The sequence below is a fragment of the Fringilla coelebs genome, assembly GCF_963513975.1.
Source record: "Fringilla coelebs genome assembly, chromosome: 1".
Taxonomy (NCBI): Eukaryota; Metazoa; Chordata; class Aves; order Passeriformes; family Fringillidae; genus Fringilla; species Fringilla coelebs.
This window is the reverse complement of record NC_140028.1, coordinates 41677391-41749479: the sequence shown is the minus strand read 5'-3', so window position 1 is coordinate 41749479 and position 72089 is coordinate 41677391.

Sequence of the window (72089 nt, the reverse complement as noted above, 5' to 3'; positions counted from 1 at the left end):
TATCACAAGATATACTAAATATAATAATTGAAGCCCTTCAAAGCACCATACATTTAAGTTGTTCTTTCTCCTCAGACAAATCTCTTTTGAGAGAAAAGATGTTGAACTTAAGAGAAAATTCAAAAATTCACTCAATAAAATAACTATTTAAAATTAATAACAGCTCTACACTTGTAAGATGGTCCTATGCCAAAAGTTAAGAGCTCTAAACCAAACAAAAAGCTACTAAAACTGGATAAAGATATATGTGATTGCATGATCAGATGGTGAAAAGGATTGCTGGTCCATTTATGTCAGTAAAGAGCCACAACCTGTCTAACAAGAGGCAGCTCATTCATCTGGGTGGGTGGAGCTCCAGTGCCCAATCATATAGAAGGAAAATACATTAAGAGAAGTCAGAGTTCCCCATGTCTGGGTAAGAAGGAACCCTAATGGCTTTTGAAGACAAATACTATTTTCTGCACAGCTGGGGACTCTGCTCAGATACCACACTGCCAATACTGTAGAGGTAGGTTAGCACTTCTGACAGGGCTCTGGTGGAAGTTCTAATTTGACAGAGCACTGGCTCAGAGACACAAATGTTTTTTCCTAAATAGGAGCCTGAAATGAGAATTTCCACTCTTTTTCACAGATTAGCAAAAATATATTGTTGAAAGAACCCCTGTTAGTGAAGACTGCTCATAGCTCTAAGGCTCATAGAAAATTCTTATAATGATTTTCCTTTGGTGTATTACTGTATGACAATATACTGGAACAGGATAAATACTGACAAGTGAGTCCACCCAGCACTAATACCCATTTACTGTGCTACATGGTATACAGGATTATCTCGCAGACTTTAGTGTTCTCAACAGCAAAATCAAGCTGTTTTATGTTTCAACACCTTCCACCACAGCATCACTTAGGATTAGAAGTGTTCTAGATTTCATATTCTAAGTAGGGTAACAAATCTAACTTTGTATTTGTCTTTTCACTGCTTAAATGAGAACAGACTTATTGAATGTTGTTTTGGTTTGTTCAAAATGTGTTTCTGCACCATTGAAATCATTCAGATATTCAACTGTTACAACACTGCCTGCCAGTTGCACACTGAATTTGCAGAAAGCTGAAAAAGTGTGAGTACACTAAGGAACAAGAAATAAAAATCATAGTCATTCAGTACACTGCTTGGGCTTGGAGAAGATTTTCTGTTATGCTTCCAAGTGTTATATTTTATTTATAATGAATTTGCATTTTTTCTGTTACTGAATACTGAATGTAGAAATTACTTCTTTATGTGCCAATCTCTTATTTTTACTGACCACAAAGTAACATGGTTCATATATCTGACAAGTAAAGTAAAGGAGTGATATGTTTCTTTCCTCCCTTTCAGCAAAGAAATGTTTCAAAATATATTAACATTGAGATTAATATTTAATGCTTACTTCTGCTTACTTCTTAAATGATATTTATTGCAATAGGGGTGTTCTATAATTCAGCTATATTACTTAAGGCTGTTTAGGTTAGATCTTTACATACACAGTATTTCAAAAGGCACATTCTGAAACTTCATTTCAAATATGATTTTTTTTTTTGTTCTAAGTTTCTTGAAGCATTTCTTGTTTTCTCACATTTCTATCTCCACTTTTTGTCACTGCAAATATTGGCATGTAATTTAACTTGCCCTAAAGTGTTTTCTTATTGAAATTTTGCTGAAAAGTTATAGAGAGGAAAGGATTCCATTAGCTCTATTCCATTCAGCTTCATTCATTGGGGTTTGTATCTCTGATTTGGATCACAACTCAAGCTGGTTTTCTCCCAACATGTTTTATGCTTCTTCTGTTGATAATCATTAAATGGCTGTACTCTATGTTTCCATGCATGGCTCTGCATGTCTAACAGAGCATCTCTGTATGTATGTTTACACTGGTAAGTGTTTACACAGGTACACAAAACTGCACACAGTGAGTAACTACTGTATAACTATATCAATCCTCAGAGCAATGAAACACTTTCCTCATTTTTATGGTGAAATAATTTCTTTTTCTTCATGTGGTATTCATCTGATTACCCTCTCCTGGTGCACTGTTTTCTAATCTTCAACCTACGCTCTCGTTCAAAAGCTGTAAATTGTGTGTCACTTGTCTCAGTGTTTTGTTCTTTTAATAATCTTATTTTATACAATTAACTCCAAACTTGCAATTTCAAAATCTCTGTGATAATGTACATCTGAGAGGAGTCTGTTGTAGAACAATGATATTAGAAGAAAAAGAAGACAGAAAATAAGAGTGGAAAAGAAAAAAAAATCTCTTTTAATACCTTCAGTAAAATTAAGTTAATCTTCCGTGATTTGTTCCAGTCTCTGGAAAAATCTCGCTTAATTGCACATCAGCGTGTTTTCAGTGATGATGCACTATTTAACATTCTCTTTTATTCAATAAAAATTTGAATTTTCTTTTAAATTTTAAAGCAAACAGCAAAAAGAAAAAATGCAAATTCATTTGGATTTTACCTCAAATAATTTTATCATTCCTAAAGACAAAATTGGTATATTTGAAGTTGACTCAGTTTCTGAGCTTCAAGTATGTTAAGAACATGAACTGCAGCATTTCATGTAGTTCTTCAACAGAATTTTACCAGGAAAAGAAGTTCCACACTCATAGTGGCATAAGGGAGGTGCCTCCCATGGTCTTTGTTTTATTAAAAAATGAAAGTAACTCCAGAATTTCCCGAAAATGAAAGCACACACTGTCCCCAGCTCGTGAGGTTCTTGAGAAAACTTTTAAATTTAAGCATGCAGTTCGATAATAAAACTACTTGTGCTAGGCACATGTGGATTTGGGCCAAATGCTGCCACCTTTTCCTCAGAAACTTTCTATGCTAAATGTTTCCCCTCTGCTTCCCCATTTAAACTCAATAATGTCTGGAGAACTTCAGAATCAAAAATTGAGAGATTTCCTCAGACAGATCTCCATTCAAGCCAGTTTGAATACAGAAACCTGTTTCTAAAGATATCTCAATTTGCACCCAAGCTTGACTGCTTTCCTCTTTGTGCACCCTCCCAGAAGCAATACTGAACAGGAAATATTTTCTCCATTATAACTGAGCAAAGATTAAACTCTACTTTTCATGAAATTACTGAGTACCTGCCTTTTCTGCTAAACGGCAAGAGGTAATGGATTTAAGGGTGACTAATTGATTGATAGAGGAGGAGATATTTTCCCTGTTACCTGCTGAGAGGACTGGCCTTTTTGGCTGCTGGGAGGATGTCTCAGCAGAGCCTTCTGCAATCTTCTTTCATGTCATGGACTGTAGCTCTTCAGGGTTATTTACGGGAGTCAGGGCAAGATGGATATAAAACAGATATCAGAATGTGAATTGTGGGAAACATCTATACAGAAAAAAATGAGGAAGAGAAGAAGCACTGTTTTGTTAAAAAAAAAGGCAATTTTGGTATTTTTGCTGTATGGGACCTTAACTAAGAGACTGAGGTTCTGTGTAGGTATGTTGATATCAAAGCACAGAACAAAACCCAGCCTTTGATTAGGAGGTGGAGATACATATTCATATACATTCAGCCATAGCTACTCTGAAAATACATTCTACAAGCCTGTGTGTCTCTTCTGCAATAACTGTCCTTTAGTAACCTAATTGAAATAATGAGCAATAATAACGGGCAGATTTCTCAAGTCTTGACTCCATTGCTCTGCTATCTTTTATCCAGTCACAAAACCACTATTGTATTTCATAGAACCATAGAATGGTTTGGATTGGAAGGGACTTTGAAGATCATGTACTTGGGCAGGGACACCTTCCACTGGACCAAGTTTCTCAAGGCCCCATCAAAACTGGCCTTGAACTCTTCCAGGGATGAGGCATCCATTACTCTGGGCAACTTGTTCCAGAGTTTCACCAACCTCACAGTTAAGAATTTCTTTTTAATGTCAACCTAAACCTATTCTCTTTCAGTCTAAGTTATTCTTCTTCCAGAGGATGATGGTTAATCCTATAGGTGAAATGCAAGACCGTGGTGTCAGAAATGTAAAAGCAAAAGTTTTTACATTAATAATGCTGTTAGAGTCTACTTCATCTCATTAAACCTATTATTTCCAATTTATTTATTGATAGAACATGATGTTACAATATCCATAACATTCGAGAAAAAAAGAGGTTTTGAAAATAGGATAATTTCTTTTGTGCTAGAGAATAATTATAGCAGACTAGGAAATTTGGACAAAACAAGAAGAGATCAACTGAGTATGATCTAAAGAACTCTGAAACTAAACAAACTAAACAAACACCTCATAAATTTAAATATCGTATTGCATGAATAATAAATATAAATTGTATGAACAAAGGTAGACAATTCCTACTACTGAATCCTTCTCTGTTTACAAAGAACTAAAAAATACACAAATGTGTCAGTCTGAGGAAGGAAGAGCTCCCCAGATTATTACCAAGGGAATTATTCATTATTCATTGAAATTCTGTTAATTCCAGTAAGCTATTTTATCACTACAATGTGCTGTTGGAAGAGGCTAGGCACACATTTATAAATTTTATCATTACTAATTCACATAATAGCACATATTCCTTTTCAAATTTCTCTTTCAAACAGAGCCAGTAGTGCTGGCTATAAGATGTTCCTTAAAAAGCTGAAGTGTTACTTTGTGTCTATCTGTCCATCCTGGAATCATGTGGCACTTTTAAAATACAGACAACAGCCACCACATAGTGGCTTCCAATTTATTTTGACCAACTGATGATCTTTCATATCAAAGTAGGAGTGTTTTTCAAAAACTGACAGATTAGATCTGGTATTGCCACTGACTGTTGCAAAAATGAGAAGGGGAAAATTGTAGCTGAGAGAAGATATTGTCCTTAATCATTCAAAGATAATGGGAAAATTATTATTATTATGATGATATCAGGGAATGTACCCTAAGGGAATGAATAATTTACAAACACTTTCTAAATTATGCTCTTCATGTCCAAAGTAAAGTTGACAGTTATTATACATTGCTTGTACACCTGTCTTCCTTCTTCTTTTGGCATATCCCTTCCTCCAAGAAAATATTAGAAATATTTCTCACAACAACAGTAAGACTTTAAAGCCACTGAACACTGTAGAAACATATTCCATTTGGATATCCATTGGGAAAAAAAAAAAACATTGAAAATTTTGAGGAAAGACCTGGCTTTCAATTTAGGAATGCATGTTGTCAACAAAGGAATTTACTGTTCAATTCTGTTCACCTATCTAATTCCCAAGCATTGCTTTATCAGCTCCATAAAAGCCATTTCCTAATGTGTGGTTTAAGTACCAAGGAGAATACATTAAGCTCTTTATGGTGTTTGGAGAGTGTTCATGGCACAATGCATGCAGACTATAGCACTAGCCTATTCTCTGCCAAATGCTTATCTACTGCAAGTTAAAAGAAAGAAGATTAAAATATTCACCCACTTTAAAATTGTGAAGTTCATTTCCAGGCATAAAAAAAATAGATACTTCATTAGAAAAATTATTTCATATTTCCCTCACAGGTAATTTCACTATATGCATTCAACGTGAGTTTCAGCTGCAACAAAAACAAAAAATTCTGTGTGAAAACCTATTCTGTGCAAACTCCATTTGATTCATAACTGAAAAGATTTGTAACTGCTCTGGTCCTAATTGCTAATGCAATAAATAGATCATGGAATCTAAAAAATAAAATCTTAAAGACCATTTAGTTCCAAGCCCCCTGCTATGGACAGGGACACCTTCCACTAGACCAGGTTACTTGGAGACTCATCCAGCCTGGTCTTGAACACTTCCAGGGATGTGGAATGCACACAGTAAAGAATTTCTTTCTAAAATCTAATCTAAACCTACCCTCCTTCAGATTAAAGCCATTCACCCTTGTCCTTTTACTATATGCCCTTGTCAAAAGTCCCTGTCCAGCTTTCTTTTCAGCCTCCTTTAGGTTTGGGAAGGCTTCTCTAAGGTGTTCCTGCTCCAGGCTGAACAACTTCAGTTGTCTCAGCCTGTCTTCATAAAGTGGTCCTCCAGGTCCGCATCAGTTTAGTGCCTCTTTATGGATTCATTGCAACAGGACCACAACTTTCATGCGTAGGGGACCCCAGAGCTAGACAGAGCACTCCAGGTGAGGTCCTGCTAGGGCAGAGTAGAGGGGAGAATCACCTCCCTCCGCCTGCTGGTCACACTTTTTGTCACACAGCCAGCTGTGGTTGTGGCTTTCTGGGCATCAGGCATACATTGCCGAGACATACTGAGCTTTTCCTCTATAAACACAAGGTTTTCTCCATGGGGCTACTCTCAACCCATATTCCTGGCATCTTGTATTTTTGCTTGGGATTGTCCTGATGTATTTTCTTCATAGACAACCAGAGAATTTCAAACTTGCATAATTCATTCTGTTATGTGCTGTTGACCTGTGCATGCACTGTATTGCCTTCTCAGGAGAGGTTTCAGTTTACTCACCTCAGTAACCTGCACCCAGAAATGTCTGTGAATAAAATAATTGGAACAAAGATCAAAGGCCTTAAACCCATTTACCTTATTAATTCAATCTCACAGACTCCCTTTCACACATAGGCCTGAAGAGCTTACCACATTTTTCACGGACTTCCCACAATTTCTGATTCTGGTGTTCTTTTTATTAAGGCTAAGGTTTGTTTAGCCATCTCTGTTTTAATATCACAAAAAATATGACACCCAAATTATTATGGGTCTTGTCTGAATTTGGAAATGCAACTTTTTTCATATCACTGACTGACCCAAACAAATAAGCAAAATTAAGCTTGCATGTGTGTGAGCAAGTTCAGAAAGAAGTGAAAACATGATAGGGATAGCCACAGGAAAAAAGTATAGTAATAATCACATCTTCTTCTAAAATGTTCTGAACCAAACACTTTCTAAAGGACCATCTGTGCTCCATTGTCATAAAAAATAATTAAAACACAGGGAAGGTATTTAAAAAGATTAAAACTGGAATCTCTGGCGAATTGCAAAGCACAAACTGTTATTGTCTACAGACAGAGCTGTAAAAATGCAAAATCCCCATCAATGAGCCAAGGAGGAAGGCTTTCAAACGAAGTTGTCCTTTTATGTCTAATTAAACACATACTATGTATTATTGCACAATTTCAGGTAAGTACTCTCATTGCTAGTTTTTGCAAAAGATAAATTGTGCAGTAAAACATAAGCGCTAGACCATAAGTGAATTTTTTCTTAAGTTCAGCAGACTAGGTATTGTGTCCTATAAAATTTTATTTCATTAAGTTTATAGGAAAAATTTTATCCTTATTGTACATAAAACTGACCATTACAAAGTAAGGAAAAGAATGTTTTCAACACACACTTTATAAAGATCTTTTCCAAAAATGTAATTCTCTAAAATGTAATTACTTAGACTGATCTTTTACTTGGAGGTAGCAGCAGCAGCAAATAAAAATGTGCAATTTAAAAAAAAATTTGCAAGAATCAGATACATTTTTAAAATTATATATAAAATTATTTTTTACCATGTACTCTGTTAGAATTTAGACTACTCTAAGAGTATTCATAGTCTCTTCTAGAAAAAAATCATGCAATTATAAATTATAATTTTTACAAAAAATATGGATCCAGTTGAAAAGTCTGGTTTCAGGAAAAAGACAAACCTACTCCTTCAAAGCTGTTCATGAGCTTCACTTCAGGAGTAAACTGAAAATTCTTGAACAGCATTCAGCAAATATTTTTTCCCTCTGATACATTTTATGTTGATTTTTTTACCTGAAATAAAAAATTGACACTGGGCAAAAGAAAATTGCATCTAAATTGCACAAGTTTCATGGGAAAATTAGATATTAAATTGAGAAAATTAAGCTAAAAATGGAAAAAATTCAAAACAGCATTCATCCATTTAAGTTTTTCTTATATGAGATAAAAACTCTTTGGAATTTCAAAGGAATTTCATGTAATTCTATTACATTAGAGATGATGCTGAGATTTTAGAAGCAGAAACCTTTCCTGACAAGTTTTTTCTGCTTTGTTGAGTGCTGACAAACCTTGCCTTGACAAATAACTGAAACATTTTATGCAACATATAGCTGAGAGATTTTCTATATTTCAAGAAAATAATAGTATTGCCTTTAACTGAAAACAAAAAATGCCTCGTGACCAAAGTTAAGCAAGCACAAGAAACAAAATCTACTGAATAAAGCAAAGTAAAGAAACAAAACTGAAACAAATCCAACCAGCAAAGCTGAAACAGGTTTACGGCCCAGTTAGCTTTTTAGCAGAAATCAAGCTGTAGTATTAATTTTCCTCCTTGCACCTCACTTGACATTGCAAGGAAAAACACAGGGCCTAAGGAAAGTTACCACGTGTAATTTTCAAAGCAGATGTTTCGCAAATGAACCTTCCTTCCCCCCATGCCCTGCCTCAATAGTCCTTAGGTATTTTCTATGTTTTTTCTTCAGTATTTAAATAAATTCTAATTACCTTTTTTTTTTGCATCCTCCTTTTTCACAAACTCTTCTGTCGAATTAAAGCTTTCAAATTCTCACCCCTTTGTAACACTTACATGATCATAGAATTGTTGCAATATAATCTGAATTACTGGCAAAAAATAATCAAAAATATTCTAGTATTCCTGACATGCCATAGTGCATACATAAATTTCCTAAAACATAAACTTACTCCATTTACATAAAGAGACTTTTATTTTGTTTCTGTTGGTCAGGTGTCTTATGTTAAGGAAAAATTTATCAGAAAAATCTTGTCTACTTGAAGCTCCAAATTATTTTTCCAGTACTTTCTTCAGTGCCTCCTCAGGAAATTTCTAAGGCACTGGGCAGAAGGGAAGAACGTGAGATAAATATGGAATTAGGAAGTAAGTCAAAGAGAGCAGGAACATTGTCTTTTAGTTAAGAGTCTTTGGCAGTTCAGAGTTTTAAGGCTCCTATTGTTGAATATATTCCTTAAAAATTTAGATAAACTAAGGAGAAGATGGAGGAACAGTAATAAAAGTAAATGCTTACTATGAACTGGAAAAAAGAAATTATGAGATTGACTGACTTGGTAGATTAAAATGTACATAAGTAAAGCTGCTCCTATGGGGAAAACTAGTTCTAACTTCAGATATTAAATAATGCACTCTGAGATAACCTTTATTATTTAGAAATGAATTCATAAAAACCTTGATGAATAAAGATGATCAGATCTGAAACAAATCCAAAATTAGTCCTTTAATTTTGCAGACATAGGGGTTTTTTAATTATCTGAGTGATATGAATTGCATTTAAATTCTTCCTACTTGACTTTTTCCTGGCTTTTAAAACTGGTCTAGGAAACTGTGTTTTCCAAAACTACTTCACACTAAAAACAGCCAAAGGATTTATCAGAAAAAGATGATTAGGCTTTAAGTTTCTGTGGGCCACCACTGTAGAACTGTCAGCTGACACTGATGCTACAGAATACTTGGATGTATACTTGAATTCTAGATTCTGCAAAGAATTGTAGCTTCTAGAAAGCTATGCATACAAGTAAAAGATAATTTGTCTGAACACGGAATGCCTGAATTGGAAATGCATCTACAGCCCAACAGAAGATTAAATGTGAGCACAGCATGTTAAGGATGAAGCTGTTATTTCTTGTCACATGTTGGGAATGCTTTGGAATTCGTCAAAACAAGTCTCTGAGTTTGCTTTCTCTTGTTTGCCTTTAGCCTTTTCTGTTTCTTGATTTTACACGTTTCTGTACGGCTTCCAGAACTGATCTTTCCACAGCACGAAACAGTTTGAAGGCATTTTGAAAGGTGGGAACACAGGCACCCCTTCACACAGCTGGTGTCAGGTGTACTTTACTCTATGCCTTGCAATTTACTTCTGACCATCATTTAGTGAGGAAGAAGTCAATAGAGACCACATAAATTAGAGACCTGGCATGATAGAAGCAATGCTTTGCAAATGTGAAACACAGATTGCCTTTTTGCTGCAACATGTCCTATGAAAGCTGTTAACCCTAGTTAACCCTGCTACTGCCTCTGATGATAAGGACTGTGAATGCCAAATTAAAGTCACAGTCAATAACATGTCTGAAAAGAAATATCTCAGGTTACCTGTCCAAAAAAGAAGATGGTAATTAGAGACCAAGATACGGTTCTCATTTCAGGTCAGCTCAGAGAACAGTGGCATTAGTGCTTTCTTTAATTCGTTGGAAAGACACAGCATCACAGATTTTCATCTTGCCTTACACTTGACTTTCACTGAAAAAGAAAGTGTGCTTGAACAACAGTCATTCTACATCCTGCTTCACTGATAGCAGCTGTTTTGCATAACATACCCATTTCAGCCTTTCATTCCCTTGCTCTTGGGAATCAGTGCATTAATCCGAACTTGCTTTACTTCAGCATGAGCAGGAACCACAGCTGTTTTAATTCAAGAAGACCACTGAGTTTATGGTCTTTAAACAACTGAGGTGGGTTAATGCCATTTCTGGATAAGGCCAAGAATAATCACTTTTAATACATATTTATACTTCCAATAGCAAAACAACTTGACTTCTGTAGGGGAATACTCGATTAAATCAACATTCATATAAGTTACATATTAGATATGAAAGATAGTTTAAAAGATAGGCTCCATTTAAACAATTTTCCCCAGATAGAATGGCACCTATGAACCAGCTCAAAACTTGCTATTAGGACTGACTTGCTACCTCCAGAATATAGTTCAATGACCTAAGTGACATGACTGATGAGTTTAAGATGGCAGCAGCTGATCAGAATGACAAGCAGGAGACCAGTGTTAGTATTCACAAGCTGTTGAAGTTCAAAGAGATTTGGAAATAATGATAGCGTTTCTTGTCACAAAAAGATCTTGTAAAATCAGCAGTGTTCATAAAACTTGGAGATAATAATAGATATAAAATGAATATAAACATGACATTCAGCCTTTGTGCATGACGCTCGCTAAAAAAAGGATATGTAACTATTTAGACCTTTCTTCATTTAATATTTGCTTACAGTATAACAGCATTTATCAGCGAATCTTCAGCCAGTTTTGCAAGAACATCTTACAAAGCATATTATTTTTTTAACAATTTGCTTCACTACTGCAAAATTAATAGGTAAATGTATCACTTTATCCATAGACCTGCGTTACTTTATCCATAGACACCTTCTATTACAAAAATTGATACTATGTGACATGACAAGGAATTCTCTCTCTCTCTCTGGATGGCATGGTCCCTAAAATCAGGTGACATCATCTTTAAAAAATTGCTGTTAGGTGTGCTAAGATACTCCTTCCACTGGAATTAAACTGATAGGTATGGGAGTTTTATGAGACACCTGAAGAGTGAGAGGAACTGCATCTTTTAAGATTTTTGCTAGAATTTGAAGGAATCAACAATGGGAAAAGTGGCAAATACATTTCCAAAATTACATTAAGATTCAGTGCTTTAAGTCAAGAGTTATAAGTAGAAACATCCAGGCAATGACAGCACAGAAAACTGCTCATTTAACAGACTTGAAATTTGTACTGTGACATTCAGAGTCATAGACGTCACGTGGCAGAGGACTGCCAGTACCTGCATTCTGAATTTTAACTAATTTCCTGAAAATAGATTTAGCTTAATTTTCTAATTGCTTGCTCATTCTGTTTGCTGACACGAGTACAGCGTATTTGGAACTGATTTTTTCCATTTTCATCAGATTAGAACAAATTAAATAAGGAGAGAGATAATTTGAAAACTTTGGCTTGGTTTGCAGGTTAAGACTTCTATCATTAAAAGGACTACTCTGTATGCTATTAAGGGGAAGAGCTGTAATTGTACTGAATAATTTAAAGTTAGCTATTTCCATCTCCTGACAGGAGATCTCATTAAAATATTTGCAATAATAAACGACAATTTTTTTCAATTTGAGCCTCTTTGTGAGCATAAACTTGGCAGTTCACATACATATTACATAATTTGCTTCCATTATATAAAGTACATTGTGTGCTCTTAGTTCCTAGTGAGAATCCTCTTCTAAAAATCAAGCCACTGAACAGATCTGCCAGTATTCCTTGGGAAGTTTTAGCCATCTAATGCAATTAAATGAATATGGCAGATTTTGATCCTGAGATGGAGTTCACTCTTTTCTCTATTACTGCACTGACATCTCCAAAATTATCATGAGGGAAATAAAATCAAAACATAAATTTCAACATTCTTGTGTGATGTCGATGACTTAATGGTTTTGGATCAAAAGACAGCACAGTCACCATTGATCAAAAGTATTCAATCCATGCACAGGTTTTGTTTTCCTAATAAAATTAAATTCATCCTAGCACATCTTCAAATAATTCTATGTTGCTGATTACTACCCACTAATAAGGGCTGGAAAGATATGTGAACCTTAAAACCAATAACAATTTGTGTGTTGGGACCTGGTTTTGTTTTTCATAGTGACACTTTTTTCATAGAAAGAGCTTATAAATTAAATTAGTCATGTGTGCCACCTTCATTATATTTAGTTAAGTATTAGGAGAAAAAAAAAGTAAACTTTTCTGAAAAAATTCTAGTGAAGAAAATTTTTCTCTATGAGGTCAATAAATAATTGACCTCTCCAGAAGGAATTAATGTAAAAATAGTTTTCCAAGGCAAAGGTAAATTTCTATCTAGACTGGAAATCAATGTGTCCCTGTAGTAGGAGCAAATATGTGAATAAAAGTAGTTTGTCTTGAAGAGAAAATTATTTTAATATAAATTTCAAGGAGGAAGAAATAACTTTAAGCTTTAGTCTTGTCCAATGAACCTTTCTGGATTTGAAGTTATTTTGTGCATTCCTGGCTGGCATTTTTTTTTTTTTAATTGAAATAAAATACAGGTTCTGCTTTACAAGTTCTGTGATGTGAACCAAGGCAAAGTAGTAAGATCCAGCTGGGAGATTAGCTTCAAATATGCTGATCCAGACTAAAATGCTGAAAAGAATGTAGCTCTGAAGTATATATCTCTTGTATAGTGCTACATCACCCTACCTATGCTTTCTCAGGCAGGGACTAGACTAGAGGATTGTATGCTGCAGTGAAAGGCAAAGAGGAGAAAGTAATCAATTAATGTTTCTCTGCTCTTCAGAATTAACCTGTATCAATGAAATACATCAGAAGATTGCTAGGTAGAGTGGGCTATAATATCATGCCCAAACATAATTTTTAAAGAACAGCGGTGAAATTCCAGTAAGTGTGTAAAACATGATGTATGGATGTATGTGAGAGTTCACCTGCTGCAAATGTAAAACTTAATAAAGACAGACTTCATGTTCTGTCACTTGTCATATACATAATAAGAGGTTCCACATTAAGGTTCACATGCCTCATGTTATTCCTCACTATTATAGATACTGACATCCTATTCTAAAGTACTGGCTTAAGGATTCTTAGGAAGACAGTCTAATCAGATGCCTCCATAAATTCAAATTTTGATAGACTTTGGATTTTCAATTACTTGGAAAAGTAATTTTTGTTCCTTTGGATTATTGAAGTAGTATAGAACTTTAAAGCAGATTTCCTTTATGTTAATATGCTTATTTCTATTACCCTGTTAAAGATTTTTCTAGAGAGTGTCTTTTCATGATGGAGAGCAGAGGTATGACAGGTAAATTTAGAAACTAAGTACACTTAATGGCAAGAAGCTTTATTAAAAAATTGTACTCAATTATATTCATCTGTGTTTCTTCATCATGGTTCTGCATAAAACAATTTAAATCAGCAGTCATCCTGCATCTGGTTAGAAAAATTATTACCTCCACAGCATTCTACAAATGAAAGAGGACTTGGTACAAGGAGAGCTGAGGGCTACAGAATGTACGATTGACATGCTAAATGATGTGCCAAGCTGATTAGATAAATCCTTCTTCAAATAGAACCAGTTATAAAAAAAAAAATGACAGATGTATATTTTCTGCTGGGATTTATACAACCATCTGGCCTTGCAATTTCCAGATGGAAGTTTCACATTAAGTTCTCAAACCGAGATTCTAAGGTATTTGAAAGATCTGTGTCTTCCTTTATTCAAGTATCTGTGGGATAGATGAAGTGCTCTCAGCACTTATGCTTGTAGCTGACTAAGGAAAATAGAATTTTTACATAGTATGAAATCTATTACTTTGCCAAATATTCCCTTAATAAATTCATTCTATTAAAAGCTGCTGCATGATTAATGAAAATAGTATCTTCAAAGACATTTGCAGAAAGTCAGAATTTCACAGCTCATAGCAAACTTTAATGAGACAATTAAGCCATTAAAGTACTTTCATTCTTGCATTTGAGTTTGTTTGCTATATTTAACTTTATGCCATAAGGAAGCCTTTCAAACTTGTCTTTTAGTGTTTCAGAACAATTTTCTAGAAACTAATATTGTAAACAGGACATGAACAAATATACCAGGACTAAGGACATTTAGGATTTAAATTAGGACAACAGAAGTGCAAATGGAGATAGATAACACCAAGCTAAACGAGCGAAATCTTATGCAGATGTATCATAAAAAATAGGTTAAACATTCTGGAAAGCATATGTGGTCAAAACTAAAATAGTACACTGTGGATAAATAATTCCTATTGACAAGTGTAAGTAGTGGGTGGCGTCATGGACACGTCTGAGAAATCACAGAACTCAGGAACCTAACAACCTGTCTGAGATTACTGCCCCCTCAGCCTGGCCTCAGCTGCTGGTTGACTGTCTGCTGAAACCAGGGACTCCCTGGTAAAGCAAAGGGAGCACCACAGAAATATGGAAATGCTTGACAGCATCCCTCAGCTCTTCTGGCTGCAGAAGAGGGTTGCAGGGGGTGAGGACTGTCTCAGTTCTTAGCCCAGGGTTCATTTCTCTAACTCCATCACATCTACAGGAGTTGTAGAGTTTCCTTCAGATGCCATAGTTTGAAGAAAACCATGTGCTTCACCACAAAACATTCTCTTACTTCTTTGAGCTACGAAAGTTAAATACTTGATACTTTCTACTGACTTTTGGCTCCTACTTGAGCTGTAGAACTGTTTTCCTTCTCCCTATCTCTCCTACAGGACATCACTTGGGCCATAGCTCCTTGTGACCATTGCAATCTGTGCACAGTATTTATTATGCCAATCAGTTGGCTTACAGAGTAGCTTCATATTCAGAATAATGAGTTATAACTCAAACCCAATTTGATTAATTTTACATAGGAAAAAACACAAATGAGAGTTATCCCAAAATAAACTGATAAATACATGTATGCATACATCTATAAACACAGACTAGATAACGCCACAGCATTAAAACCTTGAGAATCCAATCTAGGTCACAGTTTCAAAGCATGGGGCACAGAGATGAGTTAAAACTCATCTGTAGTTCTGCATATATAATACTCCCTCTAACCTGCCAGCAGAGAACAAATTGCTGATTCAGTGTTATACACAATATAAGCATGACATCTGCAAACAATAATTATTAAATCAGGTAAGTGATAAATAACCATCTCCATCTAGCTATTGCTTGAAGAAATTCAACTAGGTGCCTGGTTTGAAGTGCTAAAAGGAAATAAACACCGAAAGTTCAAATCAGGATATTTACTTTAGTGGAGAAACTTTAGACACTTTCTCACTTGGCAAAAATACATTATTTTTTTTATCTACAGCCTTTCTGGGTTTTACAATATTGTTGAAAGTAACCTAAGTGCTCAAAACAAGCCTTTTTAATAGGGTACATGACCAAAAAACCGAAAAATTTTGAAATCAAAGTACTTATTCAAAATTTAGTTCATCCACTTTTGGCTACATATCCTGTCACAATGTCTAATATTAGTATGGGATGTGTCAAATAACAATTCTTGCCTTTGAAAAAATTCTTACTTTGGAGTTGGTGCTTCTTCCATTCCAGAATATTGCATATCTTTGCAGCTGCTTTGCCAGATTTTTAGATCCATCTTTGGAAGACTGGTGCAGATTACATATTCCTGAGGACAGTTTGCTTTTTAAGACTTGGACTTACTTACGGGATGTTGTCACTATTTTTTCACAGGACAGTAAATCAAAGACAGTAAATTCTGAGGTCATGAATAGTCCACCATTCACATAAAACAATAAGGTCAGCACATGGTATGTAAATAATTTTTTTAAAAGAAATTCATTATAGGTGCTGTCGTAGTATTAAGCATCACATTGCATGCTAATAATGAGGCAAATGTAAAAACAGACAGAGAATGCAAATATGAGAAAAGCTATTATTTGTTTACATGTTATTTTTCCCCCCCTTACTTGCTGAATTTAATTCTCAGATTTTATTACCTTAGACATTTACCTTGGATATGATTTTTCCTTACCATATATTGAAACACATTTTCAAAGTCCAGTTATCACATCTTAATAATAATTAAATTTTTTTATTACTTTCCTAGTTTTAATTTTTAGTAACTAAAATTGTTAACATGCAAAAATCTAGAATGAAACCACCCATTATCATAACCTACATTACAGTGCTCCATACATTCTGTATAAGCATTTTGCTTTATATTTTCCAGAACTAAGACTTCACTAGAGAACAAAAAATACCAAAATATTTAAAAATATTCAGAATATTCAAAAATATCTCAGAATATTCTAAATATTCTTTTTAGAGCAGTGTGGTAGCAGCACACAACTTCTTGACCTTTTAGATTCAAAAAAAATATCATGATAGTGATGGTAAATTCTAAATAAAAATAGTTTTCAACTGTTTTCAAAATAGTAAGACAAAATAAATTAAAAAAAAAAATAAGTAACAAGGCAGGAAACCTGATATGCCATCTCTCTCCTGCCTCAGGATACACTAAATTCTCCTTAATTTCAGATAAAAATAATAATTTCTTGTAATATTTTCCTTTCTCCTTTACGTCACATTTTATGGCATAGTAAGAAGGCATAGGAAGGTGAAAGGACACTAATCATTTAAACTGAAGTTTGCTGCTGAATCTTAGTATCATTTGCATAGGGTATTATTTTCACACCCTGTTTATTCCTGTTTCAGATTTTTTCAAGACGGATTCTGACTAGATCAGCAGGAAAATGTCCAGTCCTTGGTCCATAAAATGAAACCTTAAAATAATCATTTATATTCAGCTCTATTACTCCCTCTCTGGAGCCAGAACACTTGTCCTCATCTCTAAGATTGCTCACAGTCCAACTTAATCAGCAGTTCAGACACCCTTTACGCAGTCACAGTCACTCTGCCAGGATACTTGAAAAGAAAGAGCTTGGTATTTTCTCATGAGCATTTAAGGCATGCAACTTTCACCTTGAAGGATTTCTGGGTTTGAGGAAGCATAACCAGAAACTTGACATCAAGCAGCAGAACAGAAGCATACAGAGGATGTGCTTCTGGGGGGCACTGCTGATATGAGGGGACAAATGTTTTAATGAAAGAAAATTAGAAAACTCTAAATATTTCCTAATGTATATAGTGTGCACTGACTAGAGGATTCTGAAAAACTTTCCAATGCAGAGAAACAGTCACAGAAATTCAAATATGATTCAAGACCTGGAGATTAAAGACTACTAAACTGCTTAATTTACTGATTTGTGGCAAGAAGCCATTTAAGCAATCAGTGTAAAGCTCCTAAATGAATTCCCTTTGAAGTCATGCAATGAAAAAGATTGATAAATGCCATCAGTTAAACTCAGATTTTAGTCTTGTGTTAAGACTGTCTTTCAGTGCTGCACTGTCCTGTCCTACTCTCCCTTTATGCTTTGGTAAGTGCATCAGTAAACCATAAGCCCAAACAAATTTTTATTCCACATTTAGCCTAATCTGGCCACGCAGACAGTAATGATTGAATATAAGGAGTATTATGGATGTTTTAATTGTTTAAAATTGCAATTTTCCCCAATTTATATCTCAGTCTAGTTGAGAAATTCCTTAACCACAGTCATAATGGAATCATAAATGTTATTAGAATTATAAAGTATAATTACAATAAAATTAGTGTTCCTTAGACAAAACTACAGTATTATGAAGTTAATTACTGGCCTGCATCCTTGAAATGTTATAATTTAATTACAAAAGAGACATTTAGACTAGCCCCACTCTTGTGTCAGCAGTTAAGGCTTCCACCATAACCATAAGTACAAGCCAAAAAGTGATGCTAAGGATTTGTTACATAAACAAAAATGCACATAAAGGATGTTAGAAACTCAGAACATGACATGACATATGACATGAACATGACATGACTTCTTGAAATGAAAAAATCATGACATGACTTTTTCTTGAAATGAAAACCTTTTAATGGGTAAAATTTAATGGATATTAATGCTTGGTAAATGTAAAACTACAAACCTGGTTCATGCACAAATATATTTCTTATGTTTTCAGAATTCTTTCTGATATTCCCATATTAGTATTAGAAATGAATGTCCTCGCTAGGCAGTTCTGCACAGGAAGTATAGGAGATCTACATTGGAAAAATATTAGGGATAAAATAGATATATTTTATATCCAAAATGAGCCTATTCTAGGCAAGTAGGCTACTCTTTAAACAGCTAATATAATAATATGGTTAATATGGTTAATATATGCTTTAAAAGAACATAGTGAGGAAAATTTTTATTTTACAACATTAACAATATTTCTTCCCCAAGAGTAATCAGCTATCACCAAACACAAGCAGTATTTCCTGTTGAAAAAAAAAAAAAAAAGAAAAAGAAAAAAAAAGGGAGGGGGGGTGGGGGAAGAACCAACCCAACCTGTAATTTCCAAACAAAATTTTTCATATACTCCTTAAAAGCATCTAAATTGATATTGCTTTTGCCTGCTATTAGTATCTGTGCCCTTAAAATTCCCTGAACTGGAAAACCATATTATTAAGAAACACTTTTTTAACAAATGAAAGGTACAATTAGATAAGCTTACATTCAGCAACTATGACTCACTTCATGCAACCTTTTAATAGCATTTCAGCTTGGCCCTGCTGTCCTAAAAATGCTGCTTTGTATGCCTCCTTAAGTCCTCCAGCTCAATAAAAAGCTCTCAAAACTTCAGTTTTATGGTCATTATGAAACCAGTCCTTCACAGGCATTGTAACTGTCTGAGCATGAAACAGTCTGTGCTAAAGCCACAGTTTTGTTGAGAACATAATACTTTTATGACCAATGTAATTTGATGCTTCAGGGTCTTCCATGGCCACAAAAAGAAACATTAGAAAGCCTGGCTCCTGAATTGAAGGAAGTAGAAAGACTGGAAAAACTTGGGATATCACACTTCAAAGTTAAATGCTTTCGCTTATAAATGATTATACATCAAATAAACTAGCCATGCATTTTAATGACATAACCTTTTGCAAGATTAAGATCTATTCAATTAGAAAAAAAGTTACATGAGCTAAAGAACATAAGAAGCAATAGTGAAATGGAGGTCAGGCCTTAAAAGTCTTTAATACACAGGTAACCTTCATTTCATCTACTTGTTTTATTGGTTTTTCAAAAACTTGAGGAATTTACAAGTGGCTTTTCTTTTTTCCCTGTCAACACATTTTTATTGTAAAGACAGATGGAAAGATTTTTTTTTAAAATTTATACCACATCCGAAATATCACAGGTAAGAACTGCTAAGCACTGATGCAGTTTTGCGTGTGGGAGAGCTGTGTTACAGTCTCTCAGGCTGATCTGGTGACTGTGGTGTCAAGGTAGTGATTAGGCTTTCAGCTGAGATGGAAGCATTTTCGTCTTTTTTAGTGGAGTTGTTTACCTTCTAAAACCCATTTCAGTTTCAGGTCTTCCAGGGTATCTAGAGGATGGATGATAGGTTTGCTTGATTGTTTTGACAAGATCAGTAAGTTCATTTGGCTTGTGCACTTAGAAAAGTGTCAGTTTTCCCACAAATATTACTGGCAGTCTCTGCAGCACTCACAAAGCTGAATGAGCAGCTTAACAGACTGAGCTATCTCACATGAAAGTTCATGGAAAGGCTGAAGGTAACTTTACTTCTCTTGACTTTAATTAAGTTGTAGTAAATTTGCTAATCCATAGTAACATTTTTTTTTTCTACAAATATCCCATCGAAGTGCTTCTCACAAGTGTATTCCCAGCAACACAAATGTAACCCTAGGAACAACTTACACAACACCTTTAATAATTATTTCAGAACCACTTGGAACTTACATTCTCCTTCTCCATGACAAGTCTTCTGAACTAAAGAACCAATCTCCATTTTTGTAGCAAGCTGGATTTAAATTTAATTTTATTACTATTTTTTTGTTTGCTACAACAAGATATTTTCAGGTACTTTATTCAGGGACAGAGGTCTTCAATGTTTAGTACAGTAAATCTCAACTATAAATTTGTATTGCATTTCAGCAACCATCTTTATTATACAGTCAAAACATTCTATTTCACTCCTAAAAATACACATGTAACAGTTAATATTAAAACACGTTAAGAGGTAATGGCAAAAGAAACTGGATAGTAAAGAGGCAATTCAAGAACCAAATCCATGACCAATACTTAAAATGATGCATATTTATGTGCATCTGGTTAAAAGGTATTCTATTTCCCCTTAAATAAATTAAAACTTTTCCTTTTATTTTATTGATATATTGTAAGGGTAAAGATAGTTATGCATGTATTTTGAATGACACAAAACAAAAGACAACAGCAAATTAAAGAGGAAGCCTAAAAGGTTACAGAAAGGAATACAGAAATAAGAAAAAAATATGTAAACAGAACACTTACAGAAAATAAGAAATAAAATGTGTAAATGTCAAATGGAGAGAAGAATAGAATAGGTTTAGAAACTTTAGGAATGATGGAGAAGAAAGGATTTACCAAGAATTAAGTAAATATTTTTGTTTCACTTTCTTGGCCAAAAAAATCCTAAGAAAATTAATTGAAAGAAGGAAGAATTTTGTGTGACTCATATCTCAGAGGAACTTTTCACTGCTCTAATTTTTTTTAAATTGAATTTCATTTAACCAGTGGAGGTTGGGGTTGATCAGCACTTGACCAAAGCTAAAAGCAACTGTTGAAAACATATTCCCATCATTTAATTAGGGATTGTAAACAATGATTTTAATGCCACACTCAACAAAGCCTTTGAGTAGCCAGTGACTGAATTAGATAAATTGCATCCCAGCACAAGCTTTCTTATGTTCCTTATTGACAGTGACTCCAATCCCAGGTGGAGATAATTTTTAGGAGAAAAATTTCAAGGATTTCCCTTACTATGTATTTCTGGTTTTGAAACCACAGCCTATGGAGAATGGCCAGTCTCCACTGCTCTTTCCTTTGTTCATTCTGCTGTACAAAGCAAGTTAATGTAACAACATTTTCATGCTCCCTGAAAAATTACCAAGCATAACCATGGGACACCAAGGGGGAAAACTTCCTTTGTTAAAGGTTTTTGGAGGTTTACTTGGAAACCCACCCCTAATTTCTGTCAATTCTGTGTGTAACCAATAGACTGGCAGCCCACAGAAGTAATTTTGAGGTCTTAGTCAAATATTCCACAATGCAGCATCAGTGGCATTTGTTCAACTCCTCTGCAGTGTAAATGCATTGAAAGAGAATCTTGAGTAATTCCTTATCTTAATTAATGACTGGACAAAGCCATTGACTAATGACTAGAAAAAGCCATAAGCTTTTTCTTATCTTAAAAGCCTTACTGCTGATCCAGAAATGGCCAAAATGTTATGGAGAAATTATTGGTAATCTACCCACAAGGAAAAAAGTCCACACAGTTATCACTGTTATGGCAGTATCTGTCTTGCCTGGAAATACCCAGAATTCTCTAATAGATCATATTATTTCAACTCACAAACAAATTATTCTGTACCCTTTGATTCTTCTAAAATAAATTGAAGAATAATACTGGAACAAATCCCATTAAAATATGGGGGATTTTTAAGGAGTGCATTTTGAATTTAATTTTGACAAAGCTTAACCTGCAGCTTTTAAACTTGGGAGGCAAATGTTCTCTGAAGTCCAACTGAAGGACCATAAAGTCAAAATTAATAACGCAGATTAAGACCTTTCTGTAACAGCAAATCTTCAGTAATTCCTATTGTAATTTTTTACAGAAATACTGGAAACAACTCTTTTCACACTTATCCTTCAAAAAAAAATTGAGAAATATGGGTGCTTATCCTTCATAGTAAAAAGTACAAACTAAAATAGCCACAACTCAAATAATATTTTAAGCAAGGTCCAAGGATGAGGAAATACAGAAATAGAGAAACATATAAGCATTAATATTTAGAGAGAGATAAATTTATTAAAAAAATTTAATTAACAATTTACTGCATTACTAAAATCATGATAGTAACATCAGAAGAAATGATTTTTTGATTCAGTGTCAGCTTCCACCTATATTCTGTCACTAGCTTTTTTCCCCAATTTTAGTACTCACAAAAATGTTTTTATTTTTTATTCTGAAGCAGTTGCTATTTTCAGCATTGCTGCTAGCACAACACTGCATGCTTTAGGGGAAGGTTTAACATACTGTAAAGACTTGAAAGATGAGCTTAACCTGTCCCTTCTCATCCACCACCTGACTTCACAGACTGCCCGTGGGGTGGGAGAAGGGCAGTGTGCAGGGATGTGCAGATCTGTACCCAGCAGAGCTGGAGCATCTGGAGGAGTGGTTTAACCCCAGCCAGCAGGAAAGCTCACTCCTCACTGGCAGCATCAGGGAGAGAGTAGGAAGGGTGAAAGGCAGAGAACTGTGGGTTGAGATAAAGACAGTCTAATATGGAAAGAAAGAGCCATGAAAACAAGCAAAGCAAAACAAGGAATTAATTCACTCTTTCCCATGGACAGGCAGGTGTTCAGCCGTCTCTAGAAGAGCAGGGTCCCATAATAAATAATGGTTACTTAGGAAGACAAATGCCATCATTTCAAATGCCCCCCCCATCCTCCTGCTTCCCACTTTGCATACACAGCATGATCCCACATGGTCTGGAATGTCCCTTTGGTCAGTTTGGGTCACTTGCCCTGGCTGTGTCTTCTCCCAGTCTCGCAGGCACCCCCTACTCCCTTGTCCACATGGCAGTACTCTGTGTTACCATGTTCAGCAATAACAAAACCATAACTTTTGCAGTCAAGAAAGCTGAGAAGCAGTCAAAGAAACATTAAGCTACCTCAGATCCTGCTTGCAGATTTAAACTTTCAAAAAGCTCAAAAAGTCAGACACCAAGCTCAGCCACTAAGATTGTGAGGCAGGGTACCCTAGCTGGAGCTACCTCGAGTAAACTAAAAATTTTAAATTAAAATGCAAGCATAATTTTAGATCCTAAAATTAAAAATCTTTCTGCAACCTATGCAAAACAATTTTTAAAATTTTTAAATTATTCACAGATGATTTAATTAGATGGAGTAGAATTAATGCAAGAAAACAATAATGCTTATAAATGCATTTCATTGATTAGCATGATAGCTATTTTCGTCCCTTTTACCGCCAGAAATCAGTTCACAAAATGTCACATATCAGTCTTTTTCAGAAACCATCGCCATATCTCTTCACATCTTGTTTTTCTGACAAACCTGGTTTCTTTTGCCAAAGAGTCAGAAATAGTATTAGATGCATTTGCTTCCTTGAGTTTATGGTTGGGTGAAGACAACCATTTGATAAAAAAACAAGCTAATTTTTTGGTGCCTCCAACCCAACATGAAGCAACAGTACAGAACCTCTTTAGCCAGTAGATTCACTTATCATGAGACCACAATAAGGAAGGAGTAACATGGGAAATTAATAAGTACTAAAATTGTGTCTTCTGGTTTTTTATTAGTATCAGATACTGAAATCACAGAAAACAAAACAAACAAATATAGCCACACAAAAAATCACTTCCCTTAAAAATTAAAAAAAATCTCCAAGCAACAGTAAAAAACCCCCATACCCACCACGCACACACACAAAAACCCAAACCCACCCTCTGAATGGCTGCAGCTAAGCAATGACTGCCAAGAGAAAAATAGTATTTCAGCAAACCTATTAAAGTATCATTCTTCAAGTTCTAGAAAGATACAGGAAGTAGCTAGAAAAAACCTGCAATTTCTCTGAGCAAAGATAAAACAAATTCTTAGTGTGGAAGCAAATTTCTTCTTAAGGAGTTAATTGCATGTCAAACCCACTGGATAACATAAAGAATGGATGAATCAAAATAGTTATAACCTGTTTCTCTGTCTTGTGCTACTGCAAAAAAAAAAAAAAATCACAGTTTGAACAACTTCTTCCTTTAAAAAGTTTCTTTTTTTTGTTTTGCGAAAAATTACACTTCTGCATTCTTAAAGAGCAGCATGTCTGAGAAAAATAAGGAAACATCAAAATCTTCTATTGATAGATGATGAACACCTGGTATAAAAGTCCCAGAAGAATTCTCATGGGGATGGTAAAGAATTTTTATAGCCCTATCTCAGTAATTCAGATTAGGTTATTGGTGATAGGCTGTTGTCAGCATGCTTCATTATTTTATTTTATTGCTGTTTATTTATTTTCCTGAAACAAATTCCCCATCTTTCTGGAGGACTTGTATCTTGTTTTGTACATAACACTAAAATCTCAGTGCAATGTAATAAACAGCAATTTTGATATCAGCTAAGGGAATCAACTCAAGGTGTCAGCACAAAAACAAAACAAAACAAAACAAAAAAACCAAAAAACCACAAGTCCCACAAAAATTCCAGAAAATATTGTTTTATTTATTTTTGAGGCTTTGTGGCTTTTTTTGGAGAAAGAAATGGGTTTGTTATGGAGTAGACATAATTGATAAGGCTTTGAACACAGCAGGTTTCTGCTTTGCTGAGACTGAGGAAACTGCATGCAAGAGACAGAGAAAATTATTTCTGGACATAAGACACCTGGAATAACAGAAATTAAGGCATTCTTAGATACTTCTATAATCATTAGGAGAAACTCAACACCCTAAGAGATAAAACAAATCGTAAATATGTGAAATCTGTCAAAACACATGTTCACTCTCTCTGTTACTTTTAGCTCCCTCTTAATTTCAGAAGAGTATAACTGTGCAGTACTGTGTATAAATTAAATGTGATAAAAACCTTTGCTTATTTTTTTAGGAGGATTTTTTGAGGATATACTGACTCTATCAAGTTCATTTACCAGCATTATGAAAATTGCAGGTATAAAGCATTATGGAAAATTAAACAAAAAAGATCTAAAAAATCTGAGTGGTCATCTGATATCACCATCTCTCTGACATCCAAGAAGATATACAAGAGTCTCTGGCTGAGCCAAACCAAAGATCCATCACACTGTGTGCTGTGTTTCAAATGATGGGTAGCAGACCTTGCCTGGAAAAAAAGGAACTGTAAAGTTACTACCCCAGATTACAAGCTCCTATAATTTGCAGCTCAGTGACTTCCTGACACAGAGATTTGTATTCCATAGCCTGATTTGATTTCTCTACCATGAACAGATCCAGCTACTCTGTGATGCCTGGAAAAATATTGAGCTCCCATTCATCCTGTTGCAAGAAGTCCTACGGCATAATTATAGGCTAACCTATATAGCTATTACTTGCACAGGAGCCTTTCTAGATTCAGTTATCTTTCAGAAAGCACATGACTTAATAACTTTGTCACCTTACCCTTCACCTCCTTACAGATCATTTACATATATGTTAAAAAGCAGAAGGGTCAGGCAATGTGCTAGTGACTTTTTCCCCCTAAGAATTATGAAAAAATATTTCTATTCTCTGCTTTCCTTTCTTCTTTTTTTTGTTTTTTTGGGGTGTTTTTGGTTTGGTTTTTTTTTTTTGAGTTTTTTTTTTGGTTGGTCTTTGGTTTTGTTTTGGTTTTTTTTTCTGTTTGTGTGAAATTGTTCCTTTTTACCTGCTGGTTTCCCTGAGACACTTTGAAAAGAAAACCTTCTTTAATGTATTTTGGAAATCCAAGCAGCCTAGACTGAATTATACATATATCTTACAAACTATGAAATACTTTCTTCACACACATCTGTATACCATGGAGACTCATTATTAAACCACAAGGAATGTAGCTCTGAGGATATCCAAGAGCAGGTCCTATGAAATAAAAGCACAATACAGTGCAAGGCAAAACCATGAGAAGCATATGACAATTTCCCCTTGATTCTTTTAGTCATTAACTTATTTTTTAAGAAGCAGCTTGCAGGACTGAATCAATAAAGAGATCAGCACACATGATGGGATTACTAAAACACATCCAGAAAAGTATCCAGCACAATTCTGTCCCTTACATCCTACTGCAAAATTGTCTCATGTTTGGAACCTTATCATAGCAGTGATCTTTGAATGAAACAAAGACTAATCATCTGTTTTCTAATATATAAATTATGAAGACACAATTAAGGATAATCTTTGCCTGAATCTGTCTTCTAAAATACAAAACTTTCACTTGAGAAGAGAAAGGTACCGTTTATACACTTCTACACACACACATATATATGCAGTATGCTAAGACCTGCTTATTGACTCAGAAAAGAACTGTTGTACCTGTAGTACAAATAACAGCAATATCACCTTTTACTCTACAGTGATTAATGCCACTGTTATTTTTTTATTGTGTAATATGCATTTGTTTGTATTGTACCTGCTTCTTTTATCCCTGTGAGCTTTAAGAAGGGAACGACATCAGTTTGCTTATTAATCCATGTTGAGTATAAAACACATTTCCAGCTTGCCTTTAATGTTAAATTTTGGTCTTCAGAGAAGATTTTCCAGGTTTCCCCTGAAAATTGCAGTTCCAAATTATCTTAAAAAAATATGTATTCTGATCTTTAGATTTTTCAACAGAATCATGCCTATTTTCAACTATGTTAGAAACATGTCACAACTTGATTTTATGCCTGTAGGAGTTCTATTAGAGGACTGTGTTAGCAATTTGACATTTACGTTAAAAGTTGTTTACTTGCAAAGCAGTACATGTCTGTCTATCTGGTGTAATAATATAAGGATCTGAAGACAGATGCAAACTCATTTTATGTGACTTTAGCCATCAAAATTACTGCCCCCCAAAAACAAAAATAGCTATTTTAATACAGTTTAACAGAGATTTAGTTTTCTGACAACAAACAACTCATTTTGTAGCAGCTGACTCTGATGATTCCATTTTCAATTCTTCTGTTTCTTTTCTATATTCCATATTGACACCAGAATTATAATCAGTAAAGGCTAATGAATGAAGTAAAGGCTAATGAAGATTCAGATTGAAGTATTGATCTTCATAAGCAAGCAAATCCTAAGGAATCCTAATTCTGTTTAATATTAAGTCTTGGAAAACTCAAGTGTTTGTGGAAGATTATTCAAGCTAAGAGACAATGTCAAAGGCTATATCTGTATCTTCTTTTGAAGGCATTGTGATTTCATTATTGATGTTACTGAGTTTAAAAGTTTGCTCTTAAATGTACACAGACCCTATTCACATGACTTTTTCAGAGACTATTATTTTTCATTAATTAAGTCATACTTTCCCTAGTACTTAATAATATATATTAAGGAGAGGAGCACATAAGATGTAGGTTTGCAGCATGCTAGACACACACTCATATCTTCCAATTTGTGGTAGTAGGGTTGCCCTCAGGATATATATAAGGGAACTTCCTGATTTTCAGAACTGCAATAACAGTCCATAAATAAAACTAAAAACAAAACCAAAAAAATAAAGCCTATTTAACCAAAATCTTTCTATTCTTTAATAAAAGATATTTCATAATACAATTAGTAAAATTCATATTAAGCCCGTCCAAATCCTATGCTGAACAAAACATCATTTGCAAGGGTTTGTCAGATTTCAAGGGAAGCGTTGAAAGGGAAAGGCTGGGCTGACTTTTTCAACAGACAAAGACATGCAGTGCGTGTATCAATCATCCCAATTATCACTGATGTTAATTCCTGTACCCCAATGCTTTATTCAGATTTACAGAAAAGAAAAAGAAAACACTTTTTTTAATGTGAATGTCATCTCTTAGGGCTTTCAGGCACCCTTGTGTAAATACCAATTATCTTATAATGAGCCAAATAGAATAGCCTATGCAACTCATGAGCTAATGCAAACTTCAATGTTTTTTTCAAAAGCTATACCAGAAAAATTTACAACAGCAGAGTGAGACTTTTTGGAGACACCAAATGACCAAGACAAGTTTAAATAAGTTAGAGGAAAATGAGAAAAGTAACACATTTCATGAGAGTGTCTTTCCAATCAAATCACCATAATTGTATCTATAAGATGTATTATTACCTGAGTCCAGTCTCCTCAAAATCACAAAGTCCATGGTAAATCTGTCTCAGACTCTTAAGGCTGACAAAACAAAAATTAAACTCTGATAAAATAGCATGATGTAAAACACACAAGTCAGAGAATCTCTCCAACTATTGAAAGGGAGAAAACTTTGGACTATCCCCTATGAATTTGATTTGTATGTTCTTACTGCATTTGTTATATGTATCAAGATGGATGGTTGATTGCTTCATCATCCTGAAGCATTTTTATCTTAGTTTTTGAGTCAAATTTGTGCTTTAGACATATAACCTCTAACTTCTTGATGTTCTACTGTTATAAACCTGATCATTTTCTTTCTCCCCAAATGACCATGGTTTAAATTCTTCATATCCCTTGATATTTATTCTAGATCAGAAGTTTGCAAGTGTGTCACTTATTATCTCAGCAGATCTGAGGATAAAATATCTAGTGGTCCATTAAATTAATTAAAAACTTTATACCACTAATAAAATTTATCCCACTTGATTTAAATATGAAAATTACCATAGTTCCAAATAATTAAGCCATAAATTCATCTAAATATATCTCCCACAAGCAGTACTATTGTAAAAGATTCATCAGAGGTGGAAATCTTCTCTATGAATTTTGGTGTATCAGTAGGATTTTTTCCATTGCTATTTGTAAAAATGATTATGTACTATCATGGTAAACATGGCTTTATGGAAATATGGCAAGAGAAAATGTGAGAAATATGTATGTGTTGATATATCTCAGATATCTCTGACACTTTCACAAGTTTAAAAGTGTAACTTATACCTAAGGTCAGGACAAGTTTACCCACCAGTAAAAGACATGAAAACCCAAAATGCTGTTACAATAAATACTACAAATGAAGAATTTAAAGCCAAATCAGCCTGCAGCCTTTTTGGCCTAGACTTGGGGTTTGGAATGGACTACATGACCTCTGGATGTTCCTTCTAGTCTAAAGTATAGTGGGTTTCTACACAGAAATAATGATTTTCCAAGACATTTATATTAGATGGCCTACCCATACTTATCAGGCTGAAGCAGTCAACAGAGTCAATGGTCGACCTGCCCTCAATGCTTGAATGTCAAACTCCCTCCTTACACTTAAATATGTTGTTCTTAGCCAAATGCTACACACTGTGTGCATGGGACACAGGAGAAACATCAGTAAGCAAGAGACAACAAGATTTAAATCTCTGCTATAGATGGAAACAGATTTTAGAAAAGAATACAGTTTTTTAGAAGTCACAGACTATATATTTATGTCTGCCAGATGTTTTGGGGTACCTTCCTGATGTTTGTTCTAGGCAGTGTATCTCTCTCCTCTCCTCTCCCTTGCAATGGAATTCTCTACAATATAAAATGCCGCTAAAGGTTACTAAAAAAATTACAATAACATAAAATAATAGTATCTAAAATAGAAGAATGCTTGTAAAATCCTAAAAGATACAGTCATCTGTTAGTTTGGGGTTGCACATTCAGCTGTGAGATTACTCTCACCTTCACCTTCCTCAAGAGTCTGAGAGGGGAACTCATACTTCTCCAGATTCTGCTGGCCCCCTGAGCAATGTGTAAGGTTTCAGTAGGCAGCACCACACATCATGTGGAAATCAGGTTTGTACAGAATTCTAAAGGACTGAGGAAAAAAACCCATGGTAAACTATATTCGTAGATCATTCTGTATTTAATGGTTTGGAAGGCTATCTAAAAAAGGTCTCATTCTCAAAAATGTTTATTTAATACATGGCAAATTATGGCTTTCCCACTTCCACAACATTTTATTTTGAGAAATAAAAGGTCAGTTTAGCATTATTACGGAAAAACAGCGCAGACTTTATGTATTTTTTTGATTACTCTCAATAATGTCAGGTTCAAAATAGGTTGCATTCATAATTAGCTTTTACTGACTAAAAGGATCCAGTTCCAGAAAGAAGAAACTGAAAGGCTATTCAATCTGATGAATTGCTAAATTGGCCTTCCATCCCTGGAAAAAGTAAACCAGCTTATTTTTATAGACCATACCATTTAGGAAATGATGGGGTTTTAAGCAGGGTGTGCGCTGTGTGCACTGCATGCTTCAATATTTGTGATACAGCAAGCTGCCATTTGAGAATGCTTATGGGTTTTATTGCTGCATGACATCTTGGAGAGATCACCACCTATGGTGAACAGTGAAAGAGACTAGATGTAGAATAACATAATAAAAATATTTGCTTTTACTTAGGGTATTCCATCCACTTAGCATCTCACCAAAAAAAAAAAAAAAGAAGGAATCCTTACTGATAAGGAGAAAGAAAGTGTGCAAGACATGGACCATTTGCAAAGTCAGTGATGTAGGGTATGCGTAAAGAGTTTACATTTTCTGATCCCAGGGGGCATCTTATTAAACTGTTCTTCAATCATCCTGAAAACATTGTGGCAAATCTAATTATTAATGGAAGCAATTAGAATCTGCATTATAAAAGTGTAACCTGATCTTAGTACAAATCTTTTTTCAGCTCTTTTTTCAGAATTGCATGGAGATTTCAAGTAGCCTTACCTGCCAGAACAGAAGAAAGTTTGCTCAATTTTAAATATAAATATATATATATATATATAGATATATAATAATTTTTATATTAGTTCCACTACACGGACTTGGAAAGGGACACGATGCAAAAACTAATGTTCAGCATATTAAGTTGCTTATTACTTGCATATTCTATTGGAAAGCAATGCTCCACCCCAGGATTTATTTTCTTGTTTAAACAAAAATCATGATAATTTTCTTCTTTAAATGCATGTGTGTAACATTTCTTTTCTGTAAAAGAAGAAATTGACCCTTCCCTTCCTGAGTGCTTTGTGATACAGCACAGGAGACAGCCTGAATGGATAAGTCAAGGCTTTCTACCAAGTAACTGAATCAAAGAATTCCAGGCACTGCAATGCTTAGGCAAAAACTGTGTAACTATTACTGAATACAGCATGTCTTTATGTCTTTATGAAGATAAAATGTGAAATAAAACATACACAATTTAAGTGTTTCAACTACATTAATCATATGCAGCAATGCATTAAGATAATCAGTAATGTATTATTTATATGTATATATATAATACTTTGTTTTATTTTCCTTGCACAAATTTTATGCATGGAACATGACCTTATGTAAATTTGATTTAATCCTTTTTTTTTTTTTGTAAAGGCATTCCCAAACTGGCCCTTGGGCTGCACTATAAAATGTAAAAAAAAAACCTTAATGGAATTAAAGTTAAAACATTGTCTGGTTTTAGTTCCTCTGCTTTGCTTTCAAGGGAATTTCATATCACAATTTTATGGCAGCTATAATTAAAAAGTGTATATACATATATGAACACTTGAGTATTAAGCATATTAAAGTCACTAAAACCAAAAAAAGCTTTTTAGGGCAGTGTTAAGGCCTCTTGAAAAGGAAAAAGATGAGCAGAATGATCATTTGTTTCTGCTTTACTTAGATAAGAGAACCCTGACTCCTTGTCAGGATGTAGGAACCACTTATTTATATCAGCCATGAACACAAAAGTGTTTCTTCTCCTACATTAAAAAAAAAAAAAAAAACAACGTATTTCCTATATAACTATATTAACTTGTCCAAAAATCAGCCAAAGAAACATTCAGAAGCCAAGACTTTGATGCATGATGGCAGGGGAAGAAATATAGCTGACCAAAAGTGTTGAAGCCAGTCCTCCTCCAATGTAATAAAGACTCTCAGCTCATCCTAAATCTAATGGCTAATCCTGCTTGTCTAAAACGAAATTCACAGAAAATAAATGGGGAAGTAAAAGCATAAAGGCAATATGGCTGGCTGCAGCTGGGCGTAACATTTTGCAGATTGGAAGCTTTGAAAAATGTTTTCCCTTTTGTAGTAGACCAAATTTGCCATGTCATAAAAAAGCTCATTCTGCATGAAGAAGCTTTTTAAAGAGTCCAAGATTAACATGCAGATTAAAGAAAGAATAAATATCATGGTGGAAAACAGCAAATAAGAAGACCACAGCTCTCCCATACTGCATGCTTTGTCCTTGTAGCTACAAGCTTCATTCCCCCCAGCAAACAATGAATTATAAATTACCTCACTGAATGGAACATTCACCCTCATCTATATGCTAATATTAAGAAGTAAATATGCACAGAAATAAGTGCACGTTTACAACCATAATAATGAATTAAAAGCAAAAGCTACTTCTCCAAGTCTTAATGGTGTTGAACAAAACGACCTACCGTGATTTATAGGGCTGAAAAATTAAAGTCTCCTCTATAATTCTCAGAAGATAGGCAGAATGACTGAAACAGAATCTGTGCTGTTAATCTTCCCTGTCATACAAATAATGTATGTCATAACATCTACATTAAATTTACTACTGGTTTAGGTTTTTTTTTTCCTTTTTGTCTCATGCACTTGGTGCTTATTTAAGGCTATATATTCATTTCAAAACACTGCAACATTTTGTCTAAGTATGCATAAAACTGAGTATTCCTTTAATCTCATAGCTTTTAAAAAGTTCGTATTAGCAAAATTACTTTCAGAAAATATGGGAACTTATTGAATCCACCATGTGTAAATAAACATTTTTCAAAGGCATTTCTTCTAAGTTTTTTCAGAAAATCATTTTTCTGCAAATAAACAGTGCATCCAACACCTATCATCTTCCAGTGAAGACACTTGTTGGTGTCTTCAATGTATCTTGAAAGATTCATTCTAACAATTCAAAGTTATGCTTACTGACTGCACAGACAGGTAATAAGCATGTGTCAGTACCTGTCTGCTAAATATGGCTTCACAAATAAAGCAATAAAACACTTTACTGAATATGATGCTGGAATATTTTAATGTGATTTTTTTTTTTTTAACTACTTAGGGTTTCTATCAGTTTTCCCTTAGAATGATCTTCGATGCTAGGGGTAATAGCTGTTCCTAACATGCAGATTTTCATGCCTTGACAACAGTGAAATATTTCAAAATGTTGAGTCCTTTTAACCTGAATTTCTGGGTATTTGATTTCAGGAACAGTAGAAAAATCTTATGGTTTTTTATACCTGTAGTTTCAATGTATAATTTTTTTCATATTTGTTTTTTTCTCAGCCAATGTGCAATGGACACCATTTAGTAATCACATTTAATGCCACATAAATCACATTTAATGCCTTAGGAATCTGTAGCAAGACCTTTACAAAGCTAATGGCTACAAGACTGAATTTATATACTTTATAGGAGGTCTTACATGTCTGTGAACAAAAACAGTACAGAAAGATTCAGATAACTAATTGGAGAACAATAACTATTTATAATTCTTCCCCACAAAAGCTGTCCTATAAAATGAACCACTGTTAATTATGGTATCACAAACAAAAGACCATAATCTTGTGCAGGAGCAGTTCTTTAACAGCAACATACCAAGTGTAATGAGACTCTTCTCTAAGGTCCTAAGTAGCAATCCTGTCACTGAATATTATGGCAGTACATCATCTAGAAAATTAATTTGAAATACATAAAACATGTATAAAAACCTAGTATTGTATATTGAAAGGAAAAAGCAAGGACAAAAATCTGTCTCTTGTTACTAGCCAGTTAGTATTCCCAGGAAACCATGTGTTAACTAGGAAAATACTGGGAAATTGAAATGACCTTTAAATTAGAGAGAGTTTGGCATTTATATCCTGGTAATAACTTGCCTTTTTCATACCTTCTTCTGTTTAAAATCCCACAAGTACATCTATCAGTCTGACAAGATTTATAGCATCACTTGAAAAAAAAAGCATTTTTACTGGTAATTCTTGTTAAGAATTACCATAACTTTTATATTCATCACATAAATAAAGATTTATAGTCTGATTAAAATCAGGCACAGCAATATCCTCCTTGCCATTCTTTGTAAAGATGCATAATGGGAATAAATTCTGATTTACAATATTAATTATTATATGTCATAAAAAACAGTGTCTGTCTCACACACTGATGGACTCTTCAATAAGAAATCTTCCTTTTATTTATCACTTCTCAGCCTACAGTGGAGATTTTTTAGGCTTTTGCTTCAGTTACAGGAGCAAAATAGAGCAGTATCATAGACACAGAGACGAAGAATCTGCTAAAATAACAAAAAACCACCCAAACCGCAATATTATAAAGGATGCAATCTGCTTTAGAAGGAAATAAAAGCTGTTTCTTTCACACCAGTTGGTTGAGTAATGATACAGCTCAAAAAGATTAAAAACCACGATACTTAACAAGTAACAAAGAAACCATAAAGTAAGTTGAAAGACAAGCAGATGGAGACTTCTGTCATATTGTTTTAAAACTGGGAAACCATGCTGTAGATTCTAATGATGCCAGAGCTATGTAAACTATAATTACCTTTAATCCAGGCAAAGGACCTAAAAATTTGGGAACAGCTTAATAGGTGGAAATACTAAATTAAACAATCTGGGATAAATTTTCATTTCAAAAACAACAATTTAAAATAACATAATATTGAATGAGGGTCAGAGATGGTCAGATCTAAGTTAGTCTTTACAGAAGAGGCATCTGTAATAGTTGGTTTCTCAAGAAATCCTCTGTTGGCAACATCTGTTAAAGAGTCCAAGCAATGAAATGGAAAAATATCGGACTAGGGAACATTCAAACAAACTAAATACACACAAGTCTATGGGAAGTATCCCTATGTGCTTATGTCTCTGCAGGTCCATACAACTATCTTTGAAAGCCCATAATGCTCAGAAGAGTTTCCTGAGGACTGGAAAAAGCCAATGTCCTACCTCTCTTCAAGAAGGGCAAGACAGAGGATCCAAGGATCTACAGGCTGATCAGCCTCACATTTACCTTCCAGGAGGTGATGATGCAAATAATCCTGGAAACTGTTCCTATGCATATCAACTAGAAGTTGATTTGGTGTATTCAACACAGATCATAGAATTATTTCTCCTGACAAACCTGACAGCTTTCAACAAAAAACATTAGTTGTTTGGTGGATGAGGGAAGAGAAGTTTATTTTGTGCATCTTGATTTTAGCAAGGCTTTCAATGCTTTCACAACCTCTTCATTGAAACACTGATGGATGTGTAGACCAGATGAGTGGTCAGTTATGTGGGCTTAATACTACCTGAACTTCTGGGCTCAAAGGATTATGGTCAAAATCATGAAGTCAAGCTGGAGGTCAGACACTGGTTTGGCATCCTAGGAATGAATACTTGATTCAATACAATTTAACCTATTTATGACCTGGATGATAGGATAGAGTGCACCCTCACAAAGTTTGAAGATGATACAAAACTGTGAGGAGTGGTCAGTAGACCAGAGGGCCATCCCACCATCCAGAGGGACTTTAGATGGCTGGAGAAATGAGCCTTTTAAAGAACGAAAATTATGAAGTCCAGCAAAGGCCAGTATAGAGTCCTGCACCTAGGGAGGAATAACCCCATAGACCAGTCCAGGCTGGGGGCCAAATGCCTGGAAAGCAACTTTATAGAAAGACTCTAGGGGTCTTTGTGGACACCAAGTTGAACATGAGTAGAGTGACTTCAAAGTAAATAAGAGTAATGGAATTCAGTGCTGCAACAAGAAGATTGTTGCCAGACAGTCAGAGGAAATAATCCTTCCCCTCCCCTTGGCACTAAGCCCACATCTGAAGTATTCTTTTTAGTTCTGGGCTCTTCACTACAAGAAAGACACAGATGTACTGAACTAAATCCAGTAAATGGACACAGAGATGATTAAGGAACTGGAGCACCTATCATGTGAGGAGTGGCTGTGAGAGCTGGGAGAAGAGAAAATTCAGGGAGATTTACCAATGTGTACAAACACTAATGGGAAATGGGCCAGAGAAGATAGAGCCATGTGTTCTGTACCCAGCCTGGTCTGTAGGCTTCTGTTATGGGTTGGCCTTGGCTGGAAGCCAGGTGACCACCAAACCACTCTACCACTCCCCTTCCCAGCAGGCCAGGGGAGGGAAAACAAGTGGGGAAAATAGGGGGAGAGAAAACAACTTGTAGGTTGAGATAAGGCAGTTTACTAATGCAAAAGCAAAATTTGGTGCATTCACAGGCAAAGAGGAAAAAAAAGTTTATTCTCTACTTCCCACCAGCAAGTGATGTTCTGGCACTTCCCAGGAAGCAGAGCTTCAGCACACAGAGAAGTTGCTCTGGAGGGCAAACACTGTAAAGAAAAAATGCTCCTCATTCTTCCTTCCTCCATTAACTTTTGTATGTGAGCTGATGTCATCTGGTATGGAATATCTGTTTGGTTAATGTGGGCCAGCTGGCCTAGCTGTGTCCCCTGCCAGCACCTTGCTGACTCCCAGCTCCTTGACGGGGGGAAATTTCAAGAGATGGTGCTGATCCATCTCAATCAGCCCCCATACACCTTCCCTTATCTGTCAATGTCAGAGAGAAGACTCAGGACTGGACAGATGTTTGGGCTAACTGACTGCAGGTAAACCAATATTCTTTTAGTGACATCAAGGAAGGACCAACTTATTTTCCTGTTTTGCTTAATGTGTATAATGTTCATTTGATGGTAAAGACAGGGGTGGCGAACTCTGTTCTAACAGTGAGAGGATAAATAAGAGCTCCAGCTTCACAATATGTACATGTTGTTCTCGATTTCTGGATTAGTCATGTATTCTCCTCCTCCAAAATGTCAAAGATACTGCACCAGAATGTTGTCCTGCCAGTATCAACTGCAGGGATAATTGGAGAACATGAGAATTCCTTAACAAAAAAATTGTTGTGTATCTGTATGATACCATGCACACACAACTGTGACTGAAAATCCATATGTCAAACATGCAACTGTGACTCGTTTCTGTCATCACCCCTTGTACTATTTTGTGCTCATTACTCTTGGTTTGGGATTATAAACAAGAGGAAGATTTGTTTACTTGTTAAGAACTTTGTTTGTTTAGCTCAGGGCAAAATAGCTTTGTATCTTTGTTGACTAAGTGTGACAGCTACTGAAAAAAAAAGCTTTTAGGCACTCCTACTAAGCAACATAATCTGGGAAGCTAAATTAAAATTTACTTACAGTACAATAGGGTTTAAATGGGTTTTTAACAATTCTCTTTGTACTTGCTTTGCCACTTTGAAGAAGAGTGATAGGGAATATCTACCGTTAAAGAATAGTTTTTGTTTGGTTGTGTTGGTTTTTTTCCCAGAAATTACATCTGTGCTAGACTATGTGGTCTAACTGTGATACAGCAGTGTAAATTGTCTGAGTAAGCTCCATGAGGGGCTGAAAATGCAAGGATCCTTTGTTTTTCTTTTTCAGTGGATACATATTCAGAAAAAAATAAAAATTTCCTAACTGCGCTTCAAAAATGTGTTTGTGAAGTTACAGCAATACCGGTGGAACAAGAACACTACTAAAATGTCACATTTGGAAGTATACTTTGTAAGAATTTTAACCCAAGAGTAAGTAGAAGACTTACCCTGCACATTTGGCTTTACAGACATATTAACCTTTTGCTTGAATTTAAAAGATGAATATTCATTCATAACAAGCCTTTTTCATTAGTTAATTTAAATAATTTTGTTTATAATATCCATATATTTCAAAAGACATTTTTAAATATGACATGTCAGCTGATCAAACAGCTTTGCCTTTTTTGGCTAAATTAGTAGTAAATATTCTTGAGAAGAAAACTGGATGTGCAACATGAAGGGAGAACATAGTCTCTTTATTCTCTTTTTCAGGGCAAGTAGTTTGGTCCTTTCTAAAGAGACTGAAAAGTTTATGCTGCTTTTATAATGCAGCTTATATTGAGTTTCAAGAGCAAGATGACAGTGGTCTGTATGTGTTCTTTAAACTCTTCCTTTTAGTTTTTGTATTTTGGCCTCTGATGACAGCTGTACATTCACACATGCTTATGCTCAAGGACACCACTTTTCTTTAGCAGAGCTCTACAATATTTTCATATATTGATGATTATTAGTGAAAGAAGTATTTGGTGTATCAAAGTTAATGCTCTAATTAATGTTTTAATCCTGAGTTAGAGTTTTTCTTAATCTCTCAATTGTTCTTCTTTTGAAAATATTTTTATGCCAGATTTTAAAACATGCAACTAACAAACAAATGATTTTCACTAAAGAATATGGAACCTTTATGCAAACTTTCAAATTTTCCATAGTTTCTACCGGATATTGATAAATTCAATATGAAGTAATCTTCATGATTATTTGGTTTCCTGATTTAGAGATAGTTTGGTTTAGTGCGTGCAGCTTAGAAATATGGGGTTTTCTTTGGCAAACTTTTTTAATCCCTACTTCTTCTTCAATGTTGTCTGAAGACCTGTTAAAAATATCCCTATGACACCAGAACACCAGGACATTTCAAAGAGATGGACAGCTTTCCCTTAAGTCTGCGTCCCAGTTTGATGACAATTTACATTATTTTCAAAATAAGTTGAAGAAAATATTTTTTTCAACAGCATTACTTATTCCTAGGTGTTTTCATGCCTAATTACCTTTAGAATTACACAGAATTCACAGAATGACTAAGTTGGAAGAGACCTTCAAGATTATTGAGTCCAGCCCAGCCTTAACACCTCAACTAAACCGTGGCACTGAGTGCCACATCCAGTCTTTTTTTAAACACATCCAGGGATGGTGACTCCCCCACCTCCTTGGGCAGACAATTCCAGTACTTTATCACTCTTTCCATAAAAAGAGTGGAAAAATTTTTTCCTAATATCCAAGCTATATTTGCCTTGGCACAGCTTAAGACTGTGTCTTCTCATTCTGTCAGTTGCTGCTTGGAAAAAGAGAATTAATTAAATCAGAAAAAAAAAAATAGGCTTCAATTTTCCTTCTCAAACATATGGACATGTGAAATCAAGTGGCCAGCAAGTTACTGAAGACAGATTCCTTTTCAAAAAGGAACAACATTCATAGGAAGAACTTGCTTCTCCTTTATTTGATCTGTATACAAGTGTATGCATCTTGGACAAAGAATTTCCTTCTACTGAGCACGTGGAATAAACATTCTCTGGGGTTACATATACATCTTGCAGTTATGAGGTAATAAAAAGTTCTCTCGAGAAGAGGGAAAAGGTGAGAATAGAGGAGCTATTAAAACATAGCTCAGAAAAGGTATGTTAGTGGGGTTTTGTTATCATGACCTTAAAACATAACCAGAGTAGATTAAGGAATAAATGAGGTGATGAACTCTTAGATCTGATCCTAAAACTGACTCATTATGGAGTCAAATTCTAAGAAAGGGGTAATTTGAATTATGTGTCTTAATGACATTTTAATTGGGTTAATAATAAACCTTCAATTAAACTGTCAAGATATTAATTAGGCTAGCAAAACATTATTGATTTTGCATATAAGATGTCTCACTTGTCCAGATAAACCATACAGATTGCAGTGTAAAAACTGTCGAATATGCTCAAAATAACCTGTAACTTGGAAGCATGAAAATGGTAAAAAACATGTTTTTACCTTCTACTTTTCTGTATTATTCAGTGTTCAAGTCTAAAAGATAAATTTCCTATTTTCATGAGTTCCTGCTTACATATTTTTTAACATACACGAGTGCATCAGTGAGCACTGATGTGCACAGACACTCTGAAGAGCAAGGAAAGCTGTTCAAGAAGTTACACTACTGTGAATTCACATTTGCTGTCTGCTACTGATTGCATTTAATGTTCATTTTTCATTGTTATAGTAAAGCATGTGTGGTATCTATAGCTTTTAAAGATAAGATTTTGGATATCAAAATGGAAAAAGAAAGTAAGTCAACCTTTTGACCCATAAAGCATCTCTGTTAAATTGTTTTTATCACTACAAGTTCTTCATGCCAAAGTATGGACTTTTTTCCTCCAAAGTCATGTTTCCAACAGTTCCATTTAAAAGTATCTTATAGTCTATAATTGGGTTTAGTAACCATGTTGATGGCATTTGGAATAACATTAAGTAAAAATTCCAGTTCCATAGGAATGGAAATTATTTTAAACCTTCCCCTCTAGTATATAATTTTCAATAACATGATTTGCTGTTAAATTCAGTCATCATCATCTATGTAATTTTTAGCTACCTAATAATGTTAATTATGGATTAAGATTATTTCCTACCTTTGAGATGGTGAAAAAAACATCAATTAGTTCAAAACAAATTTCACTATATTCTAGTGAAATTCATTATATTCAGGTGGTTGTCCATGGACTAGAAAGACCGAAAATGGCTCAGAGCCAGAGTGATGCTGTACTGTATTTTTAATTATTGAATGTCTAGTTTATTTTTAAAAAGCTTTTTTAAGATGGAGATTGTCATATTTCTGTTTTTCTTGATCTGTGACAGTTTAAAATGCCAGAAAAATTGCTGTCCCTATTTTAGGTCATGTTTCAACTAAAATGAAAGTGGAAATAGAAAGAGTTGCTTGAGGAAGAAGCTTTCAAGAAGAACTTTTATTTAACATTTTTATGTCCTAATAAGCTATCATAGGAGTAAGAACCTTAAAAATTTGTTGATAAAAATGTAGTCTTGTCACCTTAATCTGTAAAAAAATTCACAAAAATAGGCTAACAATTAATTAAATATCTCTAGTAATCATCTCTCACCTTAAGATAAAATAACTTGAATGAAATTGAATTTATGATTTAAAGTTTTAGAAACCTTCAGTTTTTTTCAATTAAAATTTAGAAGGTTTGCATAATTCCAGTACATTTAATAAGTTTCAAAATAAATTGCTTTTTTCTCTACTTTTTGCTATGGACAATAAACAGTAAGATATTTTAAACACTTATTAAAATGGCAACAATCACACTTTTCAGACAGACTCCCAAGACCATAACATCAGCAAGTGTTTTTGCAGACTCTTTGTTTGGAAGGGGCATGCTTAATCTGAATCCAGGAAGTCTGGATAATTTGGAAATTACAGGATAAAATTCTGTTCATTCTGCACAAGACAATATCCTTGATGAGTCACCTCAAGGACCAAAGCAGGCTGATCAGATCCTGCCTCAATGTAACCTCATGTGATTATGATAATAATTCAATGCTGTTGTGTTGTGGCCAAGACAAGAGCTGGTGCCAGGCCTTGGGAAGGAAAAACTCTGTAATAAGTAGTAGTGAAAAAATTATTCAAAGTGAAACAACTTCCTAATCTCATGCAGCTGGTATCTGACATTTTCTGAATATTGACTTTTATTTTCCTTTTTTTTCTCTCTACCTCATAAAAATGCAACAAGGCATGCTGTTAACTACAGCTACATATCTTCTAGTTGGCTTAGAGAATGAAAAAAGTCACTATTTTTGGATGAAAAATGCCATGGAAACATACACTGAGTTATACTGATGTTGGATTGCAAACATTATGTATTTAGTTTTCATATATTTAAAAGAATGTATTCCCTTCACCCACACTAAATCAAATAATTTGTTAATATCTTTGGGTATTTTCACATTTTTTAATTGGAAATTACTAAACAGGCAAGTGCTTATTTCATATTCATGTTCATGCTTTTGTGCAGCTCAGTTGCTGCATAGTTATGCTCCGCATAAATTCTACTTTCCACAAGAATGACTTTTGAGTTGCTACCATAGTGAAGTAGAAACTAAGGGTAGGACAAAATTAAGATACCTAGCAGCTATGGAGCACTCAGGCTCTTTTACTGTCAAAGACAAAAGCCACTTCTTAAGTACATAGACATCAGAGAGAAAATTAAATCATTACTCATGTAATCTAGCCTTTTGCCCATATATATCTCTCACTCATCTGTATCCATATATCTGTGTAGGTGAAGTTAAAACACAGAATCATGTTTGAGTCATCGCTTTAATATTCTGTTATTGAAAAACACAGTTTAGCATGCATCTTCCTCCCATTCTGTTATTAGCACAATTTTTATAGCACAATCCCCACTAACCAGCTCCTGAAAGCTTTAAGAAAAAACCCCAAAGAACAAATAAAAGTACTTTTAGAATCATAAACCTCACAATCCGAACAGATCTAAAAGCATTCATGCAGTTATTTCACTCTACATGCAAGTGGAGGCATAATCATCCTCGCAGGAACTAGGACTTACTAAATGTGCAATGTTAACACAAATATATTAGGATTAATTTCAAGTAACAAGCAGCTAGAATATCTCTATATATACTCCATGACATAGGTAACTGAAAAGCACTAAGAACTACTACCTAACACAGGGAACGAAATTGAGCTACTTCAAGAAAGCCAGTGGAAGCTACTAAAATTGAAAGAGCACCCACTGAAAAAGAAAGAATCATAATCCAAAAAAAAAATTTCAAAAATCCTTCCTCTTAGAGATTGGTAATATATAATATTTGTTTTTTTAAATGCTTACCTGTAAAGTTTGGGTAATCAGGTAAACCAAAATGGGGCTCCAAAACAATGAAGTTATATTCAGAATTCTGATATATTTTTTTTTTTCAATCAGAAATCAAAAGGTATGTGCGGTGGGCTTACTAGAAGGATTTAACTGTGGTGAGTTTTTAATGAGGCAATAGTTCTGCACTAAAATTTGAGTCACCCCAGTTTGCAGCAGTCTAGGTAAGCCTCTTCCTGATTTATTTTTTTCTTAGGATGGCCAATCATATTAAGGCATAGTCACGAAACATCTACACACATAAAATAGTAAAGTCTGCAATTAATATTAAAAACTGGCACATTTGATTTATTTATCAGCCATTGCTGAATTCCCTCCAGAACAGCTGGTTGACTGCACACATGTACAAATGTGTGTTTACTGTACAGGCACTCTAATCCTTAGACTTGACCTTTATCACGGATTGAGCTCATAGAACATTCCTTACAAAAGTCTTGTTTGAAACATAAAAAAAAAGTATTCTTGGACCAAGCATAAAAAAAGTATTCTTTAAAAAAAACAGCTTTGATGGCAAGCCTCCTGTAAGTTCTACTACATTTGAGCCACGTGTGTTAGTCCCAGAGTACAAACATTAAATAGGGATATTCACAGAAACACATGGATTGTCTTGGGATATTTAGAAAATATTCTAGTTTCAACACCCCAGCTTATGGGAAGAGACATCTTCCATTGATGTCTACGCTTGGCCTTTTTGGGCAAAGAAAAGCTGTTTTTACTGCTGTGTCTTCCTCAGGGGTCTGTGCAGACAACAGAACAAAGGAATAATTTCACTTTGTGCTTTATGTGTCCTCCAGGTAAGATGAAGAATATATTATTCCAGGCCAATGGAAGAAATTAGCTGAAATAGTAGCTGTAACTGTGCTGCCCATTTTAGCAAGTTAAATTGAGGTCAGCTGTTCAGTACTCTAGAGCAGAAAGAGATGCAAGGAAACCATATTTTCTCTCCACCGCTGCAGAGCTGCTAGATACAGCCCATGTCCTTCAGTTTGGAAGCATGAAGAGTTCTTTACATTGCATGCCTGTGTAACTCACTCTGCAAGTTACATTTATAGATCTTCCTGTATGATGGGATAATTCTTACTTAATGCATCCTTGAGATTCCAAATTGAAAAGATATTAAGGAAAACATCCAATCTCATTGAAGTAGTGTATAAATGCTGAATATGCCTAAAGTTCAGATGAATGGCAGTTCTTGGCAGAGACCACTTCTCCCTACAGAACAGTCACTTAGGCAGAGGCTTAACCAAACCTATTGTAGCTGATTTATTTTCATGAGAGCTACCATTTAGCTTTAAAAAGCGCTTTTTTTTTTTAATGCAAGTCTTCCCCTCATATGAAACTTTCTTACAAATGTCATGTAAGAAAAAAGACTGTCCTAAAAATTATGTTTATTTATGTCTTATTTCACTGCAATAAGGCTGATCTTGAGTTTGAAAACTTAATTCTTCAGGTCTATCAACATCAAAAACCACTTGATTGAACAGATGTGAACATTACAGGCTTGGGTTTTTTTTGTGATGTTCTTCAAAGCCTGATATGATGCCTTCTGGAAAAAAATCTAAAAGCATCTCAAAGAAATGTGTCAAGATAATAAGGTCAATCTGATTTCTATCACTCTCATATGTTTGGAGTTGCAAATAGATAATTTTAGAAATTCACAGGTTTTAATACAGCTATTCTGAGAATTTTGAAGTGTTATCACCACTCAAGCAGACATAAAATAAGGCAATGTGGGTAAAGATGCATGAAAATTTCACTTCTGCATCACAAGTTTCCTTGGATCTGTTGCACCATGATAACTGTCCATTTGATTGCTCTCAGATTATGTTGAAGTAGTTTGACATGCAAAAGTAAAGGATTATGGTTCGTTGCAGAACTTTGCTTTTTTACTTATCACATATTATCTAATGAATATTATCTTGCTATGATGTTATAGTTTATGACTAAATTATGATAAATAAATAAATTTTCCATTTGACCCCTGACTTTTCTTCAGTTGAGAAATGTTTATGTAGCAGAACAGCATTGTCCTGGCAGTTCCTCAATCCCAATGGTACCTAGTTTATTAAGCAATTGTCTTTAAGGGATATTATCATGTATAAATAGCTTTTCTAAGTTCTTCAGTGAATCTATTCCCGCTGGGATATTGGAAGAATAGCACTTCCTTCTCCTATAGTGACTCAGTTTGGAGTTTTGTAACACTAAAGTGAAATGAAGGCATGAGGAAATATATAATTGCAGAAATTTAGGGTTGTCATTCTTTGAATAATTTAGGTTTCCATTGGAGTTAAAATGTTTCTTCAAAACCTAATCTCATCACAATTTCATGGTTTCCAACAGTGTTAACAAGAATTACATGCACATGTCAACTGGACAGCAGAACCCAATGGAGACATTAGCAATTTCAAGTTGAATCAATCCTTATTGTCTCTTTTGTCAGGACAGCAGCACCACCCATCCAGCATTCTTTGATATACCATGTGATGCTCTGTTTTCTGCAGTGTTAAACTCTGAATCTTGCACTTTGTAAGGGTCTAGCCGAGGATGGAGGCATTTACTTTAATTGCAGTAAGCTCTAAGAGTTTTAAAATGTAATACAACTAAGTTTATAAAGTAGATAAATATTCTAATTTTACTCACTTGCAGATTTCTTAAAATGGTATGGATTTTTATACATTTGATCAGCTTTCCTTAATTTTTCCAAAAGTAATAGTAACATTTGGATGCTTTATTGCATTGGTACAATCTTTCTTTTTATGAAGATATCTTGATAATAATCAGCTCAATACTATGTCTTTAGAAATAAATGCTCAAATGATGGCTAACTTTTGGAACTGCCTGGGCAGGATTTACCACAGGGCTTAAGGAACATTAGTTTTGGTAATTAAGAAGGCAAAGGAACTACGAAAAATTTGAGCTATGAATTATTTCCAGGTGTGAAGAAAGGAAAAGAAACAACCTGAAAATGACTTCTTGATTTTCATAAATACTATACCATCAATAGAAAAACATTTCTATGAGATAAAGGGTACCATTATTTTTTCCTATGAAAAAATATTGACACAGGTAAACAATGTCATAAGTGAAAAGCAAAGATAAAAGATTACGTTTACACTCTTTAAACAGAGAACTTTAAAATAATACAAAGTGAAACATGACATTTAGATCTTACATCTGCAAGAACTAATCCTACTCTTCATTGGATTCTGCACCTGGGATGGAGTGATTCCAGGCACAAGTATAAATTGGTAGAGTAGGAGCTGAAGGGCAGCCCTGCAGAAAGGGATCTGGGGGTGCTGGTGGGCATCAGGCTCACTGTGAGTCAGCAGTGACAGCCCAGAGGGGAAATCCCATCCATTTACAGATGAAAAAGATACTACAGATACTTCCATGAATTCAGGAGAAGGGGTCACAATCTGCATGGCAGCTTGAGAAAGGAAAATCTGAAGTCTCTGACTTCTTAGCCTCATTCCTACTGGGACAGCAACTGGTAGACTGTCAAAACTGAACTTTTAAATGTTCCTTTCACCAAAATATGGTATAATAAGGATACCACAGACATAAATAATACTAAAAGCACAAATTTACCATGAGATTTTAGGAACCTGACTCTCTTTTTTTTTTCTTTTTTTACTTCATTACCTTCTTTTAAATCATGTTATGTATGTAGAAGCATAGTGTAAAACACAATTCAACCTTAAAACAAAAGTGGCCGTAACCCACATTAAAACACAAATAATTACTTTCTAATATTAATTTTAGTACAATTTTTTTCATTCTTTTTAATACTTATCTATAACAATATGTTTTCAGAATAGCATAAAATAGTTCCTGATTACAGACATTTTCTCAATAAGCTTGAAGCATCTCGAAGTTATCAAAAGGCAGATGAACTTCTGAGGGATTGAACCATCAGTGGGCAAAATCAACACAGAATAACATGGTTAGAAAGCAGCTCAATATTTCTTTCATCCTGTCAATTTTCCATCTGGAACAGATATTATCAAAACCCATTCAAAGCACATAAGATATAAATTTACAAAAAAGTAACATGATAGTACCAAATATCACATAATTTCTAAGCCTCTAGGCAAGGCATTAGAATATTTTCATGAATAACAAATAGGAATGAGGTCTCTCCCTTGCCTTGTGCCCTCCCATTCTCCAGCAGAGAGTGTTGTTCAGTGTGCGATCAGACTCATCAACACAGCATTTCAACAGAGTGGCCACGAAGCAGTGGGAACAGCACAAATACTCCTTTCCTTTTTAAACCCCATGCAGCTTCACTTGCACTGAACCTGTGCACATAGCACTTCAGCTCAGCCCCAGCATTTTACCTCAGAGAAGGAACATCACTATGGGGAGAGGCAGAAATGGGAAGAATATCATCCATCAATTTAATCTGCCTGCTGGACTCATCCCAGCCCAGTCAGAGCAGATCAAAAATACCTGTCAGTATGTCAAGTATTTTAAAACTGTCCAAGAACACTCTCCCCAAGGGGTCCCAGTGTTTTGACCTGCAAAACACCATCATCATATCCCCAGACAGATCCCAGCAGGCAGTGCATGTGCTCCTTCATGGGGGTAAATGCTCTGTTTTAGGCCAAGGAAGGCTGAGTACAGTGTATGATACTGTACTCCAGTCAGGTCCCTGTAATAAATCTACCTAAATTTACATATAAATAAACAAGACTCTTGATCTTAGCATTCTTTTGCAGCATATCAGGGAGTTGTTCTTATGCATAAATGTAGTCACAGCTGTCCTGTCGGGTTGTCTTGCTGCAGTGATTCAGCAGGTATTGCTGCAAATTTTAGGCAGTATGAATCATGTTTCTTCTATACATCAGAAAGAATTATCTATTTTTGTCAGAAATTTTATTGAGCATTTTTGTCTGGCCTACAGATTTACTCCTGTGTAAACCAACACTAACCTTGTGCTAGTTTTTCTTTGGTCATTAAATAAATAAGAATTATGTGTGCTTGATCTGGTTTAGATAGATTTCACTTTTTAATATAATATTTTTCTGTGCTTCTGGGATAAGATTAAGTTGTTTGTGGTAGGAGATGATTTTAAACTAGCCTGCAGAGCCTTGTTTCTTAACTGAGAGAATATTCCGTTTATAGTAGCTTTTGACTTCTTTTATTTTGACTGGAGCATATTATGAATTCTGTCTGTAATTCCTAACCATGAAACCTTTGATTGCCACCTAGGGATTTCTACCTCTGAGAGAACGTGAAACAGCTTTGATCACAGCTGTCAGTGCAGTAACATTGTTTTTAGTTTGAGACCATAACTCTAATCTTGTATTATAATTCACTTCTGGATTTAAGCCACACACTGGCTCAATAAAGGCTGTCAGCAGCTAATAGGTTGGCTCAGAGGAGCTGAGAAAGAATTGGTGTCTTCTCTCACTCAGCAAGAAACCCCCTGTTTAAAATCAGCAGTATCCCAAGACACTGCTTTCAACACGGGCAGAAAACAGGCAAGACAAAGATACCAACACTAAGACATAAACATGGGAATAATCAATATTAGAAAAGTGACTTTTATAGCTAAGAATAGCAAAGCTTACAGAGATGTTGCATGGTTTGAGTGAGACAGATGCCCTTTCTTCAGAAATCCTAAATTATACATCAATCTTGCCAGATTTTTATAACAATACAGTGAAATTTTTACCCATCAGAAGAGCACTCACCCACAGATGTTATGCATTTTCTTTACTACAACCCCAACTAGCAAAATAAACCAGATGTCAGTGAAGACAAGAGTGACTCTGAAAAACTACATGATAGAAACAGATGAAGCAAGCAATTTAGTGCTAGAATGGAAAAAGTTAAACCTTTTGGTTTTGATTTCTCCTTCAGTAATCTGGGTATGTTTTAAGTGAAAACAGTCCCTGCAAAGATGGACAGAAGGCATTAATCCTGAATAGAGTTTTGGTCATGGTGCAAGCTGCATTTGCCTGGTGCTGTTGTAGGAGGAGTGGAGAAGGATGGCACTGAGGCACGGTGCTGGCAGGTGGCACCTGCTGTGCTGTCCCTCTTCATGAACACAGGATTACACAATTCACACTGTGGAGAAGACAGTTGCATATTATATTAGTTTGCCTTCATGATTCCCTGTCAATAATGAGAAAACTCACATCTCTAAAATAGTATTTTAAAATTAGGTACAGCTTGCAAATGCCAGATCCTGAACCAAAGATGGAGTAATACTGGAGACAAGATTGCATTGGGAAAGGAGTGCAGAAAGGGACCTGGGGCTGCTGGTGGATGTGAGGCTCAGTGTGAGTGAGCCACACATGCCCTGGTAACCCAGAGGGCAAAACCCATCCCAGGGTGTTTCAAACACAGCATCACCAGCAGGTCAAAAGAGATGATTACCCTGCTTTACTCAGCAGTGGTGCAGCCTCATCTGGAGTGCCATGGGCAGTTCTGGTACCCACAGCTTAACAAGAAGGTACTCAGTTACATCCAGAAAATGGAAACAAAGCTGGTGCAAGGGCTGGAAGGTTTAGACAGGACATCAGGAAACATTTCTTTACTGAAAGGCTGTTCAAAGACTGGGACAAGCTTCCTAGAGAGTTGGTTGATGTGCCAAGTCTGTCAGTGTTGAAGAGGCATTCAGGCAATGCCCTTAATAGTATACTTTAACTTTTGGGCAGCCCTGGTCAGGACAAGACTGGTCCAGCTGGACCAGGTGGTCATTGTAGGTCCCTTCCAACTGCTAGATCTATTCTTTAACTCCAGACTGTGCAGCCCAAAAGCTTGAAAGTTAGACTTTAAATGAGTATTTCTTTCAACTCTCTTGTAAACAAGAGTATCCAAAGTTTTACCAGTTAGAGTTTAAATTAGTATTTCTCTCATCTCTGTTGAAAATAGGAACAGACAATGTTGTGAGCTGGTTTGCTGAACACTGTATTATTATTTTGCTCTTTTTGTCTGCCTTGAAACTGAGCACAGCTGGATAAAATTTAGAGGAAACTTCAGATTGTTTTTCATTATGTTGGCTCTGAATTGTTTCTGGTGACTCTGCTTGCTGTCTTAATTTATCTCTGCATAACAAGAAGTAGTTTTTTTTTTGATCAGAGAACTGCTGATAGCTGCTATACTTATTCCCTGTGGATTTCTTTTATGAATGCTACTACATTCTGTCTGGTGTGATGGGGGAGAATTCGTAGCTATTACATGGCACCTACATGACTCATATTATGCTGAATATCAAAAGGAGAATAATGAAGTCATTATCAATTCTCAGGTGGTAGGTCATAAACATTTCATAGGTAGAAAACTGAATTTCAGGAATTTGCAGTAGTCTCCTCTTCTAATACTTGTGTGCCATGCATATACTGATACTATGCTCTAAAATGCATAATATCTATTTTCCAGTCTTCCTCTCTGATCACTGGAAAAGTAGTAATCTTGCTGCCCTTCTTATTTTGCTTATGTTCTAGTTTTTGGAAATAAATACTTTTCCCTTAAAATATTTTCTTTAAAATGAAAAAAAAAAGCTTTAAAAGCAAATAAATTTTATAATTTCATGTATGTATGCATTCCTGCAATATCTGACTGCACTTGTCTTCACTCAGTCACCTGTCTTTTACTGCCAGCTTTTCAGAACAGAGCTTCTGATGTTAGCACAGCACCTACAGAGCTGAGTCTGGAATCCACATAAATCCTATATAGGCTCTTGCCAATTAAAATCATAGAATCAGAAAATTATGCTTGGAGAAAATTAAGTTTTTATGCAATAGCTATGCTAATAATAGACAGAATTTTGGTTGTTATGATGTATGATCTCAGTATATAAAAAATGATCTAAGGAGAAAAAAATGAATCAGCTTTTTTTTTCCCTTTTATAGCCTGCAGTCATAAAATAGTTCAAGAAAAAGGCTTTTACAGAATACTTTTTTCAATATAAACTGTATTTTAAAAAGAGGAAATTTGAAATGTGAGGGAATCAAAATTGCCCTACAAAGTAAAGAGAAGGGATTATCTGTGAAGGCTCTTTTTACTCCAGATACTAAGAAAATAACATTTACCTTGAAACACTTTCAAGCAATTTTTTTTTCTCTAAAGCTATTGCTGCAGTAGGATAGAAATACATTCAAAGTCTGTTGTTAATGTTCTGCACTGTTAGAATTGCAAATGAAGACACTTTCTAGCAAAACAAAAAAAAATGCTCTTGTCAAAAGCTTTCTGAATTTGTTTGTCCAGAGATAATTATTAGCAACACTGACATTCAGACTGGTGAGAAAAAGCAATCCTGATACAATTTTCCCTCCAACAGCACTTGCAATTCCCCTTTACAAGATATTTTTGATCTATTCAGTTATCCAAAAGGATAGGCATTGTTCAGAAGCAGGTATTAACGAGCCGTGCAAAATCAAAAAAAAGTTTTATAAAAACTGGATGGGGAAAGGAAATGGGAATTATTTTCTGTTTTGTTTATAATACTTTAAGAAAAACATATTAAATGTTTCAAGTGGTTCCAAAGCCCTTCAGAAATGATAACAACATATCTGTATACCTTATACATTTTCTAAAGGACTCTACTAATTTTGCTAAGCGCCACATTCTAATAGCCCAGTAATATATGTGGTGACGTTTTTTTCGTTGCATTAAGCAAGAGAATGACACAATATCCATGGAAAAAATGATGTCAATGATGATAGGCAGCTGGAGATGTAATCCATTGGAGGAGAAAACCTGGCACGAGCTTTTCACAAATGCAGCTCATTTCCAAATTAAGCCATTGGTGGGAACTTCTGTGTAATGTGTACTATTTTCTAGAATAAAGAGGGCATTTGCTTTCTAGAGTAACAGACATAAGTTGCTTTAAATCTATCTCTTGCTAAAATGGAACATTTGCATTACAATCACTTTTCCCTCCAGATGTCATCTGGAGCATAATTCCCTAATAATTCTTTTAAATATTGGCTTACTTTTCATCCTCTTATTAGAAATGAAGCATTCATGCCCAGAGCCTACTACCCACTGTCAGAGATAGAAAAGGGGTAAATGACACAGCTTTCCTAGTGACATTAAATCCATTTAAGTTGCTTTTATTTTCTCTTCATTATCTCCCAGCAGCTCTGAGGTCTAATGTTCAAATTTGCTTCCCATCCTTAGTCGGATGCTCTTGTAGACATAGAGCTCTCTTCACTGCTTTGAGACCTGGACTAGCTTAGCAACAGCATGTTTGGGATGACACTGCAGCAGCAGAACTAGTGTCCAAGTAATTTGCCATGTTTCTCTCATGAAGACAGAAAAAAAATCGTCTCTAGTTTTTATTCTGGTTTTGAATTGTACATTAAATTTATGTTTTTCTTAAGGAAAACTTCTCTGAGTGAAAAGGACCAGAAAAAAAATGGGTAACAGGCACAGTCCAGCTGAAATCTCCTGTGATAAAATCTTGTAGGAGAGCAGAAAACATTTTCTAGAAAGTGGTTTCAGGGTTTGCAAATTTTAATTTTGGAAGGCTGTAGAGAAAAGTCATAATCTTATCAGGCTGTTTGTTGTATTAGCAGGTTTTAGATAGCAGTGAACAGGTGAAATGCCTTTCATAAGAATGCAAAGCAATGTACATGTCAGTAAACCATCCTCCCATGACTACTATTGATTACCAACATCAAAACTTCAAGGGAAATCTATCAATTGTGAGCTTAGTATTTTACATGAGTTTTGACACCAGCACAGTTTTTTGACTTTTTAAAAATAATGAATAGTCAAGAAGTCACATCATAAATAATTCAAAACTGTTACTATTCTGACTTTTACAGAACATACAAATTACCTCCTAACTATAAGGGCAGGACAAGAATATTTTTACCTTGATATCTAAAGATTCCAATCACTACAAATGAGGCTGCTTTGATCTGGAAATTTCAACTACAGATTGAGAAAGCAAACTTTAAACATCTAAGCTTGAATATTTTGGCCTAGTTTCAAAATTTGAAGCTGATACTGCCTCTGAATGTCAGCCATCATATAAAAAGGTTAATGAGACTCCTTTTAGTGTGGTGCAATGAAGTAACATGCTCTTCTGAGGACGGTACATGAAAGGATGAAACAGCATGACCCAAAGTTTCAAGTGAAATCCTGATAAAAAATACAATTAAGTGGGAAAAGTTTATGGTACAGAAAAGTGAAGCTTAATTAGTTAGAAACCAAGTAAGAGCTTGAAACAAATAAATTAATCATGTTTTCCTTCCTGAAAAAGGCTCAGTTTTTAAGGTGGCAAAATTCCTTTGGAGGAATTTTCCAAAATGCACATGGATATGCTGGCACCTCTAAAAAAAGCTTGGTCACAACATTTTCTTTTTCTTTTCTTTTTCCAAAAAAAAAGCTATTCATTAAATGAAATCTATTTAACTACTGCTCTTTCATCTTTTTGTCCAGATTAATTACTATGGAAACACACCAGAGGCTTATCCAGTCCCACTTTTTTATCACTGAAACAAAATATGGTGGAAAAGGACAGTGTTTTGAGTAGCAGCCACCAATTTCAACTTTGCCCCTGATGCATAAGGACACAGGGAAACACATCCCAAGGATTCAGTCAAGACAAAGATGAGAGAGTATATTGAAACAATAGGAAAAGCATGCATGGTAGAGTGAAGGAATAATAACCTTGGGATATGAAAACTTACTCTAGATACAATCCCTATGATTCAAAACATGTTTTTAATGTTCTTGAGTGTTTTGAAAGTATAGCAGGCAGTAAAACACTCTGTGATGAGTGATATCCAGCCAAAATGCTTGCATGGAGTTTACAGGAACTGTTGAAATCAATCTGGGTCTTCCAGAAGGGCCCTGAAGGACACATTTCCAACTGCACTCCACACCCCAGGAGGGATGCAAAGAAAATGCAAACTTACTCAGAAAGATTCAGAAGCAGAGGCAGCAGTTTCCACCGACAGTTGGCAAAGAGTGATTTATGAATAACTGTGCTGTGCAGAAGGATGAGGCAATGTCATTAGAAGAGGACTGAGTTAACAAGACAGACTGGATGCTAAGGATTGCAGCTTTCAGAATTAACCAGCTGCCTGACTGGGAAGAAGGATAGAGCTTTCACTACAGTGATTTAGTTCATTGAGCCAGACACCTCTGAGCAGTTTTGCTTCTTCCTCATATGGGAAGAGGTGAAGAGCAAAGCAGCCTTGCTCTCTGCCCACACATACTCTGCTGTACCAGGGAAATGTTTTCTCCTAAGCTCTAGAGTCACTCAGGCTTCTGAGAAATTCATATACCATTAAAAATTTTATTCATCACTCACTATGTGACTGGAACAGAATGAAAAAATTAAAAAATCCCAATCCCAAAAAACCAAAAGACCGGCAGTAAAAGTTTCAAGATTAAAAATCTGAAAAGAAGCATTTTCTATGATAAAGGATGCATCAGATAAGAGACAAGATGAAGCCTAAATCACAGTGACTTGAATAAAAGTGAGATTAAAGAAAAAGCTAAAATGCTAGACTTCTTCCTGCAGAAAGAAAAGAAAAAAAACATTGCCACAAAAGCATAGTCTATATGAATCTGAGTGTGACATTGGAAATAAAAGAATAGGAAAGGTGTATACTCTGATTGTGACTCCAATAGCTTGATGAGAATAAGGAGTATATGCATTTTATAGTTATTGCCAATGGAACAAAAAATCTGATGAAAAACTGATTACAATAACTTCACTATATAAAAGAATTTGCATTACCTTTTAAGCAACACGTGAATGGGACCAATGTTAATTACAATATGTAATTTTGATCTAGCTTTACAAGAGATGTCAAATATCTTTGCAAAAAATTTTGATAAGGGGTGCCTTTTCATAGTACAGACACATTTTTTTTACAGCTACAGTATCTGGTACCCTGGAAATGGCACTTTGCAAGTACTTATGAATATCAGAGATGGTGATAAAAGAGTAAGAAAGAGACATACCAAAAAAACCTCCAAAGAACCCCCAAAAAATCTACATGAGTGTAGCAAATCCAAGAAAAATAATTCCTTACCCAGTTAAATACCAAAGACTAAATGATTACTGTATGATAATGGTTCTAGAGAGTATTAAAGTCATATTTCCATGTTATACACTGTTTTAGTACCTGTCAGAGAAATTATTACTCAATTCTTTCTTATTTCATTTCTTCATTTAATACCTTTTTTGGGTCCAATTTTTCTCCCAGAAATGAGCTGCTATGTACTTAATTTAATTTTAAGGCACTATTCTCATGTGTACTTAGCTTTGCAAGATGAAGCCTCTTTTAAAATTCAAAATAAATGCTTTCTTGCACAAAATTTTGTCTTTCTTTCTAACAGTGCCAGCCACCTAATAAAAAACTTCTCTACCTACAAAGAAAAACTTAGGTTATTACATCCAAACCATCAACATGTTTTTTCCCCAAAGCATGATGATATTTGGCAAGAATTACCAAACTGAGGAAAGAGTGACCTGACATGAGGCCGTGAGCAAGTGCCCATGGTTTTCCCATATTAGAGCTATTAATAAAATCATAATTGAACTTTTTTCCAACAGAGAATAAGTGTTTTCTACAAAATCACAGAACAGTTGAGGTTGGAAGGGATCTCTGTAGGACATCTGGTCCAGCCTTCTCCTCACCCAGTCAGGGCCACTTAAAGTGGGTCTCAGGACTATGTCTAGATGGATTTTGAGTATCTCAGAGGATGGAGACTCCACACACTGCCTTGGCTGCTTGTGCCAGGGCTCAGTGCATTACGAGTGACAGAAGAAAGTGAAATAAATTAGAATGAGCCTTGAATCAATTTTTAAGTATTACTTCCATATTTTCACTGTCTCCATTTTACATGTCTGCACCTGAGTTTCAGATGCATGCTCAGATACACGGAGCTGAGCAAATACCTGTGCTGCAAGTGCTAGAAGGTAAAGCTGAAAATAATTCTAAGGATAATACATCAAAAACATGAAACTTTTGTTATAGTATATCTTGCTATGAGGACTTATGGTAGCATTATTAAGTAATGACACAGAAACATTTGAGAAAAATTTAACTACTCTTTTGGCAATTATGTGACCTTAGAATTTTATTCTCAGCAGTTAACTTTGTTTTGCTAACACAAACATTTGTTTGTAATGGGAAGTCATAATTGGTTTTATGCTAGTTTTACAACAGAAAATGAAAATTTTACTTTGACTGCAACCCCAAAGACATCATTAATTTTCAAAATGCTTTTCAAATGTAAACATTAAATTATTAACTACCACTATTACTTCAGTGACATTTGTCCCACTGAATGTGAAATTTCTTAATTTCAGTTTCCTTTCTTTTTATTATTCGGTTCTGGATGTGTTTCCTGGTTTGTTTTGGGGTTTTTTTGAGAGAAAGACACACAGAATAGGATTTTAAAGTTTATTTGGACACCACGTGCCAAATTTCATTGCAGTTTTCTGCAATAGTTGGTGTTTCTACACTGGTAAGGAAGATTGGGCAAAAGACTCCTTCTTTAGGGATCCTAGTAAGAATATTATCATTCTAAAACAAAACAAAAGTGGCAAATTTTAAATATAGAAAATGTGGCTGTACTTACAGAATGAATTTATCCAGTTCTAAAATACAAATGTCCATATTTCAGGGTAAAAAAATAAAAAAGTTTTTCTAAAGTTTGTGGCAGAAATTTCAGTAAATAGTTTTTATTCTGGAAATGCTTGTTGATCTACTTTGAGAGCTTTATTCTTGTACAGATAACTGGAGAGATAAATTGCAACAACAAAAAATAAAAGTCATTAATGTCACATGCAATTATCTTTTATTCAAATGGTTATCTTTCCTGTAATCAAATAAATTTGTATTTATGGAAAAACTAGATTCCTTCTAGTGATGAAATATATATGACATGGCATTAATACTTTATTTTATTCACTCAATCATTTGTAAAATGTTTCAAAACAAATTGGTTATTTAATGCAACTCATTATTCAAAATAGTTTTGGGGTGGGAAAACCAACAGCACAAGCTCCTAATTTTGTTTTTTAGTGCCTTCTCCTCTTTCAGTGCTTATTTATCTGACTGTGTGTGTGGCAGGTGCAGCTGTGAAGGGAGCTCAGTCCCAGCTCAGGAGGTGTCAGTGTGAATGCCAAGAGTGGCTCCTGCATGATGGGAACGGGAAATTTCCCTAATACCTTCTCTAAAATAGGTTTTCTCCACGGCCTGTAAAGAGTTCCTGGCACTACTAGTTCAGATGTTATCTGTTACTGTACAAAGGAAATGAACACTCAGCACCTGTAGGATGTGGTATTCACATGCCCTCTGAACAGAGAGAAGCTGTGAGACAAGCAGAGAAGGAGGAAAACACAATTCTTATCTCACTTGCCATGCCTGTGTTGTGCTAAGTAGAATGCACTATGGAGATTGTTTACCCAAAGTGAAGATGTTTTGTTCCCTTGGCCTATCAGGGCCAAGAAGTGTGAGTGGGTGTGTGGGACTGTCACGGGACAGTCACGAGAGGATCAGAGATGATGCGGTTCTGTGCAGTTGTGAGCAAGAGTGAGTGCGTGGCAGATTCAGTTTAGATGAAATGTACACAGTACAGTAGAATAAAGTAATTCATTAACCTTCTGATGATGGAGTCAGATGCATCGTTCTCTCTCCACTTTGTTGGAGTCGCCGTTGATTTACAATAGCAGGACCTGCCTTTCTGTAATTCTTTTACCCTTAATTTGCAACAGGGGCATGTTCCTAATGCTGGATTCATTCCTGATAACCTGCCATTTCCATCCTGACATCACCCAGAACTATATGTGCTACTTAAAGAAAAATCTCAATTCAAAATCATCTGTGAAAACCTCACCTACCATTTCTTGGGACAGTATTCCAGTTAAAAGCATGAAAGACCTCATCCATTCACTTTACACAAAAATCAAATACTGCAATGAAATAACTCAAATAACGTAAAATAATATAACATGTTATAGTGTGGCCAACCACTGTGACTTCTGAGCATTCATAGCAAACCTGGTATCCTAATTCCTGAAATCCAGCAATCTCCTGAAATCTCTCATTTTTGCAGCCCAAAAGCTATTCTCACAGGTGTAGCTTTGTGTCAGATATTGTGAGAGCTGCATCCCTAACCTGCCACTGGGTTCTTCCCTCCCATTTCATGCATTGAGAGGCAGCACACCTCAGGAATTCACTTTTTCAGGGGGCGGATGGGTAAGTGAGAGGGGAATGAGTCAATCTGTATTCTGCTGCTTTCTGTCTTCGTGCTTCAGTGGCTGTTTTTTTATCTACATCAAAGGGATTTGCTCCGCTTTCTCACCTCGGTTCCCTCCTCTTTTGTGTTAAGGTGGGAGTAAGGAATTCACTGTGCTGAAACGTGGACTCTAAAGGGAAGAACATGTGTTAAGTGTTGGTAAACAGATTCCTATTAGAAATATTTCTACTTTTTTTTGCTACTCTTTATGTAAGGTGAGCAAATGTTAACTCTTCATTACCATAAAAGCAGAGTAGTAGTCAAGCGAGCAGGTAAAGCAAAAAAGTCAGCTGCAGTTGTCTTTCACAAATATGAACATTAATTAGGTTATCAGAGTTGGGAATTTCACCTGATTGATGGAAAGAATTTTTCAAATAAAAAGTCTCTTTTACAGTGATTATCTAACAACGATCAAGGCCTAGATTTGTCGAAACAACTCTGTATACAAGCAGTTCTTTATCTGAATTGTCTCAAACAAGTTTTCATATGATTTATCCTGTTTATAAGAAGGAATGAAGTATTCATGGTTTTTTCCCAAGTTGCTTTTTTATACTGCAAAAAAATTTATTTAGAAGGAAAATGGAACTGTTTTTCACTGTTTTATCTGTTTCGGTTTTAGGTTAAAGATTAATTGAAGTCCAGGTTCAATAGAGGTTCACTCAGCTATTAATATGTGATGTCCAACTTGTCAAATGTAAATACAACCAGGGGTTTCAAGTTCCCAAATTTAGTTTACTCTCAGGGATTTCTACTTCCATGATATGTCAAAAGCAAGTGATCCTGCTTTGGATTTTCACCTCCAAAACCTTTGAGTCATCTATGCAACTTCTGCTTTTCAAGGCATCAAAACAAAAGCAGCCCCAGCATTTCTAGAGGGTTAGAAGAGGAAGAAAAGGAAAGAGGAAGGAGACTAAAAGTTCACCTTTTGTACTATACAGCCCCTTTCATTTATAGGTATTGTCACCAAAGTACTTTGCAAGTACCCAAGAGAAAAATCTGCAAGTTCTGGTTTTCCTGGTAAATAGTGCACACAAGACTCCAATAAGAGGGGCAGCAACAGCTCTTCTCTTCCTCTCCCCTTGGGCTGTACAGAGACTCAAAAGGGAGACACTCCTCTGTGCATGGGGTGCTGCAAAAGCAGCTTGGAAACAAACATGAATACCATAACACGTTTCAGTTCCGTCTGCCACCCATGTGGTCCCTTCCTCCAGGGAAACAGTGAGGGTGACCTGTGCCCTGGGAAAAAATACTGTAAGAAGGATGCAATACCATTTAAAGGATGCCTTGAAATGGTCTTTGGTCATTACCAAGATTGTACAGGAACTGTTCCTTGTCCAGCACTGCTGTGAGTATGCCTTGTAATTTAAAAACTGGGAGGGAATGTAAGTCTAGAATTCAAAATGTTCTTGATATGTTCTAGAAATGTACTGAAATAAAAACATGCAGCTGGGTGGGAAGAGTTATGCAGCAGTAGGCATAAAGCGCACACATAAATTGCTGAGAAGAAATATCAGTGGGACTACTATATAAAAGACACAAAGAAATCCTTCTTTATTATTCAGCATGACTGAAGTCTAATTAGGGTATTACATAAATAAAATTTAAAAAGTCAAGGGAAGAATATCAAAAGAGGATGTGGCCTAGAAAATTTATTCTTTCAGAAAATATGGGGGTTATAATGCAGGAGAAAAAGAGAAATAAAAATAAATAAACAAAAAAGATACTTCACTACCCTAAAAAATGTAAAATATCACCAAAAGGGGAAAAAAATTCCTAATCCATGTGGCTAAAACACAAAATTGTCCTAGAAGTACTAGATTAGATAATCTAAAGATAAGGAACCCTAATCCTCAGAAGTTTTTAAATAAAAGAAAAAACTGATTTTAATGAACCACACTTTTCATATGAATGGTTGTTCTCATGTTGACCTGGCTTTGTCTGTGTTGACTTGGCTGGCCTTTTGGCTTCTGCTCAGAATTAAGCTGTGAAACAGTGAATTAAACTCACACCCACAAGACATCTTACATGACTGTTCTCCCTCTGAAGCAGTCCTCTGATGTTTGAATGATGCCCAGTTCATCACACACACCATGTGCACCTTATTATTAAAAATCCCTGGAGGAGGACTGGCTCAGAGTCCTCTCTAATCTGTGCATGTGGGAGGAGTAGATCCAGCAATTCTCTTTACCATGCTACCACCGACCAGTTGAGGCATCCTAATCCAGCATCAGCCTTTGCTCATCAGAGGTACAGTTTTTTATTGGTAACTTGCCTTCTAACGAGGCACTATGACCAGACTGCCATTTTGGACCCCCTGGCTGATTGTCTACAAAGAGCACTGTATTACAGGGCATCCTCAGGTTCAGACAGTTTGTATTCCCATGCTATCCATGCACCAGCTCATGGTGTACATGCTCTGGTGTAGAAATGAGTGATTCCACACTCTACATTTCAACAATGACATATCCTGACCTGAAGAAAACATGAGTGAAAACCTGAGTGTTGTAATCATGTATCCTCTGAACAGAGAGAGACACAGTTCTCCCAGGATTTTCCTGGGAAGGTGTGAGAAAGCTCAGAGAAAGGATTAAAACAATTATTACCTCTCTTTCTGTAACCGTTGTTTATAGATATTATTCTCCAGAGTGCGCTGTTCATAGTTCGCCAATCGTGTGAAATGTTTTTCCTTTGAGACCAATCAAGTCTCACCTTAGCAAGTCACATAATAAAAAGATCTGCTACTTTCATTAAACACCTTCTGATTCACCTTCTGAAGACTGGAGTCTTTTCTTCCTGTCCCTGACTCAACAGTGTCAGCTGAGCTCCAGAAGTGCAGCAGTGGTGAGCTTCAGGCGCACAATTATAAAGCAACAGCCCAGCACTCCCCAAAAGGTACATCCAGTTCTAGAGCACTGCCCCTCCTCTGTGAACCGGGGAGCAGACCTGCCTCAGGAACAGTCCCAGTAGGATGAAATGCTCCAGGCCATATTCCTACACACCTTAAGTAATGGTCCTAGGTTCTGTAAGGGAAGGGCAATTTCCAAAGCAGTATGACAGGCAGCCACGCTTGTAATTGAAAGTACTGTGGGCTGACTTGCCCCACACCAGAACACCTTACAAAATTTCTGCTGTTCTCATAGTAAATAAGCCAGTTTTCTCTACATGCAGTTTTCCCTACATCCATCAATGCTGTCATACCATCATACAGACCCTATTTATGCATACATGGCAAGTTATGCACAAGCATCTGGGGCTTTCTGTGTGCTCTGAAACATAACAAATGTTTAATTTTATTTTTTGGCATGCAGCATCAGGAAGAAAATGAATGATTGTGGCTGGAGCTCCTCATTTCAAAAGGAGAAATTAGAGGGGGTGATTTCAATAGGAATTGTGTCTAGCTTTGAGACTGTGGACAACTGAAAAACATAAATATCTCCCAGCCAGCCCAAAGAACTCGATTAGAACAACATCACAAAGAAGCAATTGTGTGGACTAGTTTAAAAACAGGGATTGCATCTCAGTACAATTATTAACTTTTAGGGAAGGAGGGAGTGAACGAAGGCAGGAAGTCAGGAAGGCAAGGGGGAAGGAAGGAAGGCGGGAAGGAAGGCGGGAAGGAAGGCAGGAAGGAAGGAAGGCGGGAAGGAAGGCAGGAAGGCAGGAAGGCAGGAAGGGACAAAATTAAAAAAAAAAACAGAAAAATATAAGGGATAACATGTTGGAAAAATCTTTAGGGTCTTCTAACTGAGATGTGCTTGCTGTATGTTTATAGGTGTTATCAAATCTATAAAAGTCACTAGTCAACCGATCTCATTTAAGATTCCTTTAATTATAGTGGGAGTTGGAGCAATGTCTTCATTCTGTAAAAATTGTATTTATGAGAACAAGTACAGATTTTATTAAATCAGCCATCTGTATGATACATATTGAGTGCAAAATAGATGATTACCATATAAATTGGAGGCAAATCTGAATCAAATATTGATCCATCCAAACCCTTAACAGGCCAGAAAACAGCCTAATTGTCATGGATATTGAAGGCTCTAATGGTTCAGATGAATACTATAATACACACGAAGGCAAATATTAAAGCATTAAAAAAAAATAAAATACAGGCTTTCAAGTTATTTGTTGGAAGTTGTAAAAAACTTGTAAAAAACTGTGAGTGCTCTCAGAAGTTAAAATCAAATAAAAAATATCTAAGTCTGATGAGAAAACTTCAGTGCAGTGGTTAAATTGTCTGAATGAAGTCAATTTCTAACCTTTCTGGTGAAGATGAAATAAATCAAGCGGACAAGATTACACAGGGAGAAGGTGGCAGCATTAATGTTATATTTTTTTTAATTGATAGCACTATAGCTGCTGGTTCGTTGGTGGGCAGGTTTGCTCTATGTTCTCCTCAGAGCCTTACAAATAAACAAATTAACCATAAGCTTTCTGTCTAGACAATGCTATGACAGGAAAATATATAACAGAAAGCAGTTTTCTGTTCTGCCTTCCACAGTGTGCTGCAGATATATAGAAATTGAAATAGCTTTATGACTTACAGGAACAGCCATGTGTCTTACTCTTCTCCTCTACCTGGATTAGTTCATTTGACAAACACTATAAAAAAGAAGATTTGCATGTTCTCTCCTGTACTGATCCAAAAGGGCCAAAATTTCCCCTGCATTAAGCAGCCAGGTTTTGTGTATTATCAGGAGCAAGCAGAGCTGGTGTAACTGTAACAAATTCAAACTGCAGTGAAGCTGAGGTGAGATAAAACAGGTCTGCCTTGCTGAGCAGTGTCTGGATATGGTTGGTAAATCTTTTGCTTTCTCAGTGATGGTAAAGCAGGCAAAGGAGCATTCCAATGAACTGCATTCACAGACCGTTCTTTTTTTTCCCGCAGCACTTTCATCTCTAAACACCTTGCCTTGGAAACAAATTTTACTGCTGGTTTTTGACTAACACTTTGACTTTGACTAAGGGCTGAACTGAGAAGAAGTTTCACTCACATTATCCTTCCAGCTTAACTGCTGACCACCAGGAGCTACCAACATCAGGTTTTCCAATGTGGTGATTACCCGTCGGTCAGTTCCTTCATTTAGATTTTATCCCCATCAGCTGCTTGTAGGAATATCCAATGAACGTGTGTGAAGTTAAAGCATCATCCAATACACCTGCCTCAGAGAGAAGTCACAAGAAAGATGTTAGCTGAATTCTACCAGCTGAAAAATCTATCCTAGTCTCCTAGGTGCTGATAGGTCAACAGCTAAGACACTTGCTTCAGGAATTATACTTTCTGAAATGTTGAAATTAGTCCTATTAATACACAGATCTAAAAGTACCCATTTTTGTCCTCCAAATAGAATTTTGGACATGTAAACCTTTATACCTTTCACGGTCTGCACATATTCTTGGAAACTGTGGTAAATTATTTCACATTATATTTTGTCTTAAGTTCTTGAAGAACTGTGATATACATTTTCCTCTGTCCCTGTTCAAGAGAACATCATCTAATTTCTGCTAATTATCTTTGATCACTTCAATCCCTTATCTGGCCTATGTCCACATGCTGTTACTATTAAGTGTGTTAAGCTTTCTGTCATAAAAAGATTGACCTAATAACTCTTCTACCTGTTCATGATTTCCACATTCAATGAGTTAATTACATTAATGTTAAAGCAGACCTTGGCAAAACCTTAAATACTCAAAGTTTCTCTATGTAAGTTGATCACAGTCAATTAATATGCTGGGTTTTTTACACAGAAACCATTTGACATCAAAGTTGTGTTGAATAATATTTTGTCTTTTGTTCATGATATGAAATGGAACGTCACAAATTTCTTCAAAATATAAACATGAGCAAAAGTAGTTATGGTTAGTGATTAAAATCTTAAGGGAAGCCAACAAAAGCCTCAGCAGAAAGGATCACTTTTTGTAGTCCTTTTTCAAAATTAGGTGAGTAGACATAAAACCCATCGAAAAAATTATTTCCCATTGGCTCATTAGACCAATCACCTTTTATTGAACTGCACAATTTTCAGCAAGTATAAACTAAATATGTCAGGTGGTGAATAAGCTGTCATGTACTTAAATAAGATGTTTTAAATTATTTTTTAACAACTAAAAATCCCAGTTTCGCTATTGAGGGTCATCCAGGAGACATTTCTATTTTGAGTTACACATTTTGCAGATTTCTAAGCCTTTCAAAGCAATTTTGTGAAATCCTTCAAATTTAGTTATTATTCAAAATAATAAACATTTTTACATAAACATAAAAATAATACATAAACATAAAAATAAATACAATTAATATGAAATTAAAAAAGAAAATTGATAATACATATAATCTATTAATGCATGGTAGGACTCTGTGCAAAAATATTTTTATCTATCTTTCCAAATAACATAATTTATGCTTTTAAAACCACTGGAAATATTAGAGAGAAGTTTTAATTAAGTGAGTTGTTTTATTTATTTCCTCCTAACCATTAGTCTAAACCATTAGACTCATATAATTACACCATGTTTCATGTCAGCTGGTAAAATCGATTCTGCCTGATAGACCCAAACTAGGTGTTGAATCATCTGCATCGTTCCAGCTGCTGATCCCAAACAGCTGCGGGAAAGCCAGAAAGCACCTAGCAAGGCACTGAGACAAATCAAAAGGGCTTGGGGGAATCCCACTTTACATGCTGGAAGACAGTAAGGGTAGGATGAAGCTTGCCTATCTTTTTATGTTAACAATCCTGATCTTTGCTTTCAGAAATGGGAAAAAGACTTCAGATCATGACCCCTGTGATTCTACAACCACAGGCTATAATCAAGAGACTGAGACAGGGACATCTTAAAAAGAGTCTAGATATTTAAACTATTGATGCTGGCAAGAAGCATCCCAACCCACATATTTCTGCATTCATATAGTCCCTAATGTAAACTCAGAGCTCTTCCTTTCCACCCATTTCACATCTACACGGTCTTAAATCATAGAAGCAATCGCCAAATTATTGGTTTAATATTAATTTCCAAGAGATAGACCCCTAAACTTTGGATGTTCTGGTGAAAAAACCCAACTTGATTTCTCATTCAATTCACAGTGTGGCCTGGGATTAAGACACCGTTGTTACCTGATGAACAGGCATCAAGCTGAAGATATTGGAAGGCATCAACTCCTTTCAGCACCAGTGGGTACTGATACTGACAGCCATTAACACCTGTCTGATGGCAACTCATCCATGCCTCTGACTCCATCTCAGACAACAGGTATTTTTGACTCATGTGGTCCTGGATCTGTTATATTAAAAGTCTCACTTAACATCTCAAACACTAATAACTTTCAGCTCTTAGTAATTTTAATGACTCAGCTTTTATTACTGAGTGCAGCTGGTTAATCTAATGAACAGACTTTCTTAAAAATAAAAATACAAAAACAATGGTACATGTGATAAGAATGACAATTTGTGTTAAACAAGGCTCTTGATTACTTTCATGGATATTTAAAGACATGATAAGACATATAAAGGGTATTGCTGTTTGCCATGGCTCAGCCATCTTTGCAGAGTGGGTAATCAAGGAGAGCAACAAAAGGAATGAGCTTTTGTACATGACTTCTTCATGTGGAGTGTATCCTTCAGGGACCAAAGGGACGGTACTCACATACTACAAAACAGTAAGTGAAAATATGAAAGAAATACATTCAAGATTTAACTCAGACAATTTTATTGTTTTTAGTCTCTCTACAAAATAAGTTAAGAAAAAAAAAATTTAGTCCTGGATAATTCCTTTTTCCCAGTTGTTTGATGATATCTCCCTCATCAGTTTGGTTTTATTTTAAGAAACAGTGCCCAGTGGTATCTGTATAGAAAAACAGTTTTCCCAGGCAATCCACTTTCCTGCAGCAGTGCTTTGTGTGCTGATTATTTCAGAGCATTCACATCCTCTTATCATTTCACACTGAAGGAAGTCATTTATTCCATTGTACATGGCTCTATCCCGTCCTCCTCACTTCCTCTTTTGCCCTCAATTTCACTGTGCTGTGCTCTGTGGATTTCTAACAGCCATCACAAACCTCCAGTTGTCACCTTTAAAGCTACTGCCTGTTGTGAGAACTGGGCAGTGCGAGCCAGCTCCCTGCCAGCTCCCTGCCCCACAAGAAATCAAGCAGGAGGAGGTCAGCCTTTAAACCGCAGAATGACTCCGAGAGAAACTGCTGCTCACAGCTCTGCAGCTTTGCAGTGCTGTGGAAGCACAGTGGTCAGCTCTAAATTTGGCACCAAAGTCTGCTGGAAGGTCAGCACACTCCTGCTATGCATTCATTCACCGTTTTCCTCGTGGAGGAATCACTGGGATTGTTCCTCAGAATAACTGATTCCACTGTGCTCCCGCTGAAGTGCAGTGGGCAAGACAGCATTTAAGCACTGAGGAGACCTCACACTCCTATTTATATCTATGCACATGTATGTAAATAAAAGTATATATATTTAAATATATGTGATGCATGGATAAAGAATATCAGTCTGCTCCATCATTTTGCCTTAGCTTCAAAATGACTGCCCACCAAGCTAAAGCTCTGTTGCAGTAGAACAGCAGCCACGCACTCTGAATATCCTCGAGTGGGAACAGAGCAATGTGAATTCTACTGTTTAACAGGAGCTGGATGAAAGAAGTCTGTTTCCAACTGTACTCACTCACTGTGATGTTCAGAAAAATCAACAATTAGAAGGGTTAGGAAATCTGTGAAAAAGACAATTTTGATCATAGCTTTGTAATTATAATGCACAAGAATATCTAAGCTGGTTTCTCATTCAGAACACTTAAAATAGATCTTTAAATTATGTTAGAATATTCAGCTCCAACTGATTATTTTTTGTTTATCTGGGCTGTGCTTCAACAAGCATTGCAAAGAGAAAATTACAGGGGAAATCTTTATCAATAGTAGCAGAAGTCTAAGTGGGGAAAAAAGAAGATGTACAATATTAAAATAAAATTCCTCCATCAAGGCAAATCAGGGATATATTGAAAAAACATCACAGCAATATTTTTCTTTTGATTGCAATTTTTTACTGATTCAAGCAGAATGGAAGTGAAATAAAGTTATTTTGCAATTACCCTAACCAGTAACTTCTCATTTTCTTCTGTAATTATATTTATTCTAACTCTTCAAATTTCAGCAAAGTAATTGTATGTGCAGGAGTATGCAGACATGGAAAAACATAAGCTATTAATAGTGAACAACTGAAAAAATTACAATTTATAAGAAAGTATTGAAGTCCACAGTTACACCACACCCCTAAAAATCTTCTGGTGGCACTGTGAAAATCCCAAAGTCTTATGCATTAATTCAGCAGCTCCAAAGTATTAGAAATGCTTGTGACAAAACAGATTGTTGCATTTTGCCTCCAGCTCATTAATTCTGTAATTATTTTTTTAAGCTTCTTTTTTTTAAAACTAAGTGAGAAAAATAAATATTTTCTTTTATACATCATATGTATTCAAATAACCATGTCTCACAATTTTCATTTCTGCCTGTGTTTTTCATAGTACGAAAAATGCAAGCACAGGCATGAAATATTCATCTGTGACATCAGGAAACACAAAAAAAGCAGATTTCCCAAATAAAACCACAGGGGCCAACATTATTTTAAATGACCACATGTAAACAAACTTTGCAACATATTAGTGTTTGCCTGCAGCCTATATGCAATTCTTATATTTTCATGTGTTTGGATTGATGGCTGTTTAAACATAGAATTTCAGCTTTATACCTAAATTTACTGACTAATGAATAAAGTCATTAAATATGTCCACCTTCAACCTGTCCTTTATCCTGTTCCACCCTGGAGTTCAGAATTTCTTTTTATAATGAAAGCATAGGTTACAGCAAGATAGAAGAAGGGAATCTGCAGGAAGGCAGGAGAGACAAAAAGAGCAGCCCAATACTTTAAAGTTTGGAAACTTTGAAATGACACTCTGTAAGAGAGTATTCAAGTTTATCTTGTATTTATCATCATACATACTGATGCTTAGAGAAGTCAACCTCTGTTTTGTGTTTTGTGATTACCTAACAGTAAAACTAATATCAGAATTAAGAACAAGCACACACTGTCTGCTTATACAAAAATATTTTTATTTCAAAATAAAAGAGTTTAATAACAAGCAGACCCTCCTCTACTCTCAGTTCAGGGGTTTGGTTTTTGGGAAGGTGAAGCTGTTTATTTGTTTCTTTCTAGAAAGCTGATGACACTGCTCCTAAAAATTACCAGAGGCTCCATTAATTTTATAATCTTTCAGAAAATATCCAATCACCTTCTTCAGGTACTCAGTGGGAACTCAAATACCATATGGCACTAGTTTAAAACTCGAAGTTCTGTGGAGATGACAAAAGAACTGTAAGACTGCAGTGTATTTCATTCGTAGGATCAGTGAACAGGATAACAAAAAAGCAGGCACACCTGAAACTGCCCTGGTCTCTGTGAATTAGAGAAGCTGGGAACTGCCACTGTTAATTACAGTTTAAAGAGCCTGGAGTTAATCCAGGTGATTAAACACATGCTTAGACTGCCCTGAGCCTGAGCATCTCCTTGGAGAAATGCCCTGATTTCACACCCAATGGGTGATCACCCTCAGGCACCCACAAGTGCAGAGCACTTCTGGAGGGCTGTTGAGCCCTCTTCCCTTGCCAAACAAGGCCAACCTTAGGAAGAGAATTTGTGATTAATTTCCCTGTTCCTGCCACAAGACAGATGGGTACCAGACAAAATTAAGGCATAACCTGCTCTGCAGCCTGTGTGTCCACCCACCTGTAGGATGGTGGCTAAGTGCCTACCAAAGTCCATCAGCTGGTGGCAAAGGCAGGCTAAGATTCAAAGAAGTCTGGGCTGCTTTTCTAGTAAAAACATTTCGTGCCTATTCACTTCTCACTTTACTCTGCCCCTGGCTAAGACAGGATATGTTCTGTGTTCTGTTCTGTTTTTAAAAGACTCAGAAAATAGATGTATCTTTTGCCTCCAGTTGTGTTCCTCAATCTAATGTGCTATTAAGGAGAGAAGCTTCAATTTTCTTTCCACTGCTAATGAAGCAAGTGAGTATTTGGCTTGCTTCTTCAATCAGACCTGTAGTAATTGAAAGAAAAAGGATTAAAAAGTACAAGAGAGTGCTCTTAGAAGAAGATGAATGTCCTGACATGTCTCCAGCCTCATTGTTTTGTAAACAAGCCAGTCAGATTTCAGTCCTGTAGGCAGAATTCACAATAAAACTGAGATGGTTTTGCTCAATATCACTATAATCACTTCTAGAGTTGTCATCAAATGTAGGAATAACTTAATGAAGGAGCTGTGCTTGCAAGTTTTGTGCGTAATATTTGATCCCTGAAAACTGCCTGTAATGAGAACTGCTTTGATATATGCAATCATCACACTGTAAAAAGAGGGCCAAACAATGGACAGAGAACAATTAACTTCAATGACTACAGTCCAAACAAGTGTTGAATCAAATCAGATACAAACAAGACTTTCCTTAGCTACGGGTAGAGAGGTGTAAAAAGAAAAGTGTTTCCAAATCAAAGCAGAAGTTCAAAGGAGACTCAGTAAAGGAAAAATGGCTTAGGATCACAGAATTACACAAGAACCTTTGCAAAAGAGAAAAGATTAAAGGTGTGCTTGTTCTGCCAGCTGAACCATCAGCTGTACTTAGAAAAGGAAATCTAAAACAAAGAGACCTCTTTCTTTATTAAATTCTCTCAATAATTGCATATAAGTGATAACAATACAAAATTCACTGGCTATACAAGAAAGACTTTTTTACTTCTCATATTTTTACTCTCTTAACAGGAAAAAAATCCCCAAAGAAAAGTGATAAATTTTATTGCAGCTTTAATGCAGAAAATATTCTATGCTCAGTATTGATTTTTATGACACGTTTTTCTTGTGCTGTTTTAAAATATAAAGTTTTCCTCCATAACACCAGGCTTAGATTCAGTCCACAACTGAATCTAGAGACTAAAGCTGCTTTGGATGGTCTATTAGTTTAAGTTATCTCAACTTCCTTTAAGTGAGATTACCATAACCACATAGGTAAACATTGGGTTTTATGCAGTGGAACAGAAAGGAAGAACTGGTAGTTTATTTAAATTGCATTCTTAAAGGGGTGGTTCTTCTCTCATAACATTTGTGGGTCTTGTTAACACTTGAAGTGTGCCAAAGTCAGAATGCAGACCACCAGGTGAAACACTTTGGTCAAAAGGATCTACATGAAACGGTGATGTTTTCAAAATCTGAGCAGCAAAAAGAGACATTGTACCCCAATAAGAGATTATGACTCTGAAAAGGACCCAGATTGTTTCACAATGTGCAAAGAAGGAATTCAGGTTCCTCTAAAATGTCTGCTACTGTTTGGATAAGACCTAAAATTACTGATATACAATGAATGATCTCAGCTAGCTCCCACCAGTGCCACTCAGAGCACAAGATGCCCTTTTACTTCTGCACAGTCTTTTTCTCCTTTAGACACCATTAGTTAGAAGAGAAAAATAGCTCTTCTTTTGCTTATGCAACTAATACTGTTTTACAGTAGGACAGCAAGAATGTGTAAACTAAAGCAAGCACTAATTTGTACCTCTTTCGTGGACTTGCTGAACATATGGCAATGGGGAAATTATTTTGTTGATTTCTACATTCATAAATTCATTTTAAATTGGCAGAAAGAAAATTTTCTATTCTTCCTAACCCCACACATGGTCTGTTTTCTGTCATTGCTTTGAAAAATAATTGCATATGATAAATTCCTATGTTTGCATATCTTTATTTTGGCTTTCATTCAGACACGTGAAAAAATTTACAGTTCAAAATCAGGCTATCTTATACAGTGCCAATAGCAACACTTATGTTAAGAAAACAACTGCAATCATGTTCATGAGATTACAGAGTAATACTCTAATTTTCTGGAGAAACAAAAAAAAAAGCAAAGTCACAAAATCCCTATAACTAAAAGGTCATTTCCAGTTTTTCTTCACTCCCTTTTCCTCAGGCAATAGAATTCAATTATAATAATGTACTTCATTTGTGCATTTTATCATTTCTGCTAATGTATTTGGCAGTTCATTTAAAAATTAATTTGGATCAACTTTCAGCTTTTCATAAAAGTACTGAAGAAACTGGGTATTGGACAAGATTCAAGCAAAGTCCAGACAGAATCACAGAATCTTTAAGGTTGGAAAAGACATCTGGGATCACCAAGTCCAACCATTAACCCAGCACTGACATGTTCATCACTGAACTGCCCAAGTGTCACATCTATAGATTTTCTGAACACTTCCAGGGGTGGTGATTTTACCACTTCCCTGGGCAGCTTGTTTCAATGCTGTCGACCCTTGCCATTAACAAACTTTTCCTGATATCCAACCTAAACCTTCCCTGGTAAAACTTGAGCTGCTACCCTGAGATTAGCTCAATCATTTAGAGCATGGTGCTAGCAATGCCAAGGTCAAGAGTCCAACTCTCAAGAGGAAGACCCCTGTATGGGGGCCCTGGATGAGCCTTTCACTGAAGAGCTGGACTCCGTGATCCTTGTGGCTCCCTTCCAATGCAGAATATTCTGTAATTCTGTGATTTCCTTTGCACCTATCAATTGTTACCTGGGAGAAGAGACTGACCTCATCTTGCTGCAACCTCCTTTCAGGTAGTCCTAGAGAGCCAGAAGGTCTCTCCTGAGCCTCCTTTTCTGCAAGCTAAAACCTTTCAGCTCCCTCAGCTGCTCCTCATCAGATTTGTGTCAAAGACACTTCCCCAGTTCCATTGCCCTTCTCTGGACATGCTCCTGCACCTCAACACCCTTCTCATAGTGAGAGGCCTAAAGCTGAACACAGGATTCAAGGCATGGCCTTTCAAGTGCAGAATACATTTTGTGTTCCTAAAACAACTCTATAATTTTGGTGTCAACCAGATTGCTGGCAGGAATGCTTAGACCCTTATCATGTCAAGAGATCAAAATATCTTTACCTATAAATCTCTCCTTAAATTTTTAAAGCCTCTTATTGAAAGAAATATTTGGAAGAGATGAAAGCTTGACTAAAAATACTGTCTGAAAATCAGAATTTTTGCTTTTAGAAATCATGCAAATCACTTACATAATACTTGACAGTTATGAACAAAGGAGGTCTCTGCTCCGAAATGCTGAAGGTCTAAAGCTCATTTGAAATAGCAAAAAAAAAAAATTTACTTTACTGGTAGATAATGGAATAAGATCCTATAATCAAAAATAGATTATAAAACATAGAAAATTCTGTGTGACATTGAAAGTAGTAATTTTTACAAAATAGCCTTCA